Consider the following 59,277-nt stretch of genomic DNA (forward strand, 5'->3'; position numbering starts at 1 on the left):
AGAATCATGGAATATGCTGCGTTGGAAGGGAGACATCAGGAACACCGAGTCCAATCCTGGCCCTGCACAGAACACCTCAAGAATCACACCATGTGCCTGAGAGTGTTGTGTTAACGCTTCTTGAACTCAGACAGGTTTGGTGCTGTGACCACTTCCCAGAGGAGCCTGTCCCCTTGTGAGGGGAAGAGGAGGGGCAGGCACTGATCTCTTCATCTGATTCTATGTTTGGTACCTACCCCTCCTCTTCCCCTCACAAGGAAGTTGTAACTGCAATGAGGTCTCCCCTCAGTCTCCTCCTCTCTGGGCTGACCAGACCAAGTGACCTCAATCGCTCCTTGTATGGCTTCCCTCCAGACCCTTCACCATCCTCGTGGCCCTACTTTGGATGCTCTCTAGTAGCTTAGTGTCTTTTTTGTACTGTGGTGACCCAAATTTCATACAGTACTCCAGGTAAGGCTGCGCCAGTGCAGAGTAGAGAGCTTAGCACTCTTACTATTTCCTCATTTTCTGTGCCCCTTCTTAGGGCTTTTAACTCTAAATCACACAGAGATTTAAAAAAATAATTACATCAGACCTCCAAAGATATTCAAATCTTCTCAGGTTCCAAAATCCTTTTCATCCCCATGATTCTTGTATCTCCTAAAGTCCTTTTAAAGGTTTGGGGACATTAAAAATCCTTTCATGTTTGAAATTTACTGGCCTGTTCTGGCTCAGCCAAAAACTTAAATAGAGTGCTCTGCTGGCTGAATTAGAAATTCTTCCCTCCCAGGTAAATAAACAGTGCTTATACTGGTATAAAACACTTGAGGATGTCAGGAAAACTGAACAGATTTCCTTCAAACACCACTTCTTCTTTTGATCTTCCCTGAAATTTAGAACATGTTAATTTTGAATTAAAAGAGATTTCCAAGAGCTGTTCAGAGTTGATAGCTAAAATAAGCTACCAATGAGCATGAAAACCAGCCATGGAAAGTTGTATCCTAAAAATACTGTGGGAGAGGAGAAGCTACCATTTTTCTGCAACAGAAAGTCTTTCTCTCCAGATCCTCAAGAGCCTTTACAGAATCACAGAATAATGTTCTGTTCAGACATCAAACATATCACCTACTCCTGAACCCAGATGCTAATGAACAGAGCAACACACTGTGCAGGAAAGTCAAAATGACGTGTGCAAAGTTACACTGAAACTGGAGGAAAACAAAATGCCTCTAAAAGGATGAGATCTGGCCAGGGCACTGATACCCTGCCAATATTTGTTCTAACCAAATAGAAACATGAATGACTGCAGTGAAAGGGCCCACAGGAAGGGCACTATTAACACAAATATAAGTCCTCTAGTGTGCTGCTGTGTTGACTTAGTAATAAGAGGGAGTGAGAGTACCGCTGCTACTGAGTCAGCAGTAGCACCATTCAAAGAGTCGTGTCCTCCGGTGATACTAACTTAAAAGGATACTAGGAAACATTATCAACCCATCACATGGATTTAGCATTTTTGGCGTTTGAGATAATTCTAGTTACTCAGTATGCTATTTTTATTTTTATTTCCTAACTGCCAGCTCAAGAAGTGTTCTAAAAAGGTAGCTTTAAAACCTTGTGCAAAGGCACAAGCCTCTCAGTCTAACCTCGCATTTCTGGGCAAACAGAACACCTCAGGCACTTCTTGTAAGGCAGCAAGCAGGATCACAGGGTAGCTAAGTTACCCCTGCTTTAAAACCAGAAAATCCACAGTAATTGCTCTAAGGGATGAAGTCTTTTCAGGGTATCTATCACTCATTCAACAATATGGTGAAATTTGCGAACATTACACGAATCATTTAAGCCTTGGAAATCACTGAAGGCCAATGTAAACAGATTACAACTTTCCCAGGTGTAATGGAAGCAATTAATTATGCAGTGAGTATCTCTCCTACACTATGCTGCTGTCTAGAAAACCTAACAGATGCATCTAATTAGAACACAATGAAACATGCTCCTTATGCGTTGCTACAATTTTAACAGACCTGAGGGGCAAGAAAACATCCAATTAAAGTAATGCGACACCTCACAAGTAGGAAAGCAACTTTAACAAAGCTTTCCTTTCCCAATTATATTGATGCAGAAGGTTCACCCTTGGCAGGGGATTGGCAGCTGCACACCCATATGCCCTACACCAAATTTTCCAGGTATTTCCATAGTTCATTCCTTATTACAGGATCCTCCATGACAGCTGCTGACCTACAACATAAGTCCATGTTTAACCTATGCTACATAGACAGCATGTCAGAAGAAAGCTCTGAAGGTAGTTTGTGCCACGGAGAGAGACTTTGTGAGTCCTGCTCAGTGTCAAGGAGGCAGCTCTGGAAAGCAACTCCTATCCATGTTTTCAAGGTGGAGTTTTCAACAGTGCAGAGAGGTAAAAAATGAAATAAAGGGCAAAGGTAGGATTACACAATGTTTCATTTAAGGGTCAGACTGGGGATGGACAGCTACAGGAAGGACAATGGAAGAAGGGACAGCATGATTGCAAGGAAAATCAGGGAAGGAGGTATTTTTGTAGCCAAGGAAAGAATAAATGGAATGAAAAATAAGGAATAGATCTCTGTTGTAATACACTGGTCAAACAGCTTTCAGATTGGATGGGGAAACAGAAATGAAGTCTAATTTAAAACCCACATTAGATTCACATAGCAATGTTGCCACTGATAGTACAAGCAAGGGTCTGGTCCCTGTCTCTTAACCTTTCCTATCTCACAGTGACAGCATTTCCCTGCCTGTACAGTCTTAAAATCCTTCAAGATTAAAAAAAACACATTTTTCCAAAACTGAAACCCACCAGGGGTGACCAACTCTTTCTGAGAAGGAAACAGACAACAGAAAAACTCACACATAAGAAGTCACTCTCTTTTTTTCCTGTCTGCCTGTTTCTCAGAGATAAATTCTGTTAGACGAATCATAAAAAAATGTAGGTCAGCAACTGGCTTTTTTTAAACTCTCCAAACCACAAAAGAAAGGTTCTTCAAAGTAGTGTGGGTTCAAGTTGTTACTAGCCTGTTGCCACAAAAGTGTTTATAGAAATACTTATGTAGTCAGTTTTGTAAAGTTCTTGTATGGTATCATTCTTACCATCACTTCACATCCTACTCTGAGGTGATTCAGCTCCTCCACAGGGATGTGGGCTACAGGGCAGAACACATTGCCCAGTCATGAGTCATAAGAACCTTTGCAGAACCGGCCAGGCACACTATAAATTCACCCTACCCTTCATGTGAACTGCAGAAACCTTGGAGACACCTGGAGCAGCAGTGTTTCTTCCTCCAGAAAACGAGGTATTGTAATGATTTCTAGATACTATTTATTTCACACATTCTTGGATGATGTTGCTTTGTTGACAAATGCATAGGAAAAAAGGAAGCAGGGATCTGACTTGGAAACCACTGAATGCTGGGGACAGTAATTAGCTAGGATTGCACAGGCATAGTCTAGAAGATGGAAGTTTTAAAACTATACAGGAGGAGCAATTTATTGTTCAGAGTTTTATAATTTCTAGGGCTCACTGACTAGCATATATATCATAGCAGGGTAAGAACCACTGTGTTTGCTTAAGTCAGCTAATTTGTTCTCGTGCTCTTTAGTTAGAATTATCAGATCAGCTCCTGGTATGCAAGCTATTTGGGAGACAAACTGTTTTTATTCTAAGGCCATCCTATACAAATCAGAAAAGCTCCTAGTCCCTGTCTAGAGCTCCCAGCTAAACCTGCAAGACAGATGACAAATAACAGCATTCATGGTGTACTGAATACAGAAACTTTGTCCTGCAGAAGAACTGGGAAGCTAGGATCTGGGCTAGCACTGTAAGACAGAGCTCATGATGCTTTTGAAAGTCAGAAAGGTAATTCAGGATGCTTAGCATGCAACAGTTGGGTCAGTGCTTGCTCAAGCACAGGAAGTAATCTTTTGTCCTCACCTAAATGAATAATTTGACTCTATTGTTACCAGAGTATTTGTTCACTACAGCAATGAACATCAAAATGCTCTTGCACAAACTGAACCATAAAATTTGTCATAAGGGACATATTCTCTATATTCTCTGGTCTCTCTCTATATATATTCTCTAGTCCAGGCACTGGTGAGTAACATTATCAACTGTTAATTCAAGATGCTGTAAAAGACAGTGCAGCAAGTGTCCTGGTAAACAAATATGAAACAAGATTGGAGACTGGTTTATCCCTAAAAATGATGGCTAGTGCCATCAGAGAAACAGGATAAACTTTATATGACCTTATAGTAGTTAATCCTCCTCATTCTTCATATAGATAGTTTTAGGAAGCCTTTAAATCACAAAAGGAAGTTCAAAAAGTGAAGAGAAACTTGCAGACACATAGCAGTCATAATTAGTGATTTGTTAATAGCATATATTCTCCCTTTCTTTGCAGCTTCAGAACAATGGATGCTTTAAATAAAGCAAACACAAGCTTTGCTCTCGACTTTTTCAAACAGCAGTGTCAGGAAGATGGTGACAAGAATATTTTGTTCTCCCCTTTAAGTATTTCATCTGCCCTGGCTATGGTTTATTTGGGAGCCAAAGGTAACACTGCAGATCAAATGTCAAAGGTGAGTCTGGGCTTCAAAAAGTAGATGTCTGAAAGGGTAGATCTCCTGGAATAATGTCCTCCATGCCAGAATTTAACTGTGATGGAACAGAGGAAAGCCATATATGTATATAGTTTTGATTAGAGTGATTTTTCTGCTTATGGCAGCTCCCGTTTCACCCCTGATGTGCTTTGCAATGAATAGACCAGTTCTCCACTTGTGCAGATCAATTCTACTCTAGTCTCTGCAAATAGGACCCTAAGAAATGACAGAAGCGGCACTGGTGACATTGTCACTCGTTAAATTTCACCAGCAGAAACAAGGGATATTTACCCCAAAGCTCAGTAACTTGAGTGCTCACCAGGGAGTAGGAGACCTGGATTCTTCTTCTACTCTGCCACAGAAAATTCCCATCTCATATCTCCTCTCACTGGAAATGACCCCACAGAAAAAGACGCTCCCTTATAGTTATTATAGGTTTTGCACTTTGCTAAACATAAATCCACATCTCCAAGATTAGAGAAGAAAAAAGTTGAGACTACAACCCTTTCTTTAGGATGTATATTTTATTGGCAAAATCACTGACTGAAATCGCTAAGTTGCACTTGTTCAAAGCTTGTTGTTTCGGCACGTGACAGTGATGACAGCCCTAGTGCACAGTTACCTAACACCTAATGCAGTTATCTACCTCCTATCTAAGGAGGTGAGCCTTGTGAATTTGCATCTGCTAAGGCAGAAGTTGTCCCACCTGCTAGGGCAGTGATGTAACTCCTGATATATGGGACAAAAGAGAGCCAGGATGGTAAAGGAGAAAGGAGTGATCTTCTGTTAGGATGAAGGGAAAACAAAACAAAAGGCACAGCTCTTCTAAAAAATGTTCCAAGGTTGGTCTTACCCCTTTGTAGCCTGGGTAAGGTGAACAAGACCAGAGAAAGGGATTTAAGGCATGAAACTGCTTGCACAATTTTCAGGCTTTCTGACACATAATGCACACTTCATTTAGTCTTCTGTTTTGATAGACTCCATCTGGAGATAATTGCCTCTTCCTAAGGCATAACTCCAAGCAGGCAGATTCCTCTATAAAGACCAAATATGTAAGAGTTTTGCCCTGCAGCCCTCAGCTTAGTGTGCACAAGCCATTTTGTACACTCGAGCCTCAAGACCTAACCAAAGATTTTATATTCAGAAAGGCCTGAATAAAATCTGAGCTTGACTTTCTTCATCACCAGTTCCTGTGACATCACTGAAAATTTTAACAGAAACAGCAAATCTTCTGTTGATCAATTTATTATTGCTTTTTCCACTACAGGTACTTCACTTCAACAAAGTTGAAGGAGCCAAAAACGTCACCACAACCATAAGAATGCAAGTCTATTCCAGAACAGAAGACAGTCTATCAAATCGATGTGCATGTTTCCAGAAGGTACCTCACCCAAGCTAGTGATCAAGCTATGGGCATGGTCACATCTTTTCTTGCTTATATTTTCCTTCCACATTTGCATTTGCTTACGTTTGCCTTTGTCAGATTCAGTGTACACAATTAATTGGTACAGCATCCTGTCATACCCTCACCTAATGCAATACTTATTACATGCTTCCCCTTTTTAGGTAGAATTGCAAAAACTAATCTCAAATTTGCAAAATTTACATTTGGTGCTATCATTCTCTATCAGTAGATCTCTTGTTCTTTCTCTCTTACCTTTGAGGGCAGATTTCTTTCCCAAATTATTACTGTTTAAAAGCTAGCACACTTCCTACCTCAGAGAGCTAATCCCAAGGACAGACCTGCCCTTCCACACATTTCCTTGCATCATCAAGACAACAAAACCAAAACATTAACTTTTCCAAGCTACCTACGCTTCATATGTTTCAGAAATTAGTCTCCGTTTCAACTGAGCAGTTAACAAAATAAATTTACATGTTGGGATTTTCCAAAGTAGATCAGTTGCCTGCAATAAATCTTAGAGAAATGGGAATAATTATATTCCCAAAATATTTCTTTGGCATACTGGCAGCTGTTCCTCCCAAAATATATGTAACTGAACATAGCAGAAAAATACAAAAAGGCAAATGTAATCCCTCTGAGCCAGGAAAAGCTCTTTTTCCTCACTGACAATTCAACCACGGCGGTGTCAAGCTTCTCCCTGCTCTTTGACGTCATCATTATTTGCTGAGGGAGTGAACCATTTCCCTGCAGTCTGCCCACAAAACCCAAACTCCCATGAGTTTTGATGAATGGCTACTTGGATCTCCATCCCATGGTGGGAAGATTTATTTTAAGGGTTATGTCAACATCTCATTGGCACTGCATGAAGAGGAGAGGGATTGTTGGTCATGAGTAATGCTTGTCCTAATTGCAAGAATTACAGAGTGTTATGGGCAAGCACTATGTGTAGTGCTATGGGTTTGAACAGTTTAGAGATTTAAGTGTCTGTTCATGCCTCTGATTTTGATATAATGCCACGACGAATACAGCACAGGTGCAGACTTTTAGTTCACTAATTCACAGCTTATCTTTCTTGAGCTCATTTAAGAGTCTGAGCTAACATTCATTTAATCCTGTTGTTACTTTAATATAAACAACTTACTGCAATTACTGAAACATTAAGAAAACCCAACAAAACAAACCCCATTTGTTTTTAAGAATTTTAAGATTTTTAAGAATTTTAAGAGAGAGATTAAGAAATTAGAGGCAAACCTTCCATGTAACACCCTTGACTTTCATAAATGAAAGCAGTGACAGAGCTAAATCTTTATGCATTGTTTAACAGTTACTCTCTGTCTCTCATTCTCTGGATATTCTAAGTTTCACAATCTTCACTTACAAACCCTTAAATATTTTACATAGTTCAGGCTCTTAAAACTTACATTGTGTACCATATCTGCAACTTTAAAATGATTCTTTTAATAGTGACAGGTTTAGAGCACCTCTTCTGTTGTAATAGAAGTAATAGATCACCTGAAGAGAAATACTTTACTTGGAGCAGTATGAAAGGAAAAATTGGGAATTTTAAACTATTTACATAACAGTTGAATAATAATATTTTTTTTCTTTATTCAAGAAAGAAATTGGCAAATCAGATAATATCCATACTGGATTTAAAGCACTCAACTTTGAAATCAATCAACCTACTGAAAATTACCTGCTTAAAAGTGTCAACCAGTTATATGGAGAAAAATCACTGCCTTTCAGTAAGGTAAGCCTTTTATTCAGATTATGCAGTGCCAGTTAACCTATATAATCTCCCTATGACAATGTAAACCACATACTTTTAAATATTTTCACTCATAAGTGTTTTCTATGAGACTTTTCCTGAGACTTTGGACGCTAAAATTTTAGTTTTATGGGATGTGTATCTAATCTCAGAATCATTTGCAGGTGTAATTAGACAAGAACATTTGAACTGAGCATTTCCACCAAAAAATTACATTGCTCCTTTGACAAAACACTCTGCTTTCATTCATGCAGTTTTTATCTCTGGCTGTAGTAGCACTCATACTGGAGGAGAACAAGCCTAATACTGGTGTCTCTCTTGCACTGTAGGAATACTTGCAGTTAGCCAAGAAATATTACAACGCAGAGCCACAATCAGTTGACTTTGTGGGAGCAGCAAATGAAATCAGAAGAGAGATCAATTCCAGTGTTGAACAACAGACTGAAGGTAAGTTCAAGCCTCTTCTCTCCAAATCAAAAAGAAGCCATTTTGCCCTTCTCTGTAACCAAGCAGCCCACAGCAGGTAAACAATTAACCTCGGAAAGGTAAATCAGGTCAGTTTTCCTAAAGTACTCATCTATTTATAAGCCCTTGCTAAAATTAGTGTCCTCCATCTGAATGTGGGAGAAATACGGCTTGTTCTTCTTCTAATTCTTCAAGATCACCCCAATGTATTTGCATATAATCTCAAGATAGATGGGTGCTATGGCAGCACTTACAATTTCCCTGGCTTATAACCACAGAAACTGTGCCAACACTTGCACTGAAACAGTAAAACTGCACAGATGTGTGAATGTCCTTCTATTTTCTCTAGGAAAAATCCAAAATCTTCTGCCTCCTGGATTCATAGATTCACTCACCAGGCTAGTCCTGATAAATGCACTCTACTTCAAAGGAAACTGGGCAACAAAGTTTGAAGCTGAAGATACCAGGCAAAGGCCTTTCAGAATAAACACGGTATGGGAATATACTGCCCTATATCCTACATTGCATGTGCAGAAAACTAAAAGAGAAATTCCTGTCATGCTTTAAATCCATGTGGCACAATAGTTACTTCATTTAAAGCATACAGTATATTTTCTTCACCACCCCTTCAGCACTAAGGCTGCACACACATAGTATGCCCTGAGCCACAAGTAAAATTATCAGAAGCTGACCTGAAAAAAACTTCCATTCTCTGAAGGCATGAAGAACAAAGAGGTGAACAAAACTCTATGGGTTAGTTTTTTACAAATTCATTTTTAACCATACAACAAATCAGAGTAGAATACAGCTTCCCATAATGGGAGTCATCTGAGACAGCTCAGATAGCTTGTCATGCCTCCAAGTACCTCTCCAGAAGACCAGGGGTCCTCTGAAGATCCTGTGTCCAGCCACAAGGATATCTCAGACAAACTGGGCAGCTTGTAGAGTAAATACAATAATCATCCACTGTGCTATTTTAACTCAGTCCTTTACTGTTCAGAGTACAAATGGAAACTGTCTAATTTGATTTGTTGCAGCATACAACTAAACCAGTGCCCATGATGTACCTGAGGGACAAATTTAACCTAAGCTACGTAGAATCAGTCCAGGCTGATGTTCTTGAGCTTCCATATGTCAATAACGACCTCAGCATGTTTATCCTGCTACCAAGTGATGTCACCGGCTTACAAAAGGTAAAACAACTGAGAACATAAATCATCTGAGAAAATAAGAGTGTCAGTAATTTACTCAGTAATTTACAATGCATGTGTGAGGTAAAAGACCAGGCTGCAGTCATGTTTCTAGGAAGGAGGGGTACTGATCAGGCTCAAGGTAAAGCAAATCTCAAATTTGGTCTAGTACTGTGAACCTGAACCTCTTGGAGCTCAGACAAGATTTCTTACTCTTGGAAGCTAGCACATCTGTGCTTTCTAGTGTTGATCAGTCCTGGAAACAAGTAACCCAAACCCATTAGTTTGTTCCTTTTCCAGCCCAACAAAAATGAGGACAGACAGCCAGCCCTGCTGAGATCCACTGTCTGTATCAATTCAGCCAGATATGATTTCATTCTAAAAAAAAACACGAAAAATTGGGCAGGATGTCCAGAACCGATACGTATGAACACTGCCACCTTCTGTAAAAAGACTGATTCTGCCTTTGGATAACAAACTTAAAAAATTCTCATTTATAGGGTGTTCTGTGAGGGGTAAAACACAAACAAGCTCTTTTCTAAAGAGCTAAATTCCAAAATGCAGGGAAGACAGAACTGGGAACAGAAAATCAACCTATTGTAATCCTGCTATATTCCTCGACAATTATTGAGAACAGTTCAAATACTGCATTGACCAACCACAAGCAACATTGTTGTTTAGTAAAAAAGATTTCCAAACTGGTATTTAACTACTGTTTTTCTTGTACTCTTACAGTAGTTTGAAAAGTCCTCCATTTAAGAAAAGAAAAGAAATGGCCCCTAGGGCACAGGTGTTTGAACATTCTCTAATTTTCTAATTCTCTTTTTACTAACTGCAGCTGGAAAGAGAATTGACTTTTGAAAACTTGTCTTCATGGACCAACCCAGAACTAATGGAGAAAATGAAAATGGAGGTTTATCTGCCAAGGTTCACATTGGAAGAGAAATACGACCTCAAATCTACTTTGAGCAGGATGGGGATACAAGATGCCTTCACAGAAGGTCAAGCTGATTTCACAGGAATGTCAAAGGACGGTGATCTTTTTTTGTCACAAGTTTTTCACAAGTGTTACCTGGAAGTCAATGAAGAAGGCACAGAGGCAGCAGCTGCCAGTTCAGCAGCACTGGCATCACGAAGTCTTGGTGCTACTGTTATTTTTGTGGCAGATCACCCTTTCCTCTTCTTTATCAGGCACAACAAGACCAAGACTATCCTCTTCTTGGGAAGGTTCTCTTCCCCCTAGAAACTCAACAATTACGTAACAGGTTATTGCAACAACAATAATGAACAAAATACAGACCACAAAGCGCATCTCAATAGTCTTTGCACAAGTTAACTTTACTGTTGACAAATCTCTCAATATTAGAAGAGAGTACATATTAAAAATAACCATGAATTGATGCCTCTGGCTCATTTTCCTGTCCAAAGAACTAGCACTACCCTGTAAGTATCAGACTGTGCACGGAACAACATCGGTGTGTCTTTTCAGTACTTTCTGAACCAGAACTGCCACCATTCAGAACACATATATTTTCAATATATGTGTTTTGGTGCCTAAGAAGAAAAGAAAATCTTCCTCCAGAATGCTGCTCCACCTCCATTAGTTTCAGCTCACTCTGCTGATCCCCACAGGAGGGTTACCTCATCCACATTCTTGTCAGTTTTTTTACCAATTTTGTGGCCTTGCAGAGCTGATAATTAAATAAACCTGCAAAATCCTCTGTGTTCCTGGTACTGATGCTTCTTTTTTTTGCATGAGAAGAGGCTAACACATGTACTTTCTAATCTATGGCCCACAGCAATTGGAAAATATTGAACAACACTACAGAACTGGAGGAAAATAAAACCTTGAAACCTTCTCCTTTGTAATCTTCCATCCACACAATACGGTTTCCACCCTAGCACAGCACAGCTTTGCTCTCACTTTGCTTTGCCACTTATTCCACTCGCTAGAGGTAAGATCAAACAGGAGAATTAAATCTAATTTAATGCAAGTAATATGTACTCCCTAAGTGCTTTCAGGAAGATGGCATGAGAAACTCCCCAGGTCATATTTACTCCTGTCACAGCTCTTTCTCCTAAGAGAGTGTCCTAATCAGTCTTGCATGTTTGCTGCAAGTGCTCCTGACTTCCTGAATTCACAACAGAGAATAAAGAACTGGTGTTCTTAATGGACTTGCATGCGCCAACAGCATCTTACTAGAAATACATATTCTCGGGACAGCAAGACTCCCTTTTCCTGGCAGAAAAGAGACTGCTGACTGTTACTGAGTTGTTTCTCTTCTAAGTGCTCAGCTGTTTCCAGGGTTCCTTCTGGTTCTGCTTCCCAAAGGGGAAGGAGCATAGGAAAAGTGCCATGAAGCAAGTGCTTTATATTACCCCTATGCAACTCCAGCAGCACTGGCTTCGGTCTGTCTCAGTTGCGAGACATGACACAGGATCCCTGTGAATTCAGGTCTAATTCTGCCTTGCTTCACCTAATACTTACTGCATGTCCCCATGGACAAGCATCTTAAGCACTTCCTGATGTGTCTTGGGAATAAAGATAGGAAAGCCACACCTGAGAGGCCAAGGAGAAACAAAATCATGACAACATGCAAACAAACTCACTCACAGGCCTTTAAAGTCAATGGAAACTTGAGTCACCTTTTCTCTCTCCTTCAACTATTTTAAGCACGATTGCAAAGATGACAGACTTCATGTCCTCTCCTCAGTGCCAGATCATTATTAAATGGCAATGGCCACAACGCCTGAAGGGTGAGTTGTATGTTAGGGAACAACATTTTTCCAAGGTGAGCAGCCCTGCACTGGAGAAGGTTGCTCAGAAATGCCTCTTTCAATGAATATTTGTAATTATTTTCTCTCCTGTCAAAAGCCACTCTGCCTTGCCATCTCCCTTTCTCAACCTGCCTGGCATCCTTGCATGTTGACTAGCAAAGGCAGCTAGCTTGTGCACTCTCACCATACTTCTTTGGGACTTGGGAGTCTCCTGGCCTGAGCTTTCCTACCACCTAACCATTCAGCTTACCTTTCTGCTACCCAGATTTCTTGAGGACTTACTGATCATACTAAAACTAACACTGGTTTAAATTAGACATTTCTCTACTGCCTTGCACAACATTGATTTCTGCCATTTTTTAGAATTCTTAACCCACTCTGTTCCTGTAATCAGGCTTGCAGCAAAATGCTTAGCACACAGTTTCCTTCCCTTCTGTCATCTTCCCCTGTCCTCCAGTTGGGTCTTACAGCAGTTGCCACCACCTTCTTCTTTCACCACTGTCTCCCTTCTGGGACTGTAGAGTGACAACTATGGTCCATGTTTCCCTCCACTGTATGTTTTCACTCCAACCTTGCTCAAGCCCTCCCAGTGGGGTTTTTTCAATTGTTGTCCTCCTTTACTACATGTGAGTACTGTGCAGTAACTCAGTGTTTTGCAGTGTTTCTCTCAATTGATTCCCATTCATGGTTGCAATGAGATTTCTTCACCAACAGAACCAGTGAGGTGTCCATCCCTTACCCTCTGTGTGGTCCATCATGGCTTTGGCTCTGTCTATGCTTGAACCTGGACACCTAGTGTCTAATTCAATCACTAAGCTTGATGTTTTATGCTGATGTACTGAATTTGAAACCCAGGAGTTGCAGCTGCACAAAGCTAGTGAGGAGAATCAGGCCTTCAATACCTGTTTAAATCCAGAAATTAGAAAAAAAAAAAAAGGTATTGTATAACCTTTTTACTAGTCACTTATTTTAAACAACAGACTTGGTTTCTCCACAACACCAGAAAACCTTTGGAATGCATGACCTGCTCTGCTATCCTGTCAGTAGACTACTGTGGTGTAACAACAGAGCTGAGATTTTAATTCCATTGTCCTTTGGAAATGTTTAAAATGGAAAAGTGATACAGTCAACAAAGAGGCCAAAATTACATAAAATCTTTTGGGGATGTGATAGAAAGGAGCTTTAGGTAGGAGGAAACAACACGGATGTAGGGGAGAAGGAAAGGGAGGTGCAAGCAGTACTATGTTCCTTAATTTAAAAATTGCTTAACACACAAGCACAGAACCTGACAGAGGACAAGATCTAAGTCTTCTCTCTCATGGGATCAGAGGTAAATATTTAAACTAAAATATTTAAACTTAGATTAATAACTTCTATAATGCTTTTACAAAGCAATCTGCATCATGCATGACAGTACAGATAAATTATAATATACCAGTGTTATAGCACATATTTCTTGCCTTGTGTTTTTCTAAATGTCAGCCATAAGAGAATATAAATCTTGAGCCTAAGGAAAACTGCCAGTTTGGGGCAGAATCGATTACAAGAAGGAAAGTTTTCTTAGGGCAGTAACTGCCTTTCAATTAAAATCCTCAGTTCAATAAAAGAGTTCCATATTCTGGGTGAAGGCACATTAAGGGACTCAGAGGAGTACTCATTAGCAGAAAACAGAGAAATTTCCATCCTGATGCTCTCTTGGTTGTGTTCTCCAAGGGGGGAAAATCACTCAGTGGTACAGATGTGGTACTGACAGCCCACTGGCTGCCAGAAGAACTGTAGTGGTTTGGCAACCAAACACTTGATAAATATCTGTAAACTTCAGAGATTTCTCCACAATTTCTGATGCTCCATTCCATAGATACAGATATTAATAACAACAACAACAAAATCAGCATTTTTGGTCTCTTTGAGGGGAAAACGACATGAAGCAGCTACTACTGGGCAGATATCCTAAATTCTGGAGTACTATAACCTCCACATATCTGCCCCCTTCTGGGGAAAATAAAACTGCTGGAACATACAGAAGGGGTGGTAGGTATACATATAGTAAATAAAACTCCATGAATCTAAATGGAAATACCAGCTTTGCTGTTCATGATACTATTCAGAATAGGTGGCTGGTTAGGAAAAGAAAGTGAGCCTAAGAATTATGCCTAAATTCTTTCACGGTATCAGCTCTCAGTTCTATACAGATCCAAAATGAAGCAGTGGGAAACTCAGTCATGTTGTGAACCAATGTACTAAAAATGCATTTACAGTCCCCCTGCGAACAATACTTTGATAAACGGTTAGTTAAGGACAAAAAGGAAGAAAAACACACAACTTACAAATCTGTATAGTTTTTAAAACCAAGGGCAGAAAGAAACATGAAGGAAACTGCAGCTCTGTAAAAGAGGACATATTTATAATCAGTTGAAAATATTTGGCTAACAAAAAAACTAGAAGAAATTGCTGCTCCTAGCAGGTGGCAAACAGTACCTGTGTGGAAGATAAATACACAGCTATTAGTTTTAGTTGATGTCAATGCATTGTGTTGCACATGTAACATTTCTCACTAATATGTTTTGCGTACAAAATTTTAAACATTCAAAAAGTACAATTTTGTCTGTTGCCTCTTTCCAGGCTGTAGCAATGGAAGTGGTCTCGACCTCCATTGGCAAGTTTACGGTTGATCTTTTCAACAAGCTGAATGAGACCAACAAGGGAAAAAACCTTTTCTTTTCCCCTTGGAGCATATCAGCTGCTCTGGCTCTGACACACCTGGGTGCAAAAGGGAATACAGCAACTGAGATGGCAGAGGTAGGTTGCTCTATGAAACATGCACCTCATACAATAGCTAGCTCCTGTATTAGCTACAAATCTTAGTGTTAGAAAAACTTACCACCATAATGACAAAGAACTAAGGCACATAACAAGTGAATGGCAAATTTTAATAATGTCATAGCACATCACTTTCTTCTCCACTAAGAGAAAGTGTCCTGCTGGTATCACATGCTGAGCAGAAGGTTCTTTGAACCTGACTTCTTTTAAATTATTTGACATCTTCTAATTTATCTTATGATTCCATAAGATAATGACCATGACTTGGTCACAGATGGATATTGCCTCTGAGAAGGAAAAAGCTGATGCCAATAGTTCCTAACTAATTGGTAGGAGGCTTGGAGATTCCTGCATTCTCCCTCTCTACTCTGACCAGGATGCATCCTTCTATCTTGATTTATGCTTTCCTAAACAACTGCCTGACAATCCAACAGGAAAACAGGAAGGGTTTTGCTATATCCACAATCTCTAACCCAATCCTACTTAACATAACATGGGCACATTGCTGACTCAGAAGGTGCTGTGGTGCTCAGCACTGCCCAGCACTCTCCTCTGCATCACTGCACTCTGTTCAGAGGCCTTTGTACCATTATCATGGGAAGATCCATTTGGGCTTGCACAAACACATTCCTGTTGCTGGAAGCAACAGCTATGGAAGGGAGATCTGCCTTGCAATGTGCAGACAGAAGCACTGTGAGAGGGACAGAGGGAGAGGGACAGAGCTAGTCATTGTTATCCTATGGGATTTATGTATACGGCAGCTTCAGTATCCCTTTGATTAGTGACCTAAGCAGCAGACAGCACAGTGAATTATCACAAGGAGTGAAACAAGACAACCATTTGATCACCATTTGTCTTTAAGTCACACCGGTTCCTCCATGCCTATTTTTTACCTTTGGAAACTCTGTTTGCAGGTTCTTCATTTCACTCAAGCAGCAGGAGCTGAAGCCTCTTCTTCTGTGGCCAGGCCTTCTCGGGGGAGACCAAAAAGAAGAAAAGTGGTATCTATTAGAACTGAAATTCCAAGACAAAGAACCTCCAGAATCTAAATGTTCAGATACAGCTTTAGGAGTCCAGTATTTATTGTCTGCACCCCCCTTTAAAGTACAAATGCCCACACACTTCACAACAGGTTGAAGTTCAGTCACTCAGACTCTAAGCATAAAAGAACAAGTCACTGGGATAGTGTGTAAGGTTTGCTATATGGTTTGATGGTAAACTTCAAAAAATAAAGAGTAACAAAGGGAAACCCAAATTCCTCTCCCACATACATCACTTAGCATGTTTTGAAAGCTTTGAGCAAAAATGCAATTGCTGAATGTTTGGTTTCTTTTTGCAAGGATCTCGAGAACAAGAAAGCTGCAGATATCCATTCTGGTTTCAAAAAGCTCCTGACTGCCATCAACAAACCCAGAAGCACCTACTCACTGAGAAGTGCCAACCGCATTTATGTGGAAAAAACCTTCCTATTACTGCCTGTAAGTGAAATCTCAGAGAGGAGTAAGAAAAGGTGCAAAAAATATTTCTCATTTTAATTACTTGATATTAATAGAATATGTTTGAAGCTGGCCCTGAATACTGCAAATGAGAGCTCTGGACTCCAGTGATAAACTTAACAGGAAAATACAGAATTTAAGGATGCATTGCCCTTGGATGTACTGTAGAGATTCCTTTTCATGCAATGTGCCTTTAGTATAAACCCCAACAGACAAAATTGTAAATGAGACATTAAAATAAGCACATCCATGGTACGTGGGCATCCTCCTTTATTCTCTAGATAAAACTTGGGACAAAAGTGGGAAATTTCTGTTCTTTAGTTATTTCTCAATTGTTAAGCCACAGTCCAAGAGAGTGCAATAAGCAGGATGTGCCACTGGGTCTGTCACGGGACCAAACCCCACCCGCGATGCCTGCAGTCCTCAAGGCCCAGGAATCTATCAAGTACCAGAGCTAACAACTTCCCTTTGGGACTGAAAAATAGTGTAGTTCTCTAGCACAGAACATTTTGGTTGCTTTTTTCTTATTTTTCAGACATACATACAGCTCAGTAAGAACTACTACAAAGCAGAACCACAGAAGGTTAACTTTAAGACAGCACCAGAACAGTCCGGAAAGGAAATCAATGCTTGGGTTGAAAAACAAACGGAGGGTAAGCTGGGCTCAACCCCAACATCTTTGCTCTCCCATTAAGTCAGCCTGCCATTTGCTTTGGGCAGGTGCCCTTGCTTCCCCAGATGCTACTTCAGTAGCCAGGTCATGCCTTCCAGTGTGGATGTGGACAGTGAGCAGAGATGTGGTGGGAGGACAGAGGAAGAGCAGCACACTTAAACAGCTTCAAATACCTGATCCAGACCCCAGTGAGCTCCTTGGGGAGACTCCCACTAACTCTGCTGTGCTCTACATCAGCTGATCCTCCAGTACAACCACTGTCCTGGAACTGCACCCATGTATCACTAGCAGGGCAGACAGAGGGGGAAGACAGCTCTGGCTACCAGTGTGCTCCAGGGTGGGTGAGGATGCCTGCCCAGCTGTGTCATCCAGCACTGGTCAGAGGTGCTGTCCTCCCTCTAGCTGGTGCAACCAGCTGGTGAGGCAATATATGGCTTTCTGCTTCCAGCTGCTTGTCATGAAGTTGTGACATTCTTGGGGGAAGGAGTAAATCCCTGTCAGTTAGCCAGGAGGACAGGACAGCAAACAGCTTTGGAAACTGTGAAGAAACTAATTGATTTATGTCAGCGGAGCATTTTAGGGAGCAGGGCACTGAGGAGTTTTTACTAAGAAGTTGAACTGAGGGAAAAAATTATCAAAACGTTCACACTGCTGGAATTAAATCTGACTCTTCTGATTTCAAAAGGCAAAATCAAGAATTTGTTGAGTCCACGAGATGTGTCAAACTCCACTAAGCTGATCCTGGTAAATGCAATTTACTTTAAGGCAGAATGGGAGGTGAAATTTCAGGGAGAACATACAGATCTGCAAGCCTTCCGACTGAGCAAGGTAAGCTCCTCCTGTGTCCTTCTTCCTGTAAACAACTTGGTGACAACATCTACTGCTGAAATCTTTCCATTTCATAAGTCTTTTAGGTATCCCTGTGGTAGCCCTCTGTGAATAGCTGGTTACAGCAAAATCTGTCAGTGCTCAGCTCACTGAAATATTAAGATGCTCAGGTAAATGTTAATGAGCTCCAGATAACAGCTACTGTTTCCGAAAGTACTACAGTCACTCAGGCTCTTTTTACAAAACAGTGCTAAGAATGACTAGATTGTAAAAACATGGTTTTGAGACCCCAAGCTTCATGGACAAGAACTACACGGCATGTCACGGATGAGTAGGGTACCCAGACCTCTGGGCTGTGCAGCCTAGCTAGGCACAAACACACCTGCTCAAATACAGCTGCAACAGGGTACCCTGAACTATTGCATGGTTGGAAAGGACTAGGAGAAATGATAATGGCATGTATCCAGAAGAGATGTTAATGAATTCACATTAAAAAACAAGAACTCTGCAATTTCCACAAGCTCTACCTTCTGCCTTATGATTAGCCTGTATACATTGTCTGCTTCCCTGAAAGAAGGAATGTAGATGTTGAAGGAGGTTACACACTCCTGACAAGGTGACTGCTTGCCAGGAACTTCCCTCATTATGAGCCCTTTTGCTTTGACACTAGTGATATCTTCTCTTAAGGGTTGTGATGTAAGGAGCAATCAGATGGCCACTTTTTATCACCAGAGAGAGGAGACCATTGAAAAACTGCACAACACTTGTCCTCTCTGTTTCTCTGTCATAGCATTGTAAGGTCATATCCCATGCCTTCTCCATCCCCCTAATCCATGCAGACATTTCTAACTCTCCTCCTCCTTCCTCTGTTGGCTGCTGTGCATGTTTTGGAGAGAAAAGAAAAATCTGTCAGTTCAGACCCCAATGAAAGCTTTGGGACAAACACCAAGATGAGCAATATAGTCCAGTCAAGAAAAGTCTTGGAAAGTGAACGATAAATTGCTGGTTTAAAAGCTGTTTTTAAATGTTTCCTCTCCCTGCACTGTACTGAGACATTATCATCCTTCCATTCAAGGAATGATTTCTTACTTATAATAAATACTTTACAGAACAAGACCAAGCCTGTAAAGATGATGTACATGAGAAATACATTTCCAGTTCTCATCATGGAAACAATGAATTTCAAAATGATTGAGTTGCCATATGTGAAACGTGAACTCAGTATGTTCATCCTTCTTCCTGATGACATCAAAGACAACACTACGGGTCTTGAACAGGTAAAAAAGCGTGATATATCCATTTTGTATTAGCACACAGTCATTTAAAAAAAAAAGAGAAAAAAAAAGAGCTGGCTGCCAACCATCTCTCCCATTCTGAAGACATGCTGTCATGCTGTTTGACCTCCTCACTAGCTGAGTTAATTTCCTTTGTTATTTATCTAATCCCAAGGAAGTTCCTCTATGATAAGCACACTTAGTTTGGTAAGAACTGAAGAGAATAAACACTGTCCATAATCAGATGCTTAGCTCTTCAACAGCCCCATGACTGACACCAATCTTACATGTTCTCTAAGGGTTAAATCTCACTGCACGTTCAAGAGGGACAGTACTGCACAAGTAGTAACAGCCTCTTCCTGAAATAGCAGACACCTCTTCTCCATGGCCTGGAAGTTTGTTTACCATCTTGTTCTCATTCTGTTTTTCCCTCTCCCCACCACCACTTGTTTGCTGTCTGAAAAACTAAGATTTTGGTGAGACTGCATGTGTTACAGTAATGAGATCTACCACTGTAGTTACTACAGTTCCAAGTTTGTTAAATTCTTGGAGTCTATACCATTCATTCCTTTCCTCCATTTGATCTGAGCTGAACTGTCCAAGTGTAGTGCGCAGGACACAGAGTGGTAGTGAAAGACCTCGCTGGAAAAAGTTTGTTTCAAAGCTGTCATGGAAATAAGTGAAACAATATTAAGACCTGTTTTTATAGAACTGGACCAAACCACACACCACACAGCTGCCAGTCTCACAGCAATTTTTCTTCACATCAGGACTGAACTAAAAGAAAGGAAAGAACTACCTCAGAGAATGGCAGCTGTTCAGTGCCCTTCCTGTCTTCCTTTTGCTATGAATTTGGCAGGATTGGTGCTCAAAACTTTGCAGCATTTAGACTCAGTTATTTGTTGCACACACTGTCTCTGATAATCAGTAAAACCAGTTTCTATTTCACGCTTTCAGCTAAATGTTAAAATGCTTTTAAAATGCTTTTGTTATTTTAAAAAATGTTAAATTTGTTACATTGTTGTAAAGTTGATTAATTCATAGTTAATTAATCGTTTTTTCCTTGCAAACATCAAATTCCTTATCTTTTTTTTTAAACAACAGCTGGAAAGAGAACTAACCTATGAGAAGCTGTCCGAATGGACTGATTCCAAGAAGATGACTGAAACTCTTGTGGACCTGTACCTACCTACGTTCAAAATGGAAGAGAGATATGACCTCAGTGATAATTTGGTCAGGATGGGAATGCGCAGTGCCTTCAGTAGCAATGCTGATTTCAGTGGAATGACTGAGAAGGGTAATCTGCAGATCTCCAAAGTTTTTCACAAGTCTTTTGTCGCAGTTGATGAAAAGGGCACTGAGGCAGCTGCTGCTACTGCTGTCATTATAGAGCTAACAAGTGCACCTGTTGGCCATGTTCTGAAATTTAAGGTTGATCACCCTTTCATCTTCTTCATCAGACACAATAAGTCCAAGAGCATCCTCTTTTTTGGTAGATTCTGCTCTCCCCTAGAATGAATTAGTACTTGCTCTCAGACAGCAACCAAGGTTCACTGTTCAATGGAAAAATGTGAACTGCAGTGCTAAAATCTCAACCTTAAGCCATATAGCTACCTGTACCGAAAGTGTATGTTCTTTTCCTCCCATCCCCAATCCCCCTCAAAGAAGGCAGCACCCAGAAACCATCCTGTGCCATCAAAGAACACCCTTCTACTGCTCCTTTCCATTCTCCTAATGAGACAGCCCTCCACAGAAAACAGAGCATGGAATTTTGCTCCCTTGTATCAAACCTGCTCTTCTGGCTTTGCTCTTTGAGAGTAAGGTGGAGTCATAAAAGCCCTCTGCACCTAGATAGATGCCATCATCTAGCCTATGTCAAATACTGGCTTCAAGGGAAATACAGTTCATTCTCTTGGCTCTCCCAGGGAGAAAAAAACCCTTAAAAGAAAAAAAAAAAAAGGAAAATGTAGAAATCTGTTTTCCTCTTTTCCTCACTGGGAAGTAAGGAATTTGCATTTCCTTATGTTAATTTCCAATTTACGACTGTTGGGAATTAACAAAATTTAATACAAATCCAGAATAATCTTGAAATGCCCCTTACCTTCTCCTCTCTCATCACATGTATATAGACACATCACACTTCTATTCTGCTCTTCCAGTTACTTGAAAAAAAATTAGTCTTTGAGGGAAAATTGTCCAGCCCTTAACATTTAATTGCTGAACTTCTAATCACCTTGCATTTTTTCCTAATTTTTCTAAACTTTGCAGTTTAAGGTTGCTGAGAGATCCAACCAGCAAAATGCTAAGAAAACTATGAGTAACATGCCTTTTTGTTACCTTTTACTGATATGTAATCTAAATCCTTTAGAATTTAAATCTGTTTCCTCTTTTTAATTTTAGTTAATTATACCTGTTTCCTGTCTAATATCTGCACAGTTTCCTTGCTACCTGTGTTATCGACCAATGTTTGACTTGTACCTTACGAGTGCATCTCAGCAAAGATATTTGTGGTATTGACAGAAACACCAGTGAAATTTTGATTGATGTGATTGATGTTTTACTTCATAATTTTACCATGACCTGCATTTAATAAAATAACTTGGAGTTGTGTTGTTATTCAAGACAATTAATTACTTGGTTCTCTTAGAACATCCTGTAATGTGCACGGCTGGAACAGGTTTCCACTCTTGCCATTCCAAATCAACCACACGCTATCCCAACTGACAAAGCTGAGAAACTTTAACACACCAGTGGGCTTCAAATAGGCCCCAAAATACTGTTATTCCACATGTTATCCTAGGCATTCACTAAACATACCTGTCACAACACACTAGAAATAAGAAATCTGGCTAGAGGCTATGGCCCAGAAGATCACCTTCCAACCAGCCCATTTGCCCATGTTCAACAGCAAACAAGCAATGAGAAAAAAAGTGAATCTTCCACATCTTTTGCCCATGTACGATACTGAACAAGCAATGCTACTTTGTCAGCATCAGTTCCCTCTGTTGGCTTGGGAGGGCAGCAGTTGTCCTATACTGTGGCCAAAAAGAATAGCATAAAATTTTGTAGCCATTGTGGTGCTCTGACTACGTGTCAGAAAGCATTGTCTAAGACAACAGCATTTGAATGCAGGAGGGAGGTACTGTAAAAGCATTTACTCTCAGCATTCCACCTATAATAACAACTCACTCCACCCCACCAAATAGTATTCTGTGTGGAACTGCATCTCCACCCAACAAAGTATACCTGCATCTAATTCCCTACACAAAGTGCTACTTCTAAAATCAGTGCCCTCCCTTGCTGTAACACTCAGGATGCATCTGTCAGTCACCCAGGACCTACCCTGGTGCAGCCCAGTTGCGTGTGATTGACTCAGCTTTACTGAGAAGTTTGTTGTTTAGGTGTGGAAAAGCACATAGGTGGAGGCTTTGCAAACTAAGAAAAGTAAAAGCAGAAAGGGATAAGTTATTGTCAGGATGGAATAGTCAACACAGCAAGGCTTCAGGAGGAGAAGCACTTGCATGAGGAGGTATAAAATATAAGTTTTTTAAAAAAATGAAGATTTGGAAGGCTACCATTATTAATATGAAGGCTGAGCCTCTTCTAAGGAGCAACAAAGACCATTTCTCCTCCACTTAAGTGATGCTTAGCCATCAAAGACTCATCAGGGTGGGTGAGCATGTTAACTCTTAGCCTTGTAGCGTGATAATCCTATCTCTCTGCTGTATGTATTCCACAATAAGTAATAACTGGGAATTCCTAAACGGTGCATACGCACCCTGAAGAGTCACTCCACGTAAGAGCAGAAGTTTAACCAAAAGTAGGAAGAGTTCCATACCCAACCCAGTGAAAGGTCTTCCCACTTCAATTTTTGTGCATCTCCTCATTCACAGCACACTGCAGGGCTGTGCCATGCAATACCTCTAAGACTCTCTGAGGAACTACAGCACAGTGACTGCCATCTGGTGATGGTGCAAAGGGTCAGACAGGCTGGTTTTGGTCCCAAACTACTCCCAGTCTCAGCTTCTCTTAAAGACCATACCTTTCAGTATAAGACTTGGAATACAGATGAAAAGTGTGAAAGAGAAGGAAAGGAACTCTATCATGGGTGTAGCACTCTTCAGAGCTCACCTACTGAAAGCAGCGCTTGGAACTGTTTCATTTGTGCCTCCCTGCACTATTTTCACGGTAACCAGCACCTAGCTCTCAAGTAAGGCTAACCCTTACAGAATCAGAGAATCGTTCAGGTTACAAGTAACAACTTGAGATCATCTGGTCCCATCCCCTATGCAGAGTAAGCTAGTGCAGGTTGCACAGGACCATATCCAGCTGGATTTTCAATATCTGTCCCCACCAATGGAGACTACACAAAATCTCCAGGCAACCTGTGCCAGTGTTTGATCAACCTCACAGTAAAAAAAGTGTTTACTTATGTTCAGATTGAATTTCATCTTTTCAGTCTGTGCCCATTGCCTCTTGTCCTCTCACTGGGCACCTCTGAGGAGAACCTGGTTCCTTCTTATTTGTTGCGTCTTGTAAGGTATTAGCCAAGTAATAGAGTGTTACATGACTGCATTTCCCAGTAACTATTTACAAGAAGACTTGGATTTGTTCTGTATCATCAAAATTTGTAACTTCAGGTCCATGAACTCCTCCCTGAAAAGTTACAGTACTTTGAAAACTAAAGAAAGAAGTACCTACATGAAACTGATAAAACCAGCCTCAATATAAACACGCTGTAAGCATGGACTGCTTGTCACTTAGTGATTCCATGCCTGTCAAAACATGCTTTCAGTTTATTCTTCAATGAAAGATGGAGCTTTTGTGTCCCAGTGCAAATCTCAGCTTCATAAAACAATCCCTGGCACCTCTGTGATAGATGAACTTCATGACAAGCAGAAATAGTAGACACAGCACACAATAATAAAACCAAGAAAATTTACAATGGTTGGTGCATTGTTAGTATTCAAGACAAGGCCAAATAAAACTCCACCCCTTTCAAACTTCAAAGCAAATACACCCATACTTTTAAAGGTTTTATCTTGCCATCAGTAACACACACAAGAAAATCCCTTCTTACATGTTATTTATAGTCCCATCCTTTACAGTTCTACTGCAACAGATCTGACACTTGGTTTAATTTTTTTTCCCAGGGGACATAACTGAATAGAATTTTCTGCAGAGTAAAAATCCATGGTTGGACTTAGTCTAACACTGATTTTAAATTCTGCTGCTTTTTACTAGGTGTACCTGCAAGAGAACTGATCTTCAACAGATGCTCCAAAGGCTACTCAGAGTGAACCATTTACAGAGTACAGGTATGGGAATATGGCAAATCAAACAGGCAGAAAGATACAATCTCACTGCTGAGAAAGATGGGGATGAAAGACAGCTACAAAAAAGACCAAAATTACTTCACCATATGCCAGAGGAAAATGACTGGTTTTATCAAAAGACTGTTTTATCACCGCTTGTAAGAGGTCAATCCACTTGAGGTCATCATGTCAGGTGTTGTGATGCTGTGAAATCCTGTTTATATCATTCTGGCTGTATCAGTTAACTAATTTGTCTCACTGTTTTAAGCTGGCACAGCAAAACCAAGAGCAGTTCTTTGGCTAATGTGCTCCCCTTTGTAACTCCAGTTACTAAACAGGATCTTGCAGCAGCTGACACATACCACAAAGTGTCTACACAATTTGGGTACCCTTTCTTCATTTTCCTGTATTTTTGGCCAATCTTTCCAGCTTATAGTACCACTAACTGCTAACAGTGTAGGGCCTGTAGGTATCTAAAGCACCTTCACATCCTTTGTGAGGAGCAGTGGTCTCTTAAAACAACATCCACCATTTCAGATGAACCCAGTGTTCACTCTCATTTCATCACTTATTTTAGGTGATTGTGTAAATACCTTCTGAGCTTCCTTTGTGATTTTTCTGAAACAGAAGAGCGAAAATACAAAATATCCTTGTACAAAGTAAGGGCTTTATTTGACCTGAGGGCCATAAGAATTAAAATGCTTCCCCCCTCAAATTTAACCACGGGATGAATGAGACTAATAGTCTATTTCAGTATTCCCTTTTAGCCACAGCTTTGAGATCTCTTTGAGTTTCTATTTATTTCCCCAGTTTGTGGAGTAAAAAAAAAAAGGAAGTCCTAAAATTATTTCAACATATCCCATGCCAATACAGGGTGGTTGAAATACTTTCTGCAATTTCTACATTTTTTGCAGGCCAAACACCAAGGTTGTGGAGGACATCTGTGGGGAAAAGGTATACTGGTCTTCACGTTCCAGGATATACATCCACAAACAGTGACCTTGAATTCAGGAGGTCTCCCCCTCTCTGAAAATAGGTGATAGAGAGGAGAACTAGGAATAAATGAGGGAACGTGCACATTAATACTAGAAGAAGATGTAGATAAGAAAAGGGAGGTGCAAACGTTTCTTCATTTCCAAAGTACTCATTGCCCCACAGACTGCCACAGATCCTGACTGAAGACAGATATTAACTCTTCTCTCTCTCAGGATTTCAGGTACTGTAAATATTTATATCAAAATAACTAGCTCTTATTTGGATGTCTTAAAAAATCATGTTAAAGTCTTTGGAATGGAGGGGTTAAAAGATGGCATAAAAGTTATGCAGAGGAAGGGAGTGCTTATAATTTAGTACAAAGTGTAGCCCTTAGGGAAACCCTGTGCCAAGGCACAGTGGACAGAATGCAAACCAGGGTTGGGCAAAACCTACATAGCCTGGGAGGGCAGAAAGTTTTCTCACTTGTAGCAAGGGTGCTTTAATCACCAGGCTACTGGTCAGTTTAGATCAGAGAACTGAGAAAAAACTGTAGGAGAGAACACTCTCCTACTGATGATGGAATTGAACACCCAAGACAACATGACTCTCTAGAACAGTGTTTTGGATGCCCAGCACTGGGTGTATTAGTTCAAGCCTCTAATTTATTACTTTTAAATAACTACTGGATTAAGCATCCAGACCTTTCCTTTGCAAGAAGACCAAAGTTGTTCAGAGACCAGTGAACCTCACAGAAATACACACATATTCTCTCTCTCAAGCCTGAGAAATACTTGATTGCTTCCCAGACACTCTCTGGGAACGGGAGAAGGAGATGTCAGTTTGAAATCCTTCACGTAAAAATGTTCAGCTCAGCCCTGTACCCTGGATATGCTCTGGGAGTATCAGCATCTCCAGGAAGAGCAGTAAGATATCTGACTTGAAAGTCCTAAAAATGCTTAGGCATGAGCCAGGCTGCATGGCATTCACCTCTGAAGAATGCGTCAAAGTTGTTGTAGATCCTAGGAAGCTTTGAAAACAAAACTTGAGGACACCAGAGGTTCCAGGCATCTCTGACACTTCATGGTAGTTCTCTTTAAGGACGGCAGTTTTTGATTTACACAAATTGTGGATGAAGATAGATTTAAATGTCCAGTTGGTGTTGCTGATCTAATGCTTAACCTTTCACCTGATGTCATCTTACATCAAATGTTTTATTAGTCATTATGCTGGTAAAGACAGTGGAAAATTCTGAGTTTATCATAATATTTATCAAAGTATTAGATTGATCTAAAATATGCTAATAAAAAGCACAGGTTTGTACTGGATCCCTGTATGGAAAATGAGTTTAATCCTGAGGCTATGGTTATGTGTTTGTTTTGGTTTTGTCCTATAAAAACATACCTAGAAAAAGAACCAGAATAAGGATGGAAAACCTGCAGGTTCTGATAAACTACCAGGAAACGAGAGAAAATTTGTTGTTGGTTAAAACAGGAACTATTTAGGGTTGTATGTAAGACACAAGAGTTGAAGAACAGCAATTAACAAATACAGCTACAAATTCAAAATATACATCAAAGATGTATAAAAATTTATATATCTCTAGTAGCCATCAGGATACATGTAGTGAATCACATTAATTCACCACGCTTTTTTTCAGTGGAAAAATAATAGCACAGGAAGTTTAAACAAACAGAAAAAAGCCCAAAGCAGCACACTGAGAAATTATTTTGTTTCACTCTCTCAGAATGAAAGAATAAGTTAACAAAAATTAAACAAAGAGTGAATGAGGTCTTGAAACAAGTCTAGACTGTGAAAACATTTCTAGCTAAAACTGTACTCAACTGATGAAAAATAAATAAAAAACTGAGGACACTGAAAGTGATGTGGAAGGAAGATATAATGAAGGTCTTAGAAAAAGATCCACTAAATGACTGTACTTGGCATCTGTGCAGTATTTTACTCATTACAGGGACACCCTCAGACTGCATTTTAGAGGGAGCAGGCAATCCCCCACTAACAGCTTTGTATTTTTTTGAAAGACGTGAGGAAGCAGGCATCACCTCTCTCTGACACTCATTTGTCTCAGGTGTATCAATGGAGTCTCTCTCAGTGCCAACCAACAGCTTCACTCTGGACCTTTACAAAAAGCTGAATGAAAATTCCAAAGGACAAAACATTTTCTTTTCTCCTTGGAGTATTGCAACTGCTCTTGCTATGGTCCACCTGGGTGCAAAAGGTGACACCGCAACTCAGATGGCTGAGGTAAGCTCTGAAATTAGCAGTGTGGTTCCTACATAAGTTGCATTGTTATTCTACCTATGGGTAACAGAAAGGAACAATATGGGAGAACACTGACCTGCCATAATGTGGTACAGGGAAGAGCCCCAGTCAGCACTGGAGATCACTATTCTTCCACTTTATTTCCAAGATCTCCCCGCTCTGCACTACCTCTACATTTAGCTTGCATTTACAGTTTCCAGAGCATAGCAAGTGGTCTGCCAAAGAGAAGTTATTGATATTAGAGATTACTGCTGGTCTTGTTTGAAATGCTATACTCCATTTTAATTGCCCTCTGAACAGAATAATTCACCTAATACAGTGCTCAAATAGTAATGAAGAGACAACTTTATTAAAATAAAATAATATGGAGATAAGATATGCTAGAGAAAAAAATCTGGAGATAATATCACTGCTTCCAGATATCGGCAGGTTCTGGTAGCAGTAAATCTGCTTCCTCGTACTGCATGCAGAAGTTAGAAAGCTCTCCTGAATTTGTTTTTGGCTGCACAAGAGTGGCATAAATACCTTTGTTTGTGACATAGTAAGTCCATAAAAATGGTAATCCTCCCATGAATAATGGAGACATATAATATTAAAAATATCATAGAATCACAGAATATGCTGAGTTGGAAGGGACACATCAGGATCATCAAGTCCAACTCTTGGCCCTGCACAGGACACCCCAAGAATCACACCATGTGCCTGAGACCGTTGTCCAAACACTTCTTGAACTCATACAGGCTTGGTGCTGTGACCACTTCCCTGGAGAGCCTGTTCCAGTGCCCAACCACCCTCTAGGTGAAAATTTTTTTACTGTTATCCAAGCTAAACTTCCCCTGACTCAGCTTGATGCTGTTTCCCCGAATCCTGTTGCTGGTCACCAGAATGAAGAGATCAGTACCTGCCCCTCTGGTTCCCCTTGTGAGGATGTTGAAGACCACAATGAGGTCTCCCATCAGTCTCCTCTTCTCCAGACTGAACAAACCAAGTGACCTCAGCTGCTCCTCATACAACTTCTCCTCCAGACCCTTCACCATCTTTGTTGCCCTCCTTTGGACACTCTCTAATAGCTTAATGTCTTTCTTATATTGTGGTGCCCAAAACTGCACACAAAGGTGAGGCCACACCAGTGCAGAGCAGAGTGGGACAATCCCCTCCCTTGACTGGCTGGTACTGGTACTGGTAGTGCTTTGCCTGATGCCGCCCAGGACATGGTTGGCCCTCCTGGCTGTCACAGCACTGCTGACTCATATTCAATTTGCCATCAACCAGGACCTCCAGGTCCCTTTCCACAGTGCTTCTCTCCAGTTTCTCATTCCGTAGTCTATACATACACATAGGGTTGCCCTGTCCCAGGTGCAGAATCTGGCACTTGCCCTTGTTAAACTTCATATGGTGGGTGACTGTCCATTTCTCTTATTGTCAAGGTCTCTCTGCAAGGCCTCTCTGCCCTCGATGGTTCCTCCCAATTTTCATCAGCAAACTTACTTAGTATTCCTTTGTGTTCTGTATCTAAGCTGTTAATGATGATGTTGAAGAGAACTGGGTGCAGGATGGAGCCCTGCAGAACCCCACTAGTGACTGGATGCCAGCGTGATGTTACCCCATTCACTATAACTCTTTGTAACCAACCTGTGAGCCAATTGCTCACCTATTGTGTAACATGTTTGTCCAGCTGTATGCTGGACATTTTGTCCAGAAGGATCCTGTGAGACAGTGTACTCTCTTCTGCAGAACTTATCAATATTTGTACTCTTTTAGGTTACACGCATTTACTTAAAAACATTAAAGGCAGTTTTACATTTGTGTCATGTTAGTAAGACTCTGAAGCATGCTACACCTTTTGTTGTGTTTTGCTATGATCTGAAAATAGATTCCATGCAGCTAAGCACAAAATAACCACTTATCTAAATAAAATCATATTTGAGCCACAGTATTGATATATTAATTAGCAGTCAATATGGGTAAAATCTATATAGTAATAATAAAGTAATTGAAATTTAATGGAGAGTACAGTCTTGTCCTCAATAACTTTAATAGACTATCATTAGGCATGGCTGGTGAATTACTTTTAGAAAACTAAAATACTTACAACCCTTGGGCATATTCATGTCCAACAAACAAGCTGTCTTTATGAACATTTATTGTCATCACAGGTTCTTCATTTTAACCAGACTGTAGGAGAAGAAGATTCATCTGAGACAAGGCCTTCTCGAGGGAGACCAAAGAGAAGAAAGATGGTATTTATTACAACAAAAGACTTGGAGATAAAAATCTCTGAGAATGGAATGGTCCAATGCAACTACTGCTTTTGCCTTCTAATATCTGCTTGTTTTCAGTCTCTTATCTACTGTCTCACTTCATTAAGAACTATATATAGAAAAGGTGAACAAGTAGGTAATATTACTCTAAAACTCATGAACTTGGGCCTTCAAAATCAGAACTGGGATACTAATGGCATTTGATTAGCCCTAAAACTGTCTTACTTGGTTTTAGCTGGGCTATGGAAATACCAAGAAAACAATTGTCCTAATATGTTTTGAACAATTCTCTCTCTTATCAGCTTCAGGTTGTCTTTTTTCTTTCTATAGTGTTAGTGAAAAACAACTACTGCATTCACACCTCAGTCCAGCCCTACCCAGTAAAGACCTTTTCACCTTTCTTAGGCATGGACACATCAGGCAGATAAAATTTCCTTTTAAGGTAATGCATATTGACTCACCCTTGCTGATCAGCTCCCCAAAGACTTGCCACCAGGACGAACTGCCCAGATCTTTTTCATCAAATGAACTCCTTAAACACTGAAAAGGTTGTAAACTCAAACAAACAATTTTTTTTTCAGCATAGAAACTAAAAGAAAGCTCAAAGAAATTAAATTAGACAAATGGGAAACAAAAGGGGGGAGGAGGTTACATCGTTCTCTCCCTAGATGGTGCAGGATGATTCTCCAAGATGAATCATTACATTCACATTCATTTTAGCAACTCACTGACTTCATAAGTTGTGGTAAAGTCTGTCTAATCTTGTCTTTCAGATGTTTCACTCTATTACCTCTTCATTCTGTTCCCATCCTATGGCAAAACTCAGCCTCTGCTATCTTGTGTCCTCTGGATACCAAATTCTTTCCTAGGTGTTCTTCCTAGCAGCCCATGCCTCAGCATGAGTGAGAAAAATCAGAGTAAGGAGTGTCACCTCACCAACCTTGTGGCAAGTCACCATGAATCAGTGCAGAGACTCAGTGTCTCATGTCCAGGGCATGATATGTAACACGGGGTAGGAGATTGCACCCAGGAAGCTTGTGGGGAACAGTTGAGAGGTAGCAGCTTATTCCTCCATTAGCAAAGCAACAGCTGGCAACAGCTGGCAAGCAAACCCATGCTCCCTAAAACCATCAACACTGACATCCAGAACAAGCTCTCTCCAAAATCCAAACAGCAACAGCAGAAGTCATGTGAAATGGGAAATTTGAGTAGTTTTAAGTCCATGATCTGACACCAGGGTCTATGAGAATGGAACACCTCCTCAAAAACTGCAGTTGCATTGCATCTGAAAGGTCTTGTGAAACTGAAAATAAGGCCTGACCATGACAAAAACGAGGAGATTCTACTTCCTGGGAGCACAGTCAGCTGATGACCCCAAAGGCCTACACAGCACTACAGAAAAAGATCATTGCCCTACAGACAGAAAACAATTTATCCAGTTATACACAGTGCTGCTAACATGCAACATACTCAAAAAAGTGTTTCATTCCCTGAAACTCATTTTTATTAAAACAATCTGAACAATTTAAATAAACATAGCAGACACAACAGAAAAAACCACAACAACTGCATACTAATTGATATCTCTTTCTAAGGATCCTGAGTGTGGGCAAGCTGAAAACATCCACTCTGGTTTCAAAAAGCTCCTATCTGCCATCAACAAAAGGAGAAGCACCTACTTGCTGAAGAGTGCTAACCGGTTGTATGAGGAAAAGACCTACCCATTACTGCCTGTGAGTTGAACATCTGTACTTGAGAATATGTTGACATGAAGAGGGATTATCAACAGAGATGAAAAAAAATTCCAAATTATAGCACAGGGGTTTCAGTGAGAATATGAAAACAGCCATACATGGCTATCCTTGGACAGACAAGAGGTCCATTTGTTTGCAGCAGTGGGCAACAGTTTAGGAAGTGCATGAGAAAAAGGCACATTGTGTAATGATGCTTTTCCAGAATCTGCTGTGGTCACCAAATGATCTGCAGCTCAGGGACTTCCTGAATCAGAAGGCATGTCTACTTAATAGATTTTGATGAGCTGTTGTTTCAAGACTTTGCAAACTTGTCTTTTGAATCTACTTCAGCCCTCAGCACCAGGATTTCCAAAACTGAACTGTACATTGTAGGAAGTGCCTGTGCCTTTTGAGTTTGATGCCTGTTGACATCCCTATTGGTTCGTTTAACTTCTAAAGGATGCTTCTCCACATCTCTGCTAGCCCTCATTCCCTGTCTCTGTATCATCTATATTCTAGCGTTTCTGAGACTGGGGAAGTCACAGTTGCATTGAGAACTCAGACAGTGGGCACACCAGAGTGCTATATAGTGTCATTCCAGAAGCCTGTCTTTTGTTGCCCACTCATTTCTTTCTAACTCTAAAATTTTTATTTGCCTTTTCGGCCACTATTAGGCAGATTTTTTCTTTCATGCAACTGTCTATTATAGCTTTAAGACCTCATTCCTAAGGAGTAATAATCTCTTTCTATACCTTACACTTCATTGGATCAATTATAAAAATGATAATATATATATATATATTTTAACGTAATCATTTAGATTTTGATTTTACGGAAAAAATACTTTAGCACAGACCCCAGCACATATATCCCTGTGGTTCTCCAGTAGTAACAACCATTCACTGTGAACATTATTTCCTCCTATGCTTGGTATGCAGTCTTACAAACACGACCTATCTCTGCAGTCCAATAGATGTTCACTCTTTGGTGAGAAGTCTTACGAAATGCCTTTTGGTAATCCAAAAGACTGTAATGGCTCAACCTTATTATCCATATGCTTCCTGACACCTCCAGAAAAGTCCAACAGATTTGTGATTTAGGATTTCCTATTGCAAAATGCTGTTGGCACTCCTCTGATAAGTCACATTAATTCATACATACACCTATTCTTATTCATTTGTCCCATACCGACTCATGAGCTTGTAATTACCTGTGAGTTTGAAATCTTTTTAGAACTGGCATTATATTAATCATCTTCCAGCTCCTTGGAAGGTGGTTTTAAATGAGATTACTGTTCTTTGATCTTGGAGTGTGTTTGGTTTCCTGAGTAATCACAATTTGTCCTTCTGAATACGTATTGCTCATTTTCTCCATAATCTCATGTACACAGGCTTTACACAGAATCTAGGGAATTTCCTGCTGGGAATCTCCATGAACTGTTTCACAGCAGACAGCAATGCAAACATTAATTCTGCTTTTCTGCCTTGACTTTATTCAACCAGAATTTCCCCTTTACACCCAATCCCCCATTGTCCTCACAAACTTCTGGCAGGTTCCTCACCTCTGAAGCAAACTAAAAGCCTTTTTTTTCAACTTTATATGAGGCTGTTCTTCCACCTTGTACTGAATACTATGTCACAAAGCAGGAATAAAAGTATTTAAATGACCTAAAAATGTAATTTTGAGAAATTAAAAAAAAGGCGAAGAATGTTTGTTTCATAGATATTTCAAAATTACAAATTTGCACCTTTGATTTCAAACAAAAAAATTTGAAGTAACAGTTTCCTTGAGACTGAAGTTTGATCAGTCCATACTTAATATTTAGCATAGAATGTATCAAACCTTAATATAAGGGTTATCTCATTTAAACCAAATTTTATTTTCTTAAACTATGTAATAGCAGATTGTATAATTTGTCAAAGTGATTATTTCTAACATTTTTATAAGTCAAAATAAACTAAATAAGCATACATTATCCAATCCTATCTTTCAGAAATTCTTACAGCTCATTACAAGCTATTATAATGCAAAGCCACAAGCTGTAAACTTTAAGACAGCTGCAGAACAAGTCAGAGCACAGATCAATTCCTGGGTTGAAAATAAAACTGAGAGTAAGTATCACTCTGATGGCTTTTTTTTTTTTTTTTTGACTCATTTTCAAAGAATTTGTATTTCCAGATTTATTGCTCTTGCAACCAAGGCTCCACAAAAAATGGAAACTCAGGGGAGGGAGGTGATGAGCAAAGTATGGTTAAATAGCTTGAAGAATGCCTCTTTCCAAACCTAACTTCTGCTCCTTACAAGGTCCTTCCCTTGATTCTGTATGCTGTAGCCTCTACTGAATTATTGCTGTTCAGAGGGGTGCATGGAAGATAACTGTGTGGCTCCACAATTAGTGAGGGTTTTACTTCTGCATTCTTCAGCTGCTTGCAACCAGCTTCACCGAACATCCAAACTATACCACTTTACCCACTTTCCAATGCTGTTTACTACCAAAGCTCCAATATTAAAAAAAAAAAAATAAAATCATAGAATCATAGAATGGTTTAGCTTGGAAGGAACTATAAATGCAATCTAGTTGCAATCCCCCTGCCACGGGCAGGGACACCTCCCACTAGACCACTAGTTGCTCAAAGCCCCATCCAACCTGGCTTTGAATACTTCCAGGGATTGTCTTGGTTTAACAAAACTTCTTCAGGCAAAAGATACAGAGATACTTAAACCCCCATTTTTACCATATGTACATCATAGAAAAGCACAATAACACCCCACCCTCCCCCCCTAAATGCAAACATTTTTGCACCAGGGTTAGCCACAGAGAAGTCACAATTAAATTTGGCAAGTTACACAGTCACACTCAAATAACAGTCCTGTTTGTCTGATTTTGAAGGGAAAATACAGAGTCTGCTGCCTGCAGGATCTCTCCATTCTCGCACTGTGTTGGTCTTAGTAAATGCCATTTATTTCAAAGGAAAGTGGGAAAAGAAATTTCTGGAGAAAAATACTTCTGAGATGCCCTTCAGATTAAACAAGGTAAATTCCTTGTCTATATGCCTGTTGCCATATGTCAATATGTCTATTATTGAAGACTAAATATTTCACTTGTATTTCATATGTCACTGTAACACTTTTTTAGCTGGGCACATGGTATAAACTCAGAACAGCAACTGTGAAAATAAGTCAGCATTATCTTATTTACACATATTCACGAGAACAGTATCAAAACACTTGAGAACAGTTAAAGTCAAGAAAAATAAGCTAAGTAAGTTAAGCAGCTCAAGGACATGATGAGATGTCTCTAAGTACCGTGTTCCCATTTTCAAATGGGACCAAGTTGCTTTTCAGAGCATTGCCTAAGCACTCTCTTCTGCTCTTGGGACCCTGAGCTCAAGGGATCTGATCCAGCTGCTCTTTCCACACACATCCTGGGTGTTGCGTCAAACTTCACGGGGAATTTTCACAGGGGTTTGTCATTTTAGCTGAGTGTGTATGACCTATTCAGTATTAACTGAGGACACATTATTGAGCTAACAGTATTTAAACAATCACGCACTGACAATTCCCAGTAGCTGACTGCATGCATATTTTTGGACTGTGTCAAAAGCAAGCAAAATTATTTGTCAGTGGAAGCAAGCATTTCTTTGACATGGATTAAGAGTGCAAATACGTTTTGTATGCCAGGCAAAGTGAAACAATTGTGCTGATGATGTGACTGTGTACCCGAAACCTACTGCACTATATGTGCAGTTTTAGGATCCATCATGGCAGATGTTTGTTGTCGGTCACCTTGGCTTGGCCACCAGGTGCCCACTAAGACTGTCTATCACTCCCCCTACTCAACAGGGCAGGGGAAGAAAGATAGGATGAAAAGATCATGGGTCAGCAAAAGGACAGGGAGATCACTAACCAATTACCCTTATGGTCAAAACAGCCTCAACTTAGATAAATGGATTTAATTTATTGCCAATTAATCAGAGTAGGTTATTGAGAAATAAAGCCAAATACATAGCACCTTACCCCCACCCCTCCATTCCTCCTGGGTTCAACTTCACTCCTGATTCTTCCAGCTGTGCCCCAAAGCAGTATAGAAGGACTGGGAATGGGGGTTACAGTCAGCTCATCACACATTGTCTCTGCCGCTCCCTCCTCCTTCTCACACTTTTCCCCTGCCCACGTTTGGGGTTCCACCCATGGGATACAGTCCTTCGCATCCAATGTGGGTCCTTCCCATAGTGTGCAGTTTTTCAAGAACTGCTCCAGTATGGGTCTTTTGCCTGAGGTGCAGTCCTCAGGAATGGGCTGCTCCAGCGTGTGCCCACTGTGGGGTCATAGGTGATGCCAGAAAACCTGCTCCTGAATGGGCTCCTCTCCACAGTGCCAGAGGTGCTGTCAGGAGCCTGCTCTAGTATGGTTTCTCCATGGGTTGCAGCTTTCTTCAGGGCACATCCATCTGTTCCAGCATGGGGTCATCCACAGAGTAGATATTTGTACCAAAATGGTCTTCACCATGGGCTGCAGGGGAATCTCAGCTCCAGCACATGGAGTGCCTCCTCCCCCTCCTTCCTCACCAACCCTGATGTCTGCAGAGTTGTTCCTTTCACATTTTCTCACTTGGCTCTCCCAGTTGCTTTTGTGCAGCAGTTTTTGCCCATTCTTAAATGTGTTACCACAGAGGCACTACCAACGTCCCTGACTGGCTCAGATTTGGACAGTAGCAGGTCTGCCTTGGAGCCAGTTGGAACTGTCTCTGCCTGACACAAAGGCAGCTTCTGATGTTTCCTCACAGAAGTCATCTCTGCAGCTTCCCTGCTACCGAAATCTTACCACACAAACCTAATACATGGGTGCTCAGAAAGGTCACAGGCTGAACAGCTGGGTCTGCAAACAGATAAAAGTTGTGTGAACATAACAGAGCACAGGGATTCATAAATTTATTGTGCAGTCCAATTCCACTTAGTAATCCAGTCCTATACAGTTTGGGGAAGAGGAAAAGCCATCACAGGTCACAGAAAATATATTTCAGAGGCAGAGTGTGACAATCAGTATTGCCTGGAAGTCAGTCAACACTTTTTTCCCCTCAGTCAAGGCTCTCACTTCAAATAACGTAATCTTTGGGAGAAAACATAAAACCCAAGTAGTTACTTGCTTATCTAAGCTAACTCCTTTATTTTAAATTAAGAGATATATTATGTGGAATTCAGTTAGTAGGTAGCTAGCACATGTGCCTATGCTGATTTTTTATAAAGATCCCAAAGACTTTGAGAAGGGGGTATATGCAATACCGTCCAAAGGAAAGAGTCCTGACTATCCAAATGCTGCTGAGTCTTATACTTGTTTACAAATTTTTGCTTTCAGTTTAATGAAGCAAATATATTTTATCATTCTTTAATGTATAAAGGATTTTTTTTACGTCTGAATTTTTTCACAGACCAAGACTAAACCTGTACAGATGATGTTTCTGAGAGATAAATTTTTTGTACTCCATGAAACAACCATGAAATTCAGAATCATTGAACTGCCATATGTGGAAAATGAACTCAGCATGTTCGTCCTCCTACCAGATGACATCAGTGATAACACTACTGGTCTAGAGCTGGTAAAGCTGGCCTATTGTTGCACCACATACACTGAGAAACAGTATCAGAATCAGATAAAAAGAGTGAAGAAGAACAAGCTTCAAAATCACAATAGAATAGCTCCGATGTGTGCGAAACTGTGACACCATGATTTCTCAACCTAGGATTTCAGGGCATTTGATAACATTGCAAATATAGTACTTCTAAAACTATCTTAGTTCACAGAACTATCTTAGCATATTTTGTGTCCTCTTTACTACTGCCAGACTAGCAAAAGGAAAGCAAGGACCACATCTGAACCACCATGCCCTAGAGTTATCTTCTCCTGAGTGCTGCATAATTTAATTTTTATGTCCTTTGCAGTCTGGATTTGCACCTAATAGCTTGTGGTGAGTTTTCTAAAACTAAGCACTGACCACCCTGATCCAGAAGGTGTCAACAGCCACTCAAGACCACACCAGGATCAGTTTCAGATTTCTAACAAATCAGGGCAAGCATATTTTTATTTGTACCTCAGTTCCCATGCATTCTATTTATTTATCACTACTAAGGGAAAACTTATACACACGCAGCAAGCACGTATTACTATGAGTCACACATTGCAAAAACGCAATATTCTTCACACCACAGTAAAAATAATAAACTACTCTGAGGGTTCAGGCCTACACTTCACCATCTTTAAGAAAATAAACAGAAGTGTAAGTCACTCAGCACTTTGCAGGATCATACCCTGTGAATATGGTGCACGTTCCATCTGTACTCACTTCTGGTAGCTGGGTTTTGTTTTACATATTCTTAATGAGCATTAAGATACTGGTCTGTGCATGTCTTGTCCCTGTCCTTCGCATTCCAACTATTTTCTTCCCCAACTCATTGCAGGTGGAAAGAGAACTGACCTACGAGAAATTGGCCGAATGGACTAAATCAACCAATATGATGAAAGCTGAAGTGGATCTGTACCTGCCGAAGTTGAAGCTGGAAGAGAATTATGACCTTAAATCCCCTTTGAGCAGCATGGGGATACGAAATGCTTTCGACCCAGTTCAGGCTGATTTTACAGGAATGTCAGCGAAGAAGGATCTGTTCATCTCACAGGTTATTCACAAAGCTTTTGTGGAGGTCAATGAAGAAGGTACTGAGGCAGCAGCTGCCACAGGCGTCTTGGTGATGAGATCAAAAACACCAACAATAACTTTTAAAGCTGACCACCCTTTTCTCTTCTTCATCAGACACAACAAATCCCAAACCATCCTCTTCTTCGGCAGACTCTGCTCACCCTAGTGAGTTACTCCTTGCCCTGCAGAGCAGGTGACTCTTGCCTGCTAGCACAGAGGCAAATACCAAACCCTGACTCTTTCTGCAACCCAGAGGGAGCAGAACTGGAACCCTTTCTCCATCAGGCCCAACACTCTGGGGCCTGAGGCACAGCTCCTCTTCCCTCCTACCCTAAAGGGGCACCCAGTGCAGTGCCAAAGGGAGCGCAGATGCTTTGCATCCACGGAGCAATCCTGACTGTCATTTAGATCAGGCCATCACGGGTAGCTTCTGTCCTCATCACTCTTAGGTATGGCATTTCTATCCCTCCTCCTCACAGCTGCATGTACAAAGTGGCTTACATTTTAGTAAAGTCCCTCTCCTCAGCCTCATGATGAGGGCCCCTGATCCCTGGTCCTAGTACTTACTCCCAGCCTGCAGCAATTAGACCCAGCTCATTTTTTTAAACCTTAATCCTTCTAGAGCTTTAGGTTCTTGTGTTACAGCTTGAGGTAAATCCTGCCAACCCTCATCCTTGCTTTCCTACCACATCCCAGCTCTAAGTCTTCATCAGCTCCCAATTAGCCTACTGTGACTCCACAGACTCCTTTTCATAAAATAAAAAAAATAAAATAAAAAAATAAATAAAATACCCACACCTCTATAAGGGCTATTTGCCTCACTCAGACCTCAGAAATGCTAGGAAGGGTTAAGCCTGTACGGTCTCCGACTACAGCAACAGCTGACTTTTGCTCAGAACAAGCCCTGCTTCACAAATAAGTAACAACAATAATAATAATAATTAACCGCTCATGGACTGGGCGTGTTTTCTGTACGCTCTGCCACGAGAGGGAGGCAGAGATGGGAAATCACCGGCTGCAAAGGCACAGAGCGGGGCGGCCACCACTGCACACCGAGGCGGGGCGCGGCCGCCATTTTGCCGGGCGGGGCTGCGGCCCCTCCCTGTTGGCGCCGGCCGAGGGCGGAGTGTGGCAGCCGCCGGCTGCATCCCGGGAGGGGCCGGGCTCCGCTCCCTCGGCCTCGGCGGTGCTTCCGGGAAAAGGGAGCGCGGAGGCTGGCTGGGTGAGTGCGGCGGCTCCGTTGTCCCGAAGGTTTTCTGCGTGAAGCTTTAGGGTTTTTACTTTCCTTTTTATTTTCCCTTTCTCCCCCCTTTTTTTCCCCTCTTAAAAAAAAAAAAAAAAAAGAGCTGCATGGCGTTGCTTTCCTTGTGGTTATCTTTTTTTTTTTTTTCTTTTTCGGGACGTTCCCTACGCACCGCTGCTTCTTGCCAGCTGGAGCCGCGGCGCAGCGCCGGGAGCGCTTCGGTGGGAGCGCCGGGGCGCTTCGGTGTGGAGCGCCGGGGCGCTTCGGTGGAGCGCCGGGGCGCTTCGTGGGAGCGCCGGGGCGCTCGGTGTGGAGCGCCGGGGCGCTTCGGTGGGAGCGCCGGGGAGCGCTTCTCGGGTGTGGGAGCGCCGGGGGCACCGCGGCCATGCCGAGCTGAAACGCCTCCCCTGCGGTGCCCAGCCCGGTGCGGGGGCGGAGGAGGGACTCTTCGCCCCGGGGAGTGCCAAACCCTAGGCTTCTTGTGCCTCAGCTTGCTGGGACAGTGTCAGGCTCCTCCCTGCCCCTCTCCACTCCCGCTGATGGCGCAGGGGCCGAGAGCTGGCGGGGATGGGCTGTGTCATCCCACGCATCCCACCGCCTGCCCCTGGACAGGTGTGTGGGGAGGAGCCATTACCAGGAACTGTCAGCGGTCTTACACTGCAGGTCGTTTAACATCGCTCCCAGCTCTCCAAATCCTAAAATGAAGCCCTGTTCCTCGAGGAAGCTTGCTTTGGTTCAGAGGGTGGGAAAAGGGGCGTCCGTACCGCGGACGCAGTTTTCTCTGTGGAGATGGACACAGCGTGGTGGCTATCGCCCCGAGTTTTCCCCTTAGGAACCATTCTGTGTTTGAAACACTCGGCTTGTGGCTCCTCTGAGGCAGCTGACAGAAGGTGGGGAAGGGTCCTTGTACGCTGGACAGTCATCCATGTCATAGTGTTCGTGGGAAATGTCTCTTGAAGGCTGCAGGCTGGAGAGGAGCTGTACCCTGCGCTGGCTGGGTTCCCCCATGGCCTCACATTGCAGTGTGTGCTATCTAATCTAGATGCAGCCTTTTGGTCCATAAAGACTGTCCTAAAGCGTAGGTGTTGATTGCTGAGATACTATGCTTCAAATTCGTACTGGTAGCAACACACAGGGTCCAGGCATGCAGAAATGAGCATCAAGCACGAGTGTCTTACTGCTGACCTGCAAAGACCACAGGGAGACCACAGTGAGGAATGAATTGCTGTTGGCAAAGCTTTTGATCACCAAGGGTTTTGCTGCAAACAGTTTACAGTTGATTGAGAAATATGTACTTAGTGCAGTCATTGTGTGTTGTCTCCAAAACTGCTCTAATGGGAAGGATGTCAGTAGTTACATTGGTATTCCTGAGCTGCAGAGAAAGCAAAGTTAACTGTGCAGATATAACTCCCAGCCGTGTGTCCCAGCTGTTGCAATATTACTTACAATTTGGTTAAATGTGCTGGTTTTCAGGCATGCAAAAAGCGTGAGTTGCATCCTTTTGTCTGTAAATTCTTGCCTGTCATGGAAGCCCTGCAGAAACTTTCTAGGCAATAACTGCTTGCTGCTGTCACTATTCCTGGGTGCTTTGACCTGGAGGTCAAAAAACCTTATTGCTAGCAATCTGCAGGTATTGGGATATTAGAAAAATTCTGGTTTTCATTGTAACTAACATGAACAGTATATGTCTCCTATTTATGCTGTAAAGTACGTAAATTACAAGTTTCAGACACAATTGGAGGATTCTTTTCATCTAAGCTTGCTTGATTTTTTTGTTTGGTTGGGTTTTTTTCAGTTATGGGAGAAGAGAAAGAGGAGAGCATTATTTACTGTTTATAGTGAAGCTCCTAGCGAGGAATTTTCTTGGGTGGAAAATCATGCATGCAGAAACTTGCACTTTTCACCTCGTTATCTGAGATAATGAATCAGTACTTTGAATAAGGGGTTGGGTTTGTATTTTGTGGCAACGTATCAACAGTAGGCCCTGCCTTAAGGGAAGAACAAAACATGGAGACATTTACTACCAGCCGCTATCTTACGATTCCTTATACTCATCTGTGGTAAACTCATCGTTCTAGTATTTATTGCTCTTTTTATAGGTGTGTGTTTAATCTCAGGTTAACTACCTACATAGACGATGAGGATGACAGGCACCAAGTTTTTTATTGTGTGCGTTTCCGTGTTGCAGGCAATAAAATGGAACTGAAATGGACTTTGATTTTTTCTTTGTACAACAGTAGGAAATTGCAGTAATCTGTCATGCTGACTAAATTAATTTTTTTTCTTTCCTTTTTTATCTTGTAGGACAACTCATTCTGGTGACTTCTCCCAGCCCAGCTGTTTAAAACACAGCGTGCACACGTAAGAGTGAGCTGAAGGTACTGCTGAAGAGCTATAGACTTAGAGAAGGTAAGAGTTTGTAATTCAGCCCTTCTCATGTCTAACTTTTTGGTCTGGTTTTTGTAGAAAAGCAAATTATTTTCTTTGTGAAGTGAGGAGAGCTTTCTTTTGGTCAGTTCTGAATGAAATCCTGTTGTGCCTGATGATCTCAAAAGATGTAATATTATGTAGGTATGGGATGGAAGTACAAAATCAGACAGTAGATCCCTAAAATAACTCAAGTGAGTTGTATGGGGTTTAAGGTGCTTGTGCCGCCAAATCAATACTGTGGTGAGGTGATAATTTTCCAGCCTAATGATGATATTTGCTGGCTGGCTTATGCTGGGAAATGTAAAAGAGAGAAATAGCATTTTTGTGTTCAAATAAATTTGATGCCTTCTTGTTCTGTGTTTTATCTCCCAGGCTCAGAACCATGGAAAGCCTCTGTGCAGCAAATACCACTTTTGCCCTGGACCTCTTAAGAAAGCTGTGTGAGAAGAAAAGTGGGCAGAATCTGTTCTTTTCCCCTTTTAGTATTTCTTCTGCTTTGTCTATGGTTTTGCTGGGTTCAAAAGGTAACACTGAAGCCCAAATAACCAAGGTAGGGGAAAATAAACTTAGTGGATTGAATGTGATGGGAGCATATGAGCAACAGATGTGTCTTACAGTCTGTGATGTGCACTTCTGCTAAACTAGGGTTGTAACTCTGGTCTGAACTCTTCCTTTGCTGGGAGAGTGTGTGTGTGTGTGTAAGGACAACCTGTATTCATTGTTTTTATAGAGGAAGCTTTGTTCAGTATGAAATTAAGAGGGTTCTGTTGGGTTTCAGGGTTTTGTTGTGTGGGGTTTTTTTTCATTTTGTTTTTGAGACAGATTTTTCCATACATAATTAAAAAGTACCTCCCTTTTTTGTTGTTGTTGATTTGATGAATCTCTAGCTATGTGTAATATTACCTTCTGCTTTCTTGTTTGCTATTGACTATCAGATGATATATGTTTTCAAAATGTAGTCAGGCACCTACAAAAAAAAAAATTCCACATGCTGTCTACATGTCAGAGTGGTAGCTGCACCTTGGTTTACTTTTTCTTTTTAAACTTGCTCAGGTGGCAAATACTCCTTGGCATATGTTTTACGTATGAATTGGCAGTATGAAATGAACAATCAATCATTCATGTAATGATGTTTGCCTCTTTTGCAAAGTGGAAGAGGAGTGTAAACTCCTATATTTTTACTATTTAACTCTATTAAATTTTCTCAAAAATCATATTTTTGCCATATTGGAGTTATTCAGAGTCTATCTGGACACAGTCCTTGGCTGCTGGCTGTAGATGTCCCTGCTTGGGCATGTTGTTGCACCCTGATCTCTGGAGGTCCCTTCCCAGCTCAGCCATCGTGTGATCGTTCAGTGCTTGACTTGAGGGAAGGAACCATCAATATTGCTGAGTCTTGTGCTCCCTAATTTCTTACTTTTACAACATCTGGCTGGGCACATCTACTGTGCCTTGTATGATAAGCTGGAGATGGGAGGTGTGATGAAAAACCTTTTGGCTTCAGGTCACAGTGTTTAACCTAAAAGTAATTTAAAAGTAAAGATAACTGTGCTGAAGCAGGTGTGTTTATAGAAGGCACGGACCCTGTTGAGGATGTTGTCTTTGTGCAGGTGCTTTCTCTGAACAAATCTGAGGATGCTCACAATGGGTATCAATCCCTTCTCTCTGAAATTAACAATCCAAACACCAAATACATCCTGAGAACTGCGAACCGGCTTTATGGGGAAAAGACGTTTGAGTTTCTCTCAGTAAGTCCCCATTAAATGTGTGGCGTTTCTTGGCATAATGTACTTGCTACCTCTTTTGTTTGGAGGTCAAGGGCAGGCTTTGGGCTCTGCTTTCCAAATTTTCTGAGCTGAGGACTAGCAATGCAAGAGATGATGCCAGAGCCTGGTATCTGAACTTGGTGGAGAATCTCCTTTCAGATATCCTGAATGTTGCAAAATAAAGGTAAAATCTGTCAGTCTCTCCATCGTCTAGGGTTCTGTGATCCACTAATACTTTTGTTTGTGGGACTCATGTTTGATGTATTTCCTTTTCCTTTATTGTGTGGAAATATGACCAAAAATAAATTGTTACTACTCTTCATCACGAGCAGTATTTTGTAGTTTTTCTCTCCCAGGTATGGGATCCAGATATTATTCTGAGGATAATACATGATTTTTAAGATTTTCCTTATCAGAAGATCTAAATAATGATAATAGATACTGTATTATACGTCTTTCTTTCAATGCTTCCCTAGGTGCAAGAACATGTAAGGCTCTATTTTTATTCCTCTGGGTGTCATTTACAGTGTTTCTTTTATGAAGAGTGCTATTGTTTCATTTTCCCAGTAGATAAAAAATACCTGGATTGTAGTCTCAAACACTACCAGTTGTGTAATAAATATATAACTATATTAAATCAGAGAGAAGGAATGCTTTATCCTCTCTATGAAAGATTGATTTCTCATCTGAACTAAAAGTTTTCCATTAGTCTGGGAAGTGTAACAACTAAATTTATGTAGAGAGTAGCTTACAAAATCATATGTTCTCTCACTGAAGCATGAAGAAAGACCAACAAAAAACGTAGCCACTTAATTTCCCAGGGAAGCTACATAGAGGTTTGTAGCACAGTAAATAAGACGTTTGACTTAAAACCATACAGAGGACATTCCTAGTTCAGCTAGGTGCTATATGCCCTCATACAATCTTGTCAGCCAGAACTTTAGTTGTTATATATGAAGCTGGGGGAGGAAAGTGGGAAGATTTTCTTGGTGTATTTAAGAATCATCTGTGTCTGAATGAGAGTAAAATCTGTTGCTGCAAATCTACTGTGCATGTCCCTGTTAGTCATTTATAGAGTCGAGTCAGAAATCCTACCATGCTGGACTGGAACCGACTGACTTCATGCATGCTTGGGAGGATTCCAGGAAACAAATAAATGGCTGGGTAGAGGAAAGGACTGAAGGTGAGTGCTTTGCAAAGTGCCCTGTTGTATTTCATGGTAGCCTTGGCTTGGTTAAACAGGTATTTCAGGATAGAAGGTTGTGAATTCAAACAATCCAGCTGTTGAGCTCTTGCTCTGTTTTACATAATTCTCTTCTCTCTTGTGTATTAATTGCAGAATCGATAATAATTAGATATGTGTCCAACTATTAAATGTTGTTTGTCTGTCTCCTAAAGGTAAAATTCAGAACCTGTTGGCGGAGGGGGTTCTTGATTCCCTGACCAGACTTGTGTTGGTGAATGCCATCTATTTCAAAGGCAACTGGGAAAAGCAGTTCAACAAAGAAAGGACCACAGAAAGGCCATTTCAGATCAACAAGGTATGATGTGCTGAAATGATGACAATAGGCTGTTAATCTGAAATGAACACTTATCAGTCTGAAGAGAAAACATTCAAGTAAGGTTACATTGGGTAGGCTGTATGAAATTCCTTATGCCCCCTCCCTTTCCTATGGATGCTCTCTTTGTTGAGTTTCCGAGAGGTTTCACGTAAATACTAGGAACTTTAATATAACATAAAGGCAGGTGCAAAAACTTGTGCATGTCAGTCTTCTTCAGTCGATGCTTTTTTGCTGCATTTCTACCAGTGAACTGATCCAAAATCAATGGAAAAAAAATCTGCTGTGAAGACCTCCATGTTCTAGTGTTTTGCTTTTAGAGGCAGATCAGGGCTAGTGAGGAAGGCTTGGCTACTGTCATGAGCAGGCCATGGCTGCCCCTCAGGATCCCCTCCACCTCTGGGCTGGCCTCCAGTGTCATGAACAAGAACTGCTAACATGCCTTCCTTAACTCACCTGCTGCAAAGAAACATTATGCAAAACAGAATCCCTCAGGACTGACTTGGAAGTGTCCCTCCCCCAGTGGTGAAATATGTTCAAGAATGTTTGAAATGGTTAATACGACTTCTTAAACAGGGAATGTTACTGCTCATCCGTTCTGCCTACTGCAGCTCTGGAGAGACTGCTGGACTGCCTTTGTTTTGGGCACCTTGGCCTCCCACTGTGGAAATGTGTTGAAGAAAGCTGGAAGAGTATCCAGAGACACAATTCTGTTTTCTCTTCCTTGGACCAGTTCAAAGCTAGGGCCAGGTTTCCAGATGCAACACCAACAGGATGTAGTGCTGGTGACTAATCTGCCTTTTGATTTGTGATGGAATACTGTGTAGTGCTACTGCATCTGGATGGTTTTTACCTCTTGCTTTCCAAAAGGCTGTGCTGGGGCTGCACTGTGTGGTGTGTGAGTAGTTCTCTTTGGTCAAATTCTCAAAACCCTGAGTAACTGGCTGCCTGCTCTGTATTTCGAGACCAGCACAGTAGCTCAGCATTAACTGTTGACATCTCTTAATTTTTAGAAGGAGACCAAGCCTGTGCAGATGATGTTCAAGAAGGATAGATTTAACATGACCTACATTAGGGACTTGCAGACCAAAATCCTTGAGCTGCCCTATGTCGGTAATGAACTCAGCATGATCATCCTGCTCCCTGATGCAATCCAGGATGAATCCACGGGCTTGGAAAGAGTAAGTTGTTGAGCTGCATGCAAAGACAGCCTGTATCCTTCCAGGGAAGAAAGTCTGGTACAGCCTGTAGAGCTGCAGGTCACAGGAAAAGGTAGGATCTCTTCTGTTGTGGAGATGGGATACAAGTTTGGGCTATTTTGTGCTCTGGACAAGGAGTTTATCAATATAGGTTTCTAACCCTGACTGCAAAGGGCCTTGTGAGCAGACTTTTCCATCATGCTGTCACCACAAGGACGAACCATTGGTTGAGACAGAGGAAGTGGGACTTTGTCAGTACTTCTGTGCCTTTGTTTCTTACATGTAAGAATGTAAAATACCTCAACAAATCATGTTATGTACTATGTAAACAAAGACAGTAGTCACTACTTTTGGCCATGTCACATTGACTCTCTTCTTCTTTTAATTATGTAAATTTGGGATTTTTTTATAGCTGGAAAGAGAACTTACATATGAGAAGCTGGTAGATTGGATCAGTCCTGCAATGATGAACTCAACGGAGGTGAGGGTGTCTTTACCCAGATTTAAACTGGAAGAAGATTATGATCTGAAACCCATTCTGAGCAGCATGGGAATGCCTGATGCATTTGACATGGGGAAGGCAGACTTCTCGGGAATCTCATCTGGCAATGAGCTGGTGCTCTCTGAAGTGGTTCACAAGTCCTTTGTGGAAGTCAATGAAGAGGGCACTGAAGCAGCTGCTACCACAGCTGTAGGACTAATTGCGTAGAAAGATCATTCCAGATTTCATTGCTGATCATCCCTTCCTCTTCTTCATCCGGCACAACAAATCTTCCAGTATTTTGTTCTGTGGCAGGTTTTGCTCTCCTGAGAAGGCTGGAGCACATTTTTAGCTGCACTCCCTTTTCTTCCTCCAGTCTCATCTATTTAGTGCCTTGCCCTAGAGCTGAAAGGAGTCTTTTGCATCCTGTTCCAGGTGTTGCTGAGGTCCCCGACTAGATGGTGCTTTTGGCTAGTAACTGGACAAGGACTTAGGCAGGAATGGGAATGAAAGTATGGTTTTGTACCAGATGCCCTAATGGGGTGTTTGTGGGGTGAGAACCTTAGTTTCATCACCACAGGACAGCTGGGTTTATTACCTGTCTTCTGGTTCTAGTCCTTTAAGAAAGAATGTAGTTAATTGCATAATACGAGCAATAGAGCTGAAACTGTTTTCCTGACACAGGGCTGTGTTTTGTGCTTTCTGTTCCTGAAATAATAAAAGCACTATAGGACTCTTTTCCTTTTTTTTCAACCATAAATTGTGCATTTTTAAAAATCAGTTGTATGAATAATAAAATCCTGCTTGTTCCTTGATAGAGTATTACTAGCTTCTATGTAACTTGTTTTGTATTCATTGTTAAACATGAGCTTTTCTGGATTTTTAAACCTGAGGTGATTACTTGGGTTGCCTTGGAAGGCTTTCTGGCAAAGGGTTCCCTAGGCAATCGGTTGTTTCTGGGCAGCAGTGCAAGGCTGCCTCTTGGTTTTTTGCACAGCTTCAAATCATGGCTTGGTGATTTTCATCCAAAAGGATGGCCCTGCCCTTAATTCAGTGTACCATAACCCAGCTGTCTCAGATGAAGAAAGTAAAAGCATTATTCTAAGAGGAGGGCGGTGACACTGAACAGTTTCGTCACCTGGACGCATGTCATGCACTCCAGTTGAAGGGCTGGTGCTGTGCACCCGAAACCAACACGGGCATTGTGTGTTCTGGTGGCCAGACCGAGGGCTGCTGGAGAACAAAGATCGCGATAAGCCAGAGAAAACCCTTCATGCTTTTAATTTCTTTAATATTGGGTAAAAAAAAAAAGCCACAAACCAAACCAAACAAAAACCCAAAGATGACTGACCTAAAATTTTGAGCGTAAATAGAGACGCGGGGTGGGAAGACAGAGACGCGTCGCCCTGGGCGGCGGCCGCGGTGCGCTTGTCCCACGGGGCTAAAAAATCCTCGAGCATGTACCGGCTCTCGCAGGAGAGGTTTGTTGGTTATTCCCCATCCCGAAGCTCCTCCTTTCCTCCTCCGGGACACCCTGGCCTCCCCCGTGGGCAGCGGGACGGGCACGGCCGCGGGGTAACTCCTGCGGCCCCGCCTCTCACTCCGCCCCCCCCGCCCCGGCGGGGTCCCCGCGGGTGTCCCCGCGGTGTCACTGCGCGGCTCGGCTCCTTCCGATCCATCCCATCCCATCCCGCTCCGCTCTCGCCGCCCCGGCAGGTAGGCGGCCAGCCGGCCCTTAGCTGCGCTGCGGCTCCGCGGGGCTCCCTCCGTCCCCGGGGCACCCGGGGCATCCTACAGGAAAGAGGCGGTAACGGGACGAGACGGGGAGATTTTTCCCTCCCCTCTCCCGTAGCGGAGGGGACCGCGCGGGGCGGGGGGCGCTTCTCGGGCAACCTGGGTGGGGACTGCAAAACAGCTGGTTTGGGTGAAAGGCTTGCGCGGAGCGGAGATGTAAGTGAACGAAAGTGAAAGTACGCTTTGGGTTCGTATAATTTTAGAGATGTTAGTGGGCGTTCTTTAGCATAGAGCTCGATAAGGACGTTGCACAGCTGCCGGCTGTTTATCCATCCGTCGGAGGAAGCCGATAGTGATATTCTGCAATTCCTGTAGAGAGACTGTGCAGGAGACACGCAAATTGTGGTGTAAACTCCTCCACGCAGTTGGTCCAGGACAGAAACAGCCACAGCGACAGTCCGGCTGCAAGCAAGCACAGAGCAGCCGGCGTCTGAGCTGGGCGAGCAGGAAGGTTGTACAGCATCCAGCAGTACTGCCAGTGGCCTTTGGGTGGTTTTCTGTGCATGATACAGCCCTTGCACCTTTCACCCCGCTCCAAGGGCCTCCTCGTGAGCATCTCCCCAAAATGAATCGCTGCTCTGACCGTGCAGTGTCAGTCCTGAGGCTTTGTCTGCTGTGCACTTCTCTTCTGCCTTCGCTGACGGGTGGGTCACCTGCCGCTCTGAGAACCCCCCGCTCGCTGCCCGAGCCTTTAGGGCTGCCCGAGCCTTTAGGGCCGCCCAGCCCCGCTGGGCCTCGGGTGTGTTTGTTCCTGGATGCAGCGGGCAGGGAGCTCTCTCGCTCTCGGCAGCGCAGGCTGGAGAAGACAGCGGTGCTTTACGCTGCTGAAGGTCTTTGGCAGGATTACCACCTTTCAGGGGTATGATTTTTGTGCCATGAAGACGGGCAGGTTGCTGAAAGGAGTCTGAATGACCCTGAGCAGTGTGAATGTCTTCTGTGCGGGACGTGGGTAGAGGAGTTGGGGAAAAGCTCCTGGAGTGAGATCCCTGGCATATATGCTGGGTCTTTGAGGCTGAGGGGCTTTAACTTGCTGTCCTGCCAGCACACGGACTTCAAATTTCAGATCTGAAGGCAAAGAATTTTTTTCAGTGATTCTTTAGTGTGATAAGAAGGGTTGGAATATACAGTTTAAAAATCTCCTGCTTTTTCAATGTAATATTTTTTTTAAGAAGAGGATGCACTGACAATTATATTCTTGCTGTTTCTGTCCACAGCTGCCGTCTGTTTAATCCAAACATTACTCTCTGAGTCACACAAGGTTAGGCAAGGTGTTTGAAAAGTGTTTCCCAAAGTCCTTATCGATTGTTTTATTTTTCAGCTATAACCATGGAGAACCTGCCTAATGCCAACAGCAGATTTGCACTTGATCTGCTCAGAAGATTTAGTGAGGCCAACCCAACAGGAAATGTTTTCTTCTCTCCTGTCAGTGTCTCTGCTGCTCTGGCCATGGTGCTTTTGGGGGCCAAAGGTAACACAGAGGCCCAGGTGCTGAAGGTTAGTAAAAAACCAAATAAATAAAATTATTTCATATTATATATTATTTACATTAGAAACACTTGTGTTTTAGAAGAGGAGAGATGAAAAGAGGGCATTATTTTTATGTGCTCAGGACAAGATTTCTTTCATGTACGCTGAGTCTTCCTCAGATTTATTTCTGCAGCTAGCTATCTGCTGCCTGCTCTGCTCCAGAGCCCTCTCTATATATCTTCTATGGCCCTTGTTGCTCATTTAATTTCACTTGTTATTTCTCGAAGTAGGAAAGTAATTACATTAATCAGTCTCCTTTTAAATTGATCAGAATTTCCAGCAGCAAGGCCTTATGACAGATTTTGACAAACTATTACTTTATCACAAAAGGTCACTAATAGTATGCTCATTGCTAAAAATACTGTGTATTTTGTAAAATACAAAATTGTAAAATATAGTTTTATATTTAAAGTGTAACAACTATGACGATACATGGTGATGCTACTGAAGTATTGATATCTTAGTCAGCTAGGCACTAAGATATCTCTGAGGAGCTAAGCCTGCATGGTTATCCTTATCATAGCCTTAGATTAGGTAGGATACTTTAAAAAAACTTCCTTATACAGTGAAAAGCAGTGCACATAGTGTTTCTGGCATGGAAAAGCGACTTTCTCACTATTATTTTTTGCCCCTTTGTTAGGGTAACGCCTGTAAAAGGGCGTATGAGACTTTTCATTGCAGTCATCATTGCCTATGAATAATTTCACCTTTGTATTCTGGACTTTAGCATGAACTGTTTTATGCTGTTGAGTGTTGCTGTGCTTACTCAACAAGACAATAAAATTACTTTTTAGCTCCTTATTCAAACAGACTTGTTCAAACGTATTTCACATAATCAGACTGACAGCCCCACCTAGGATAAACCTACTGACAGCAAAAATCATGCAAAAGGAACTTGGGGGGAAATAAATGTGTTTCAACTCAGTCACCCTCAGTAGGGCATGTTCCTGTACCATAATACTTTACTTATGAACACAGTGCTAATTAAGGAGGCAGTGATTAGTAACTGTTGAGGGCTGTTTGCAAGCATACAGAAGTTTGTTTCCGTGATCATATCTTTATTGTAAGTTGCCTACATGATGTTTTTGCTCAGCCATTCATCTGTGCAGCACACCTTGGAGTAAGGTGGACAACAGGGCCTGACCAAAAACCCAGTGAGAGAAAGTGAAGTCTTTCCTTTGAATCCAACAGCAGTCTTCCTACTGTGAAATGCATGGTTTAAGTTAAAATGTGAACGTTCCTACTTTGGTCTAGCCTTCCCTGCTCATGACTGGCAGCTTCTTCTGCCATATCTGTAAGCCTTGGCCAGACAGCTTGACTCTGGAAAAGGAAGTACTGGTAAAGAGAAATTTCAGTAATGCATTTGATTTTTAATTTATTTTATTATTTAATTATATTTTCACAAAATTATAAAAGACAACTGTTCCAAGTTTTCTTGGAAGACCTCACCTGTGCTAGTGGTGATTTTATGTTCTGAAAAGCAAAACCCCAGGTCTCCTTCGGCCAAGGGAGGAACCAGTAAAGCAAAAGTGTCTCCATGGCACCATCTCTGTTTTCAATTCCCCAGCTGGGAATGAGTTCTTGGGCCCAGTGGTCCATGGAGAAGCACATAGACATCATGCAGACAGCTTGGGGTTCTGATCAACAGCTTTAGCTGTGACTGTGTGTAAACCTGGAGGATAACACAAGTGACTGACATGGGCAGTGTAGCACCAAGAAACAGTTTGATTCATTTTTTGAGGTTTACAGGTGTCTAAGCAGCTTCCAGCCTCTTTCTTTCCCTTTCTTCAACCTACCTACCTACTGGATCAGACCTGCCCTACAGATACACTCTATGTTCTTTTTTTAAAACAGTATTAACAGCAGCTGGTTAATTTCTTTTATTTCAGACACTTCATCTGGACAAAGTTGAAGACATTCATTCAAAATTTCAGACTCTGACAATGGATATAAACAGAAGCAATGCTCCCTATCTCTTACGGCTTGCCAATCGGCTTTTTGGAGAGAAGTCCTACAGCTTTTTGCCGGTATGCTGGTGCACACCATGATGGAACGTGGTGGAACCTGGTGGTAAAATGCAACAATTTGAGTATTTATGAAGTAGAACTATTTCCAGGTGTATTTGTAAATGTTACTGGGCAGATGACAAAAGTATTGCTGCTTGCATATGCATTTTCATAGCTGTAGGCATCTGTGCCTCTCACCTAAAGGATGTTACACAGCAAACCCTTTTCGCTGCATGTTCACTTCTGCTGCTCTTGGGCTCAAGAGAAAAATCACTTGTGTAGGTTTTTAGTTTACAGTAACTATCATAACATCCTGCTCTGTTGCAACCAGCTTTTTAGGAAACAGTTCTGTTTCTGTTGCATCAGCTTCTTAAGATTTTCATTGGTCTAGTACTACATTATTTAAACATTTAAGTTATACACTTTTTATTTGGTAGGGGATGCAAACATGCCTCTTCACTATATTTATCCCTCTTCAGCTATTTCAGAGAGTTTTTTTACTTCTAGCTATGATTGACCCTGTATCAGCAGAATGACAGGTAAATATTGCAACACCTGCTGTAAGAACTCCATCAGCCATAGATGTGGCTGCTGTACTATGAGGCTTACTCTAAGAGCAGAAAAAACCCTGCCGACCTCCAACCCCCCCAGGCAGTGCACTGTTAGAGCCCCACCTCAGAGAAGGTGACAATCTGTTTGAGTACACCTTATCTACTTGATAATTATATGTTTTCTTATCTGCATGCAGTGAAAGCTATTCTTATCGTTCCAAAATCTAGGATTTCCTGACTAATACACGGAAATTATATGGAGCTGATTTGGCTACAGTTGACTTTCTTCAGGCTTCTGATGAAGCCAGGAAAGAAATTAACCAGTGGGTTGAGGAGAAAACTGAAGGTAAACTACTTTGGTTAATAAAGTAACTGGCAGTGTTTCATACTTTGGGAGCAGGAACAGGCTTTATTCTCTGCTGTATTTAGAACAGTTTAATTGTGCTCTGGTATATTAATTTGCTGTATTGACCAAACCAGAAATTACCTAAGCAAGACATTTAAACAGTTCCATAAGTCCTGAGAGTTTTCCTGTTTTGTGTGTTCAGGCTGTGAGTGCAGGAGAGATGCCTGAACATAGTTATACTCATGAGTTGGAGAATTTTTTTTAGACAGTCTCAGTACATACTTTATATATATACTTCTACATTCAGTAATCCTTAATGTGGGTGTTTTCTAGTTCCTGTATGATGAGTCAAATGTGACAGTTTAAGCTAAAAATATTAAGTTTTCATCAAATTACTTATCAAAAAACTGTTTCAAAAGTTAAAAAGTATGGTGAAGTAAAGAGACAGGTCCTGAAATATATGTTATTACAGAATGGACTGGAGTTTTTTATTTGTAGTATTCCCATGGGATCAGGTTTTTCATATATGTTTTTATGTACCATCAAGATTTTGTTGTCACTTTTTTTTTGTTCTTCTGCCTCTGAAGGTAAAATCCCTGATCTGCTCTCTGAAGGCTCAGTTGATAACTCGACCAGGCTTGTGCTGGTGAATGCTATTTATTTCAAAGGGAACTGGGCAGAGAAATTTAAAGAAGCTGACACCATTGACATGCCTTTTTGGTTAAGTAAGGTAATACAGATATGTCTTGGTAGTGTATATCTAATGGAAATGTCAAGTGATATAGGTGGTAAAGTGAAGCTTTACTTACAGATAAAATAATTAAGAAATAGAAAGTCTTTAATGGATTTTTTCAGTTCACCTGAAAGATTTTTTTAATGGATTTCAGTGTTTTTCTGTGTTCAGCAAGCCATTTGTTGTCTCACTTACTAGAATAGGGTCAGAGACAGTTCTCACCTATAGATTAGGACCTAGCAGAATTTCTGTCCTCTTGTAGTTCAGCAGCTGTGAACTGTGACTGTTTGTGATGGTAGATAAGCAGTACTAAAATGATAGCATGTTTTGATTAAGCCAATTTTTTTAATTCTATATTCTGGTTATGTTAACAGCTTTACAAGATCCTGTATACAGTCACCTGCTTTATGCTGAACAGAGTTGATCTTTATTTACTTAACATGGTCATTTTTGTGTCTAGAGCAATATAATGGTCCAGCAACTCACAGAAATTGATTAAGTTCCTGCAAGGTCTGTGCTACAGAAGCCAAAGTAGAAGCAAATATAGTACAAACTCATTATATCTTCAGAGCAGACTGTTATTAAACAGGCAGGCAGGAGTCTGACAAAAGCAGTTTTATAATCACCTGATATAACAGAGGAAAAATTTATGCAAAAATGCAGTTTTAACTTACTTGTTTCCTATTAGTTCTTTAAATGAATACTTCCTTAACTGTTACTTTTGTTACATTTTATCTATCCAGAATGAAAGAAAGACAGTGAAAATGATGTATCAGAAAAATAAATTTAATGTTGGGTACATTCGTGAAGAGAAGATCCGTGTTTTAGAACTGCCTTACGATGGAAGAGAACTTAGTATGATCATCCTGTTACCTGATAGCATTGAGGATGAGTCTACTGGACTGCAGAAGGTGAGCCATCTAAGCTAATGCAGTTGTTCAGTGTTCTTAAGTTCAGCCATTCAAAATTAAAGTCTTAATGAACCTGTGTTCTCAAAGCCCCATATTTATCAAGTGTATATTTAGACAACTCTCTACTAGCACAGCAATAAAGAATATGTGCATGTGCTGCATCAGGAAGAGGAATTGTGTTCTGATTTTGTAGCTTGTGTTCATGTGTCCTCTGGCTTGCTAAACTGAACCATGATGGAGGCTGAAAACAGAGTTAGCTGTGAAAATAAACGTGCCTTGATTGTTTTTAATGACAGAACTTTTCTTTCATTACCTTTGAAAATCTTTATTTTCTCAGCCATGAAGAAGTTAGACAGTTTTTCATTAAATGACCAGGAACACATCAGCTTCTTTGAACTCTCTGATTATGATTTTTGTTACTTGTTTTTAATTAGATAATTCCATTTAGCTAGATTCAATAGCAACAATGACTGCGTTGCTATCAGTGCATCTTTTTCCTTTCTGTATGTTGCAGCAAGAAGCAAATGTCTACATCACTTTGTAAAGTAAAAACTGCACTGATTCTGCTTAGTTTTAATAGTATCTGTTTGATCTATATATAAGTATCAAAGGTATGGGTATGGCCATTTTTGGATAGTTTCTTTACCATTGTATAGTGTTCTATAAATAAAGCCTTGTAAATGTTACTGAAAATTAAATACTACACCGGTTAAATGAAATTACCTCTGTCTTTTAAATTCTAGCTGGAAAAGCAGCTTACCTTAGAGAAGCTCCAGGAATGGACACGTCCAGAGCATCTATATTCCACCGATATTAATGTGCATTTGCCAAAGTTTAAGCTGGAAGAAAGCTATGATCTTAAGTCAGATTTAGCTGCTATGGGCTTGTTGGATGTATTTGACAGTGGTAAGGCTGACTTGTCAGGAATGTCAGGGGCACGTGACCTCTTTCTCTCTAAAGTTGTCCACAAGGCTTTTGTAGAAGTGAATGAGGAAGGCACGGAAGCTGCAGCTGCCACTGCTGGCATTGCTATGTTCTGCACGGCTCTGGTTATGGAAGAGCATTTCAATGCTGACCATCCTTTCCTTTTCTTTATTCGCCACAACCCAACACAAACCATACTTTTCTTTGGCAGATATGCTTCTCCATAAAAGAGAACTTAGCACTTACAGAGTAGCTCCTGCTGTTAATGCAAACTTTGTTCCTGAATGAGTTGGATTTTGACATAGGAAGTTAATGTTCCTGTCTTGAGTTCCTAGCAGCTTTGACTGGGATTCTGCCTTTCCCATTAAAACAATTCCAGAGAAATGTAGGAGTGTAATTTATTTTTCTTTCTTGAGATTGACATAATCTTTAATGAAATGAGAAAAATCTTGACTGTAGAGAGGGGAAATCTTTTGAAATTGGAGTAGAAACAGAAATACTCTTGGAAGAAATGTGTGTCTCCTAAAGTGCAGGAAAACCCTGTGTGCATCCTCACATCAGTTTTTCTGTGTCAACAGCCCCCTATTGTAATAACCAGTCACTCCTTAGTAATCCAGTGACTCCTTATGCACATATACCAGGATGTTCTTGCAAAGCTATTCCTCCCCTAAAGTTTTGCTTTATGAAGGTACTGTAATAAAATACTTCTAGGCACCAAAAGGCATATTGTGAACAGCTGAGTTTACCCAGTTCTGTCACAAAATAGAAGGTCAGATAACATTTGTTTATAGTCATCTATTAATAGAAAAAGGATTAAGCTATTTAAACAAAAGTAACCCCTTCCAGTCATTAGCCAGAAAACTTGCAACAGAGCTTTTGAATGAGGAGGATTTTTAAAATTTACAGGCTGGTGCCATTTTAGTTATTGAAAATGTGAAAATGTGCCAGGGATTAGACGTTTTAGGTGCCTTTTTCCAAGTTCAGAAGCTGTCAATATGACGTTAGATTCTGGCCAGAACCTATATCGTCCTCAAAAGATGCTTCACCTCCCCAGAGGATAGCTGGGTATAATCTGCAAGAAATAGCTGATGTGTGTCTTTATGTACAAGGATTCTACATTTACTGACTTTCGCTACCTCTTTATACACAAGCCTCTTGTACTGTACCACAGGCCTTGTGCCTGTGAGCCAATATAATTACATACTGTAGTGTTCTGTGTTTATTTCTGGAGCTTATTTGCTTGTATCATGTTTATCTTGGGTACTGTAACGTTTACCTGTACAACCTCAGCTCTGAGTAGGGCACAATAACTTCTGTAACTTCAAACTGTATGTTAATTTTTTCTTCAAGCAACAAATAAAAGTCATTTCCTTAAACTTGTGTTCGAAGTGGAAACTTCTGTGTACAATTTAACATTTCAGAGTACAAAAATAACTGTCTACCTGAAGGTTAGTTCCAGAGAAAATCACTGGTGCAGCAGCTGTGACCAACTGTGTGAAGTCCTTGGCCTGCTCAGAGTACGTGAAAATACCAAAAAACAAATGAGTCAATAGAAGAGGTGATTGCATGAACCGTTAGATTCCTCTGGAAGTGTAACTTGAGCTGCTTACCCCACAGGGAACAGGGAGAGAGTCACCGTCAGTATGAAATGGCACAAACGCTTGGTCTGGATGTGTGTGCAATACCCCGATAGCAAAGGCTCTGGTAGGTTTGTAAAGGGAAGAGTGTATTGCAGAGTGTTGCAAATGTAACCCTTTCTGAGCTGAATGCTTTGAAAACCCAACACTTTGAAAAGCAATACACGAGACAAATAATAGCACAAAACCCATGTAAAATTCTGGAACAGCTGGATGTTGCATTAGTTCTGGGTTTCTGCGCCTTCGTCTTCAGCTTTTTAGTAAATAAAACTTCTGCTGCCATAAATAGGTTTTGCCCAAGGAAGCCTCAAAAACTCCACTGTAATTACATCCTTATCTTTATTTGCTTAAACTCAGTCAATGCACGCAAGATATATGATTCCTGCAGGCTTTTAGGGCAGCGATTACCAGATCAGAAGAAAGATAAAACCTTGCATAATAGTGCAAATTAGCGTAGCTTTATGAGAAGACTGATGTCTGGATTTGTTGCTTTGGTATCAGTTTTATCTATTACAGAGATAAATTTGGTTTTCTAGACTATGTGCAGAAAATAAAATCCAGCAATAAGAATCTCAATAAAATCAGCTTCACATTCAAGCATTTACGAAAGCCCAGCCAGTACTCCCCTCCCACAATTCATGTCCCACAATAAGGTGGTTGTGCTTTTTCTTAACACTGTTTTTTTCCTGTGCTCCTGTCAGACCTGACAAGGGCTGGTTCCTACAGAGAAAACTGGCATGCCAACTTTATTCACATTTCACACCCTGCTTCAACTAGCTCTTGAGAAGGATTTTGTTTCTAGAACTACTGAATGAACACAGGTCTCGCTAAGTTCAAAGCATGGTAATCTTCAATATGAGATGATTTAACTGAGGAAAAAGGTAGCAAATATCATTTTAATGAGTTAAAGATACCACCTATAAGATGAGTGACTATTGCATCAGAAGTCTCAATATAAAACTAAGAGCTTAGCCTTAGTCTTAGCTAAGTAGCAGTCATAAATCCACACCCACAGTATAAAAAAATACATTACACATATATTTGGTTTAAGTTAACCCGGGGGACTGCAATATTAAAAGCTTAGCTCACTGCAGTTAAATTTCCTAGGAGGGGATCAGTAAGTACTTGAACATGAACTTCCCTGTCCAAAAACAATTTGCAACTGGCTGCCGTTTTGAAAAGACAACATGGGAGTATCTTTGAGTAGAAGAGAAGATTACAGCAGCTGGACTTCAGTCTCCATTTTGGCCTTTCCTAAGAAGATCAGGCTTTATAACAGTCCAAAACTCTGAGCAATATTTGCTCACTGTGCTCTGATGAGTAAGCCAGACTTTGTACTATTGCTTACAGAGACTCTTTAGGAAAGCCCTTTGCTTTCGGTAATTTAAGAAGAAAAACCACCACCCACCACCACCATTTGGCTGCTTTTTGTGATTCATACAGTGAGTTGCTCATTCTAGAAAGTAAATACCATAATGTGGATAAGGAGGGTTTTACATCACCTTATACTTGAGATAAATTTACATAGATGAGTTAAGACTTTCACTGTTAAATGTTTGCATGTATCTATATATGACCAAAATCTTGGTAAAATACTTAAACCTGAT

General features: G+C 41.1%; 5 protein-coding genes across 8 annotated transcripts; all 5 read left to right on the forward strand.

The window, feature by feature from the left end:
• The first annotated feature begins 4,422 nt into the window (after window positions 1-4,422).
• LOC126643296 (serpin B10-like) lies at window positions 4,423-10,852 on the forward strand. Of its 2 annotated transcripts, XM_050321536.1 has the most exons (7): window positions 4,423-4,590; window positions 5,879-5,992; window positions 7,632-7,766; window positions 8,114-8,231; window positions 8,599-8,741; window positions 9,287-9,442; window positions 10,278-10,852. In XM_050321536.1, the coding sequence occupies exons 1-7, from the start codon at window positions 4,423-4,425 to the stop codon at window positions 10,680-10,682; spliced, it is 1,239 nt and encodes a 412-aa protein (XP_050177493.1). In that variant the 3' UTR covers window positions 10,683-10,852. The 2 variants fall into 2 exon arrangements, with proteins under 2 accessions (XP_050177493.1, XP_050177497.1); XM_050321540.1 differs by lacking the exon at window positions 5,879-5,992 and having other exon boundaries at window positions 4,423-4,594; window positions 7,636-7,766.
• Window positions 10,853-13,487: 2,635 nt separating this feature from the next.
• Window positions 13,488-21,886, forward strand: LOC126643284 (heterochromatin-associated protein MENT-like). Its single transcript, XM_050321532.1, has 8 exons — window positions 13,488-13,547; window positions 14,840-15,016; window positions 15,952-16,038; window positions 16,378-16,515; window positions 17,069-17,186; window positions 17,892-18,034; window positions 19,144-19,311; window positions 20,413-21,886. The coding sequence occupies exons 1-8, from the start codon at window positions 13,536-13,538 to the stop codon at window positions 20,824-20,826; spliced, it is 1,257 nt and encodes a 418-aa protein (XP_050177489.1). The 5' UTR covers window positions 13,488-13,535; the 3' UTR covers window positions 20,827-21,886.
• A 5,806-nt stretch (window positions 21,887-27,692) lies between these two features.
• Window positions 27,693-38,729, forward strand: LOC126636680 (heterochromatin-associated protein MENT-like). Of its 2 annotated transcripts, XM_050309111.1 has the most exons (7): window positions 27,693-27,860; window positions 30,035-30,118; window positions 31,735-31,872; window positions 33,866-33,983; window positions 34,763-34,905; window positions 37,301-37,468; window positions 38,328-38,729. In XM_050309111.1, exons 1-7 carry the CDS (start codon window positions 27,693-27,695, stop codon window positions 38,727-38,729), a joined length of 1,221 nt encoding a protein of 406 aa, XP_050165068.1. The 2 variants fall into 2 exon arrangements, with proteins under 2 accessions (XP_050165068.1, XP_050165076.1); XM_050309119.1 differs by lacking the exon at window positions 30,035-30,118 and having other exon boundaries at window positions 27,693-27,879; window positions 31,754-31,872.
• A 944-nt stretch (window positions 38,730-39,673) lies between these two features.
• LOC126636658 (serpin B6-like) lies at window positions 39,674-47,875 on the forward strand. Its single transcript, XM_050309078.1, is given in 9 exon segments — window positions 39,674-39,785; window positions 42,111-42,215; window positions 42,609-42,786; window positions 43,847-43,984; window positions 45,068-45,185; window positions 45,401-45,543; window positions 46,575-46,742; window positions 47,173-47,465; window positions 47,467-47,875. Coding segments are annotated over 7 exon segments (1,155 nt in total). The 5' UTR covers window positions 39,674-39,785; window positions 42,111-42,215; window positions 42,609-42,618; the 3' UTR covers window positions 47,594-47,875.
• A 980-nt stretch (window positions 47,876-48,855) lies between these two features.
• Window positions 48,856-57,397, forward strand: LOC126636666 (leukocyte elastase inhibitor-like). Of its 2 annotated transcripts, none has more exons than XM_050309092.1 (7): window positions 48,856-48,957; window positions 50,354-50,529; window positions 52,452-52,589; window positions 53,348-53,465; window positions 54,053-54,195; window positions 54,942-55,109; window positions 55,853-57,397. In XM_050309092.1, exons 2-7 carry the CDS (start codon window positions 50,362-50,364, stop codon window positions 56,258-56,260), a joined length of 1,143 nt encoding a protein of 380 aa, XP_050165049.1. In that variant the 5' UTR covers window positions 48,856-48,957; window positions 50,354-50,361; the 3' UTR covers window positions 56,261-57,397. The 2 variants fall into 2 exon arrangements, with proteins under 2 accessions (XP_050165049.1, XP_050165058.1); XM_050309101.1 differs by lacking the exon at window positions 48,856-48,957 and adding an exon at window positions 49,172-49,191.
• Window positions 57,398-59,277: the final 1,880 nt, after the last annotated feature.

This window comes from Myiozetetes cayanensis, unplaced genomic scaffold (assembly GCF_022539395.1).
Source record: "Myiozetetes cayanensis isolate MyiCay16 unplaced genomic scaffold, myiCay2020 scf1, whole genome shotgun sequence".
In the NCBI taxonomy this organism is placed as follows: domain Eukaryota; kingdom Metazoa; phylum Chordata; class Aves; order Passeriformes; family Tyrannidae; genus Myiozetetes; species Myiozetetes cayanensis.

Excerpts from the sequence above, each read along its gene's own strand:
- LOC126643296 (XM_050321536.1), top strand. The coding sequence starts at position 4,423 with ATGGATGCTTTAAATAAAGCAAACACAAGCTTTGCTCTCGACTTTTTC. Across the intron at positions 8,742-9,286 it reads GGCCTTTCAGAATAAACACG|CATACAACTAAACCAGTGCC; the intron begins GTATGGGAATAT and ends GATTTGTTGCAG. Across the intron at positions 9,443-10,277 it reads ATGTCACCGGCTTACAAAAG|CTGGAAAGAGAATTGACTTT; the intron begins GTAAAACAACTG and ends TACTAACTGCAG.
- LOC126636680 (XM_050309111.1), top strand. The coding sequence starts at position 27,693 with ATGGAGTCTCTCTCAGTGCCAACCAACAGCTTCACTCTGGACCTTTAC. Across the intron at positions 31,873-33,865 it reads AGACCTACCCATTACTGCCT|AAATTCTTACAGCTCATTAC; the intron begins GTGAGTTGAACA and ends CCTATCTTTCAG. Across the intron at positions 37,469-38,327 it reads ACACTACTGGTCTAGAGCTG|GTGGAAAGAGAACTGACCTA; the intron begins GTAAAGCTGGCC and ends AACTCATTGCAG.
- LOC126636666 (XM_050309092.1), top strand. The coding sequence starts at position 50,362 with ATGGAGAACCTGCCTAATGCCAACAGCAGATTTGCACTTGATCTGCTC. Across the intron at positions 53,466-54,052 it reads GGTTGAGGAGAAAACTGAAG|GTAAAATCCCTGATCTGCTC; the intron begins GTAAACTACTTT and ends CTGCCTCTGAAG. Across the intron at positions 54,196-54,941 it reads TGCCTTTTTGGTTAAGTAAG|AATGAAAGAAAGACAGTGAA; the intron begins GTAATACAGATA and ends TTATCTATCCAG.
- LOC126643284 (XM_050321532.1), top strand. Across the intron at positions 18,035-19,143 it reads AAGCCTTCCGACTGAGCAAG|AACAAGACCAAGCCTGTAAA; the intron begins GTAAGCTCCTCC and ends AATACTTTACAG. Across the intron at positions 19,312-20,412 it reads ACACTACGGGTCTTGAACAG|CTGGAAAGAGAACTAACCTA; the intron begins GTAAAAAAGCGT and ends TTTAAACAACAG.